Consider the following 72,089-nt stretch of genomic DNA (forward strand, 5'->3'; position numbering starts at 1 on the left):
AGGGACCTGATCAATTATTTTGTAGCGCAGGGTTGCCATATTATGTTTCGCTAATAGGAAATGTCTGGCAACAGGCTGATCACTGTGGCCAGATTTAAATGTCTCCCTAATGGCATACCTATGCTGCGCCATTCTGATCTTGAATTCACAATCTGTCTTCCCCACATAGGTCATACCACATGTACAGGTGATCAGATAGACTACAAATTTAGAGTCACAGGATAAAGGATAACGTATATAGAATTTTTTCCTGGTGTGTGGGTGTTGAAATGTGTCACCCGTGCTTAAATAGCTACAGGTTGTACACCCACTACATCGGTAACAGCCATTTTTACGTGTTAGGAAATGCTTTTTAGGTGTATTAAACCTAGATAAATCAGTCTTCACTACCATGTCCCGTATACTTCTATTCTTGGAGTAACTGAACAATAGTTTAGACTGATAAGCTCCACCCAAGTCTCTTTATCCGTGGATACAATGGGCCAGAGCTTCTTAACACTCCTGGCTATTTGTGGGCTGCTAGAGTTGTTAGTTTTTTTGTAAGCAAGAAACAATGCCAGTAGATATTGATGTTACTACTTTACCCCTCAAGGTGAGAAAATATTCTAGATCGAGTTTTGAGCCCAATTCTACTAATTCGTCAATTAAAACGTTTAGTAGATTATTGGAGGATGTACCAGCTAATTGTCATGCTAACCCTTATCCTAATTTATCTAGAGAGGAGAGAGGAGTATGGAGCACTCAAAAATCTGGGTAAACGGGAGGATATAATAATTAGGAGTTCCGATAAGGGGGGAGCCATGGTGATCTTGGATACTGACAAATACAGTTACTCCAAGAATAGAAGTATACGGGACATGGTAGTGAAGACTGATTTATCTAGGTTTAATACACCAAAAAAGCATTTTCTAACACGTACAAATGGCTGTTACCGATGTAGTGGGTGTACAACCTGTAGCTATTTAAGCTATTACTATGGGTATTGTGTGAGGGGCACTATTACTATGGGGATTGTGTAAGAGGCACAGCTACTGTGTGGGCATTGTTTAAGGTGCACTACAATTGTGGGCATTGTGTAAGGGGCACAACTACTCTGCGGGCATTGTGTAAGGGGAACTACTATGAGCATTGTGTAGGGGGCACAATTATGTGTGGGTATTGTGTAAGTTACACAACTACGTGTTGGCATTGCGTAAGGGGCACAACCACATGTGGGCATTGCATAAGGAACACAACTACATGTGGGCATTGTGTAAGGGGCACAACTACGTGTGGGCATTGTGTAAGGGGCAAAACTACATGTTGGCATTGCGTAAGGGGCAAAACTATGTGTGGGCATTGCGTAAGGGGCACAACTACATGTGGGCATTGCGTAAGGGACACAACTACATGTTGGCATTGTGTAAGGGGCACAACTACATGTGGGAATTAAATAAGGAGCACAACTACATGTGGGCATTGCGTAAGGGGCACGACTATGTGTGGGCATTGCGGAAGGGGCACAACTACGTGTTGGCATTGCGTAAGGGGCAAAGCTACGTGTTGGCATTGTGTAAGGGGCACAACCACATGTGGGCATTGCATAAGGAACACAACTACATGTGGGCATTGTGTAAGGGGCACAACTACGTGTGGGCATTGTGTAAGGGGCAAAACTACATGTTGGCATTGCGTAAGGGGCAAAACTATGTGTGGGCATTGCGTAAGGGGCACAACTACATGTGGGCATTGCGTAAGGGACACAACTACATGTTGGCATTGTGTAAGGGGCACAACCTCATGTGGGAATTAAATAAGGAGCACAACTACATGTGGGCATTGCGTAAGGGGCACGACTATGTGTGGGCATTGCGGAAGGGGCACAACTACGTGTTGGCATTGCGTAAGGGGCACAGCTACGTGTTGGCATTGTGTAAGCGGCACAACCACTTTACCCCTCAAGGTGAGAAAATATTCTAGATCGAGTTTTGAGCCCAATTCTACTAATTCGTCAATTAAAACGTTTAGTAGATTATTGGAGGATGTACCAGCTAATTGTCATGCTAACCCTTATCCTAATTTATCTAGAGAGGAGTATGGAGCACTCAAAAATCTGGGTAAACGGGAGGATATAATAATTAGGAGTTCCGATAAGGGGGGAGCCATAGTGATCTTGGATACTGACAAATACAGTTACTCCAAGAATAGAAGTATACGGGACATGGTAGTGAAGACTGATTTATCTAGGTTTAATACACCAAAAAAGCATTTTCTAACACGTACAAATGGCTGTTACCGATGTAGTGGGTGTACAACCTGTAGCTATTTAAGCATGGGTGACACATTTCAACACCCGATGCGTCTATATGTCCAGTTACCTGCACTATTGACTCCTTCTGTGATGTTGATTGTTTTGACCACGTTGTAACTCCTTGACAAAGGTCCTGGTGTGGACCGAAACGTTGGATGGATCTGGATATTACCCTTGAACTGTGAGATTGACCTTTACATTAAATATTATCTTTGCTGATTTATTGAATTGAAATCTGGAGAGTGCTATCTGTTCCAATTTGTGGATAATCCTGTATTATATATATATATATATATTTTTTTTTTTATATATATATATATTTAAATATTATATTATGCACATCTGTAGGACAGATCTCATTGTCAAAAACTGGGGGACACAGTGGGGAGGCAGGGTTGCATGTGATCAGTTAAGTAGTTAAGAACTTTCTTCAGTGTAAAGAATAAGGAGTCATGAAAGTGATTATATGGCTCCCACAGAGCCCTGATCTCAACATCATACAGTCTGTCTAGGATTAAAGGAATAGACAGAAGGATTTGAACAAGCCTACATCTACAGAAGTTGTTCTCCAAGATGTTTTGAACAACCTCCCTGCCGAGTTCCTTCAACAACTGTGTGCAAGTAAAAATTGATGCTCTTGTGAAAGTAAAGGGTGGTCACACCAAATATTGATTTGTTTTAGATTTCTCTTCTGTTCATTCACTTTGTATTTTGTTCATTAATAAAAATAAACTATTAACACATTTTTTGAAAGCATTATTACTCTGCAGCATTTTTTCCACACCTGCCTAAATCTTTTGTACATTATTGTATGTAGTTAAGTGGATAGTCGGTAATAGCATTATTTTAGGCCCATTTTTTTACATTCTGGTACAACCTCTATATCAGTTGCAACAGACAGGTGGTCCATTATTCTTAACAGCTGTAAATGCCTGTTACTTGCATGAAACCATTGTTAAATGTTAAATGACAGGCAGCAAAAACACAGCAGCTGAGAGACTTTGGGGGTCATTCAGACCGAAACGCAGCCACGCATCTGTATGCAGCGGTCGCATTCGGGTGGTCTGCGTATGTGCACTGACCGCAGTTCTTGTGTGCGACCCTACGCCTTGTGCCCGCAAAGTGATTGGGGGAGTGTGCCGAATGAAGGCATGCTGGGAGCATTTTCAGGGTGGCTGTGTGTCATCACACGCAGGTGATCTGATTAAAAAAAATGGTGGCAGATCACCTGACAGCGCTGCCAGGAGTAAACCTTAATTTGATGCATCTGTAATATAATTGCAGATGCATTGGGAGGTGACACCACACATGCAGTGTGGCCTTGCCCTGTGCTGGGCAGCCCCCAGCATGTGAGGAGATGGACACAAATCTTGCTGTGCATACAGCAGCGATCTGCGTTCATCTCTGAATTAGGTCCTTTGCATTGTACATCTAAAAAATGCTTTCTTATAGGCCCTACACATTGGCCGATCCGCCGCCGAGCTGCCCGACGGTGGATACGGCCGACGGGCGACCCGGCGGCGGGGGGGGCAGTGACGGGGGGAGTGAAGTTTCTTCACTCCCCCCGTCACGCGGCTCCATTGAAGTGCAGGCAAATATGGACGAGTTCGTCCATATTGGCCTGCATGCACAGCCGACGGGGGACCAGCGATGAACAAGCGCGGGGCCGCGCATCGTTCATCGCTGGAGCCTCCACACTGAAAGATATGAACGAGTTCTCGTTCATTTATGAACGAGATCGTTCATATCTTTAACACAAATCGGCATGTGTGTAGGGCCCTTTAGTTTCAAGTAGCAAGTTGCAACATATAAGCAGTTTATTATTCTGGACATATGCAACCTCTGTTAACATCTGTTTATAATTATAAGATAATGTGATTTTAACACACTGCAAATAAAACACAGGATTCTCATCAGTGACTCTCATCCAGTTACAATTATGATTAGACTATAGCTGCAAGCCTGCAGGTATTTGTTTTGCATAATTGATTGGTATATAATTTACTTTTACTGGAAATGTTGATATAAATAAAAACAATACAGGGACTTGCTACTTACATTAATACTAAATTAACTGGAGACTTGTATTAGTGTGTACTAAGATGCATGAAAGAGTTACACAAGCTTAACACTGCTCCTCACATTACTGACATTATTGTTAAGTTGTTCTGACATTTTGACTGACTGGTAACTAGTTGTTACATAACTTTGAGAGAGCTTATTGTGTCTATTTCTATTTATCTAATGACTGGAAACAGATGTAACTGATATAAAAAAGAAATCCTTTTTGGATAGGGGGTGAATCGATTTCCTACTATTTTTAATTCGCTGACAAAATGTGATGGACCGAATGACACAGTTTTTCTTTTTTATTCACTTTTAATTTCACCTTTATCCTATCATATTTTTTTGCTGTTTTTAATCAAATTAATAAATGTGAATTTGCATTTATTAATTGTATCCACATTATAAAAATGCAGATGTAGACCTTCTTTTTTCTTTCTCTGTTAGTTGTATACCTTGTATTTAGATAAGTGTTAGCAACATCAGAACATACAGTAGATATTATCTATACATGTAATAAAACTGTAGGGGTTGTGTACATAGTTACTGTATCTTTTTTGAGAAATATACTTCTAGAAAGCAGCGGCTACAGCTCCTGGGCTGCAGAGCTGACTACCTAGTGTGGGGGACTAAGCATATATAAACATACATGTGAAGATGGCGGAACTAGTGCCAATGTAGCCAGAGCGCAATGCCATGAAGGGGCCCATTGTTGGTGGCATTACAATAAGTCAGATTTACTCATCACATCCCGCGCGTCACTGCACCACTGACCGCAAGATAGGAGTATGCCGGAGGAGAGGAGTTGTAGTAGGTAGGGATGAGAGAACGGTGAGCCGCAGCACTGTAATCACTTCATATCAGCCCCACTTCATCTCTCTCTGCTGGTCACACACATGCACTGCATGCTGGGAGGAGGGACACATCATAGGTGTGAGCAGCTGCAGGGACAGCTCGGAGCCTCAGTCACTGCAGGGAGCAAGCCAGAAGCCAGGCCAGCTGTGATCCTTAAAGTAAGTTTTTGTACTGAAAATAAAAAAATGTGACTCCTGGGCATTCAGTCTCTCCCGCCCTCTTTCTTCTCTCTCTCTCTGGAGGAATGGTCAAGAGCATGGCAATTACAGTTTAATGCCAAAAAATGTAAAGTCATGCACTTGGGTCTCAAAAATCCAAAAGCAAAATATAGTATTAATGGCGCCATACTGGAAACTACAGAGGATGAAAGGGATCAAGAAGTCACTATTTCAGGTGACTTAAAGGCAGGTAAGCAATGTAACAAAGCAATGAGGAAGACTAGTCAGATGCTTGGTTGTATTGGGAGAGGAATCTGACCACTGAATATGTGTTAATACCACTGTCAATTTGGATAAACAGGACCAGCATGCTTGAATGAAAATGCACACTCCACCAGCTATTACACCCAAATGGAGGTAGCACTTTTTTCTCCTTCAGCCCTCTCTCATTTCTGAATTGCAGCGTGACACCCTGCAATGTCATTTGATATCAGGTTGTCAGCTACGCTCTAACAGAAACGGCAGAAGGGCCCTTTACTTTCCTTCATACCAGCAGAGGTCCGGCTATACTCTCATCCACCCTCCGCTGATTTAACCTGATTTGCCAGGCAATCAAGAGGGTGAGAAAGCAGATATCAGCAGGACAAGATCTGCTGGACTATTCTCTACTCAATCCCTCTTTGATATTGCCTATGTGATACCATTTGCATTGAGGTCATTAAGCTTATATTGCTGGTGATATTATTTGCTGGATGCTCACATGATTTTATTTGGACTATAAGCAATGCTATGAGAATTTTTTAAATTGATAAATATATGTGATACAATAGTGGTACAGTACATTGTCAGTTAAAAATTTTGAGTTTCATACAGTTTTGCTGTATCTTACAACCTGAAGGTTTATATGATACATTGCTGTTGAATTAGGAGCAGCGATTGCACAGGATAAGTGCCCAAAGAGGTACAGAGTCAGTTAAAGATTTTGTACTTTATACTGCTATACTGTTTTGATGTACCCATAGGCGTGCGCACGGGGGGTGCCTGGTGCACACAGGCTCCCCCTAATGTTTGGCACCCCTCCTCACACACGCTATGCCTGGGCAGCCTAGAGTGTTCATTCCCGTCCCCTGTCCCACGTTACCGCTGCCTGCCACCCGCTGCCCGATCAGGACCATCAATTTACTTAATCAGTGGCCGCACTGGGTGCACTGCACACTGGGTGCACTGGGTGGGATGGTTGTGGTGACCGAATGGGATGGTTGTGGGCACTGTGTGGGATGGGAGCACCACAAAACTGCTCAGACCTTCAGTTGCATAGACTGCATGTGTGTATTCCAATGAGCACACAAATCTGTGAATTAGCAGCTCCACCATTGTGTGAGTGACAGCAATCTCACTCTGTGAGAGTGCTGAATCTGCACTTACCCACAGGCTGTGATGGCATACCATATCTGTATTGCGCAAGGGACACGTCCATTAAGGCGTCAGCCTTAATGATCGGAATTTCATTGCTTTTTGGAGTTTGAGTGGAAGAGTTACAACAGGTTTCTGAAATTTCGATCATGTCTAAGAAGCCTTAATGGGACATGTGAAACCGTAAGGTTTTTTGTCTATGGAATTTCATCGCTTTTTTTAAATTTATTTTTTTTATTCAGAAATTTAAAATTTCACTGTAAGAATAAACATTTGATTTTTTAAATGTTTAATGAAAATGTTCGTATAAAATTACTATTCTGTGCAAAATTATTTTATTAACCAAACCGAATTGTTTAAGGTCCATACACACTTAACGATTTAATGAGCAACGTCGCTCATTTTCCCCCTCCTTGAGTGACGTCGCTCGTTTTATCGTTAAGTGTGTATGCCGCCAGCGACGAACGATGCGCGGCCCCGCGGGTCGGCAACAATCGTCGCTGTCGGTAGGTCATGCATGAAGGATGTGGACTATCGTCCACGACCTTCATGCAGGGCTGGCGGGGGCGTGACGTCACTGAGCGATATGAGCGGTCATATCGCTCAGTGTGTACAGTCGGCCGCCGGCCGGCCCGGGAGGGGGAAACATTAGACGATGTCGCTCACAGAGCGACATCGTTTAATGTGTATGGGCCTTTAGACTTTGGTCAAAATATTTTGCTGCCTTTGCAGATGATGCAGGGAGGGGGGTAGGTGGCAGCAGCCTGTGACTGAGGCTGGAGGTAGGCGTGAAATGCATTGCTTGTACGTGTGAGTGCGTAGTGTCAGGTGCTGCGTGTGTATGTGTGTGTGTCAGGTGCTGCCTGTGTATCAGCTCCTGTGTGTGTGTGTGTATGTGTGTGTCAGGTGCTGCGTGTATATACGAGTGTGTCTGATGGTGCGTGTGTATGCGTCAGCTGCCGCACGTATGTGTGTGTCAGGTGTTGCGGGTGTATATGTGTGTGAGTATCAGGTGCTCCGCGTGTGTACAAGTGTAGGTCTGGTGCTGTGCATGAATACGTATGTCTGTGTCAGGTGCTGCGCGTGTACATGTGTGCATCAGGTGCTGCGCGTGTACATGAGTGTGCATTAGGTGCTGCGCGTGTACATGAGTGTGCGTCGGGTGCTGCGTGTGTACATGAGTGTGCATTAGGTGCTGCGCGTGTACATGAGTGTGCGTCAGGTGCTGCGTGTGTACATGAGTGTGCGTCAGGTGCTGCGCGTGTACATGTGTGTGCGTCAGGTGCTACACGTGTCTATGTGTGTGTGAGTAAGGTGCTGCATGTGTATGTGTGTGTCTGATGGTGTGCGTGTATATGTATGTGTCAGGTGCTGCGTGTATATGCATGTGTCAGGTGCTGCATGTTTATTTTATTGTGTCTGATGCTACGTGTGTGTCAGGTGCCGCACGTGTATATGTGTGTGTGTGTCAGGTGTTGCGCGTGTATGTGTGGGTCAGGTGCTGCATGTTTATTTTATTGTGTCTGATGCTACGTGTGTGTGTGTCAGGTGTTGCGCGTGTATGTGTATGTCAAGTGCCGTTCCCCTTCTTCCCATCCCAGCTCTCTCTGTAGAATACAGCTCTGCACCCAGAGAGAGGGAAAGACTAGGGGGCTGATCACTGCACTGCTCACTTTTTGGTCATGAGTTCGGCCTCCTGTTTCTTCCAGTGCTGTGTTCCTGCAGCCCAGCCCTCCCTGTTGTGCCAGAGAATCAGCCCTTCCTTCCCCAGCCAGAGAGAGAGAGCCCGAGGCAGAGACACTCTTCCCGTAGCTGGCCTACCCCCAGTACTTCAGCACTGGCCATGCGGCAGTCAACAAAGGAGACCAGCAGGGGGTTCTGGCAGCAACAGCTGTGGCCGCAGCTGGATCGGGGAGGCCTGTAGTGTCTGAGGTGGGCAGCACTTCCTCTGCCGCTGTCACCTTCCCCTGCCAGAGAGAAAGCAAGAGACATACCCTTCCCGCAGCTGGGCTACCCCTAGCACCTCAGCGCTGGCCAGGCGGAAGTCTATGGAGGGGACCGGCAGGGGTTTCAGGCCACAGCAGCAGCGGCCGCAGCCAGATCAGGGAGGCCTGCAGGGTCAGAGCTGGGCAGCACTTCTACCAACACTGTCACCTCTGTGCTGGGCATGTACACCAGTCCGTACGGACGGAGGTGTCCACAACAGGCAGCAGTATAATGAGTCAGACAAACTCATTACACGCTGCCCACTGCTGCGTGTAATGCTGCACTCGATGGAGGAAGCCTAGATGCGGTCACCAGCTGCAGCGAGGGAGAAGGGTGATCACATCACCCTTCAACCCGGCACCTCACAATCAGCTGGGGATCTGCAGTAGCTTCATCTCTCTCTTCCTCTCTGACAGCACAGCAGCCCCTCTGGGTCCCATGTAGCTCTGCCCCCCTGCTCACAGTTCACTCGGCCTCTCCTGATTAAAAAGAAAATAAGAGACTGACCTGCTGCTCAGATGCGAGGAGGGGACGGGCGGTAGGTCCTCTGTGAGTGCACTACACAGTCAAAATTAACTCTGACTCCTCACAACAGTGTTGACTGCGGGCAACGTCAGACGCCAATTTGGGTGTGCTTGCCGCACTACCTGCCCATCAAGCCCAACGTGGTGCCATGGTGCCAGCCCCGCCCACTATACGGATTCCATTTTGTATTAGGAACCCTATAACAGCATTCCGACATCCCTCCCTATGACGCTGCCATCCATACACTGCCGCTCTCATACATCCGCACACTGCCGCTCTCACACAACTGTACACTGCTGCTCTCATACATCCATACACTGCCGCTCTCATACATCCGTACAACCCCGCTCTCATACATCCGTACAACCCCGCTCTCATACAGGCGCACACCATCGCTCTTACAGCCGCACACCATCGCACTCTTACAGCCGCACACCATCGCACTTCCAGCCGCACACCATCGCACTCTTACAGCCGCACACCATCGCACTCATACAGCCGTACATTGCCGCTCTCATACATCCGCACACTGCCGCTCTCATACATCCGCACACTGCCGCTCACATCTATACAAACATAGCCTCCATACATCTACGCATCCAATCCCCGCGCAAGGGAACACTGAAATCACTATCACTTTTGCCCGGGGTGTGACCACAGCCAGCCACTACTCCGGCCACCTTCTTTTGACACCAAAAATGCATCTTACCTATCATCAGGTTGGTGCTGCTGCTGGGGGTGGGTGGCTGCCTCAGTCTCCAGGTTGGTGCTGCGATTGGAGGGGGTACTGCTTCCCTGTGCTGCCACTGTCTCCCGGATCATCGTGCCGCTGGCTGAATTGCAGCTTGACTCTACTGCTGCCAGGAGTAACAGCTTCCTGGCTGTTGTTGCTGGTGGCTGCCTACTGCTCATTGCCACCGGAACACTGACCGGCTCGGCAGTGATGCTGACGGAGTAGTGGCGGTGGGGTGGGGGGGGGGGTGCCTGCTCCCTTCCCTCGAGCATGCTGCAGTGTACAAAAATAAATAATAAATAGAGAGCATACCAGGGTGAGAGTCTGTATCGATCACAGTGATTACATGGGGCACAGCATAAGGACACCTTGCTGTGAGGGGCTCTGCCCACATAGATTGCTGCACCCTCTCTGATGTCAGCCGCTGCCCTCTCGTTCTCTGGGCGGCCAGTTCCAGTGTGAGGTAGGAGAGGAAGAGAACACACAGGAGAGCAGCCCTGATATATAACGAGGTGGAAGTTCTATAGGCAGCAGAGACTGAGACCAGCCAGCCAGGAGCAGAGACTGAGACCAGCCAGCCAGTCTCCCAGTGCCCTGATCACTACACGCCGCCAGCACAGCATTACAGGAGGGTCCTATAGTGCTGCCCTGAGCTAACAGGTGTGTGTACCAAGTGTACCAAGTGTACCCCGTACAGTGTGCTGCGCCCTGGTGTCTCTGAGAGGGGTGAGGTCACTGTGCCGCTTTAGTATATGGCTTTTCCTTAGTACTGTACGTTACAGCCCTGCACTAGTGGTGGCAACTCTGCCATATGTTAACCTGTGAGGTTATTTTCCTATTTACAGAATAACCGGGGATAAGGGGGCCATATTGCGGCTCTCAAGTGAAGGCACTCTAATACACCCCCTGCTGGCGGCCACTGTGCAGGCGCAACAATTTGAAATGCCCGATCTCTATAATGGGGCATATTTCTCTTTTTTTTTAAAAACCTGTAACTTTCTGGAAAACCACAACCCCAAAAGGCACTTCACTGGGACATGCTCTATCTAATAAAACAAACCCCAAGTCATATACATATATATCTATATATACACACACACACTCATGTATATACATGTATACACAAATACACGAATGTCCATGTTTATGTATGTATAATACATTGATAGAGTACATTATATTTATGAATTAATTGCTTCCCGATTCTGCAGCAGCATCATCAGCACCACCAGTGTTACTCACAGTCACTTCACACTGACTGCTGCACAACACATCACTTAATTTCCGGGCCGCCCGCCATCTGGTGAAGAGACATGGGAGATGAAGGACCAGCAGTGCCAAGTTGAGCGGAAGTATTGTGAATTAGTTACCCACACACTCCTTGTGACACCTGCTCCCCGTCTGCCCTCCCACCCGCCGCCTGCCGTCCGGAACCCGCACTGACAAGTAAGTCTCAGCAGAATGTGTCTGCCGGCGGCTCCCAGTCCCCAGTGGTGTGGCGGCCGCGGCACACTAGGACTGAGAGACCGCAGCGGGAGAAAAGCACAGGTGGGCGGGAGGAGAGCATGGGCGGACATCACCACGTCACATTGCAAGGTGACGCCAGTCCCCCCAGTGAGGCCGCCGACGAATGCACTCAGCATAGTATTAGCAGCAGGCAGAGGGGGGGCGGGTGCATCGGTGGTGGGAGGTACGGAAATGAGCTGCAGGCTAGGCTCCACCGATCACACACTCAGCGATCACTGTGCTACAGCAATCGTTGCGTGCAGCGGTGCTGGACATTAGGGAGTGCCTGTGCGCACCAGGCACCCCCTGTACGCACGCCTATGCGCTACCACCCCCCATATGCCACACTACATCACTATGCTATAGCCCTCCCATATGCTGCACTTCATAATTACACTATACCCCCCATACAACATACTACATCACCACACTACACTACTCACAATAAAATTAAAACATCCCAGTTCCTCATTCTTAATGAGCTCACGTGAGTTCTCTCCCCAACGGAGCTCCAGACCAAGTAACAATGAAGACACCAGCAGCGTGTAGGGGGCAGGCCTGGTCCACTTGTCAGGAGAGAGCAGTCACTGGAGGATAAGAAGGGGGCGGGGCCTAGTCCTACAGACGGGAGAGAGCACAGACAGGAGAGAGCAAGGTACAGGGGTAGAAGGGGGCGGGGCCTATTCTTACAGGCTTTCAAAATTCGATTTTTTTATAAATTCGACATTTGACAAATTCGACTTTTCTGCAATGGTACAAATGCGGCAATTCGACAAAAGTATATTCAATTAAAGTTTGTAAATTCGACATCAGTGCTTTTAAACAGTAAATTCGTCATTTTCAATCCGCCACACTTTGCTGGCGGAATCTAATAAAAAAATTTAAAAACATGTTTTTTTTGCAGTTTTCTTTTTTGGTAGTAGCATATCTATTTATATTAGAAGGGATTAGGTACTTGGTTTGTCTTTTTTGAGGCACAAGTATTATTTATATATTTTTTAAAAGATTATTATTATTTTTTAAATGGAATGTGAAAAACCCGGAAAAAAAATTGCGTGGGGTCCCCCCTTAAAGCATAACCAGCCTCGGGCTCTTCGAGCCGGTCCTGGTTCTAAAAATCCGGGGGAAAAACGGACAGGGGATCCCCCGTATTTTTAAAACCAGCACCGGGCTCTGCGCCTGGTGCAAAAAATACGGGGGACAAAAAGAGTAGGGGTCCTCTGTATTTTTTACACCAGCATCGGGCTCCACTAGCTGGACAGATAATGCCACAGCCGGGGGTCACTTTTATACAGTGCCCTGCGGCCGTGGCATTAAATATCCAACTAGTCACACCTGGCCGGGGTACCCTGGGGGAGTGGGGACCCCTTCAATCAAGGGGTCCCCCCCCCAGCCACCCAAGGGCCAGGGGTGAAGCCCGAGGCTGTCCCCCCCATCCAAGGGCTGCGTATGGGAGGCTGATAGCCTTGAGAAAATGGAAAGAATATTGGTTTTTCCAGTAGTACTACAAGTCCCAGCAAGCCTCTCCCGCAAGCTGGTACTTTGAGAACCACAAGTACCAGCATGCTGGAGAAAAACGGGCCCGCTGGTACCTGTAGTTCTACTGGAAAAAAAATACCCAAATAAAAACAGGACACAGACACCGTGAAAGTATAACTTTATTTCACACCTGCCGACACACACATACTTACCTATGTTGACACGAAGCAGTCGGTCCTCTTCTCCAAGTAGAATCCAGATAATTATACTCACCTGATCCAGGTTCCAGATTAAATCCACGTACTTGGCAAAACAACAAACCGAACACCCGGACCAGACGGACTGAAAGGGGTCCCATGTCCACGAATGCAGACATCCGAATCTCGCGAGAATCCGACAGCGGGATGACAATGTTCGGGCGCGCTCGGGTTAGCAGAGCAAGGCGAGAAGGTTCGAACCAGCCTCGGACCCGTGTAAAATGGGTGAAGTTCGGGGGGTTCGGATTCCAACGAACCGAACCCACTCATCACTAGTATGTACGTGTGCGTCAGGTGCCGTGCATGCATGTACGTGTGTGTGTCAGGTGCCGTGCGTGTACGTACGTGTGTCAGGTGTCATGCGTGTGTGTGTCAGGTGGCGCGTACCTACATGTGTGTATGTCAGGTGCTGTGCATGTGTGTACGTACACGCGAGTATGTGTCAGGTGCCGCACGTGTACGTGTGTGTGTGCCAGGAGCCGCGCATGTACATGTGTGTGGGTGTCAGGAGCCGCGCGTGTACGTACATACGTGTAGGTGTCAGGTGCCGCGCGTATACGTACATATATGTGTGTGTCAGGAGCCGCGCGTGTACGTACATGTGTGTATGTGTGTCAGGAGCCACGCGTGTGCATACGTGTGTGTGTGTGTCAGGTGCCGCGCGTGTACGTGTGTGTATCAAGTGCCACGTGTGTACGTACGTACGTACGTACGTACGTACGTACGTACGTACGTACGTGTGTGCCTGGAGCCGCGCGTGTACATACATGTGTGTGTGTGTGTGTGTCTCAGGTGCTGCACGTGTATATGTGTGTATCTCAGGTGCTGCATTTGTATGCGTCAGCTGCCACGTGGGTGTCAGGTGTTGAGCGTGTATGTGTTTGTGTCAGGTGTCGCATCTGTATGTGTGCGACTGTCAGGTGCTGCGCGTGTATGTGTGTGTCAGGTGCTGCATGTATATATGTGTGTGTTAGGTGCTGTTCATGTATGTGGGAGTGGCAGGTGCTGCATGTGTATATATGTGTGAGTAGCAGGTGCTGCGTGTGTATATGATTGTGTGTCAGGTGCTGTGCTTGTGTGCGTTAAATGCCACATGTATATATGTCAGGTGCTGCCTGTGTGTGTGTGTCAGGTGCTGCATGTCTGTATGTGTGTGGGTGTGTCAGGTGCTGCATGTCTGTGTGTGTGTGTCAGGTGCTGCATGTCTGTGTGTGTGTGTCTGTCAGGTGCTGCATGTGTGTGTCAGGTGCTGCATGTCTGCATGTGTGTGTCAGGTGCTGTGTGTGTGTGTCAGGTGCTAGGTGTCTTTGTGTGTGCGTGTGTCTGTCAGGTGCTGCATGTGTGTGTCAGGCGCTGAATGTCTGCGTGTGTGTGTCAGGCGCTGCATGTCTGTGTGTCAGGTGCTGTGTGTGTGTGTGTGTGTGTGTGTGTCAGGTGCTGCGTGTGTGCGTGTGTGTCAGGTGCTGCGTGTGTGCGTGTGTGTGTGTCAGGTGCTGCGTGTGTGCGTGTGTCAGGTGCTGCGTGTCTGCGTGTGTGTCAGGTGCTGCGTGTCTGCGTGTGTGTCAGGTGCTGCGTGTGTGTCAGGTGCTGCGTGTCTGCGTGTGTGTCAGGTGCTGTGTGTCTGCGTGTGTGTCAGGTGCTGCGTGTCTGTGTGTGTGTCAGGTGCTGCGTGTCTGCGTGTGTGTCAGGTGCTGCGTGTGTGTCAGGTGCTGCGTGTGTGCGTGTGTGTCAGGTGTTGCGTCTGCGTGTGTGTCAGGTGCTGCGTGTCTGCGTGTGTGTCAGGTGCAGCGTGTGTGTGTCAGGTGCTGCGTGTGTGTGTCAGGTGCTGCGTGTGTGTCAGGTGCTGCGTGTCATGTGCTGCGTGTGATTATGTCAGGTGCTGCATGTGTCAGGTACTGCGTGTGAGTGTCAGGTGCGTGTGAGTGTCAGGTGCATGTGAGTGCATCAGGTGCTGCGTGTGCGTGTGTGTCAGGTCCGTGTGAGTGTCAGGTGCTGTGTCTGTGTGTGTGTGTGTCAGGTGCTGCGTGTGTGTCAGGCGCTGCATGTCTGGGGGGGTGGCCGGAAACACAGCAGGGAGGGGGGGTGGCCGGACACACAGCAGGGAGGGGGGGGGGTGGCCGGACACACAGCAGGGAGGGGGGGGGGGTGGCCGGACACACAACAGGGAGGAGGGGGGGTGGCCGGACACACAACAGGGAGGAGGGGGGGTGGCCGGACACACAACAGGGAGGAGGGGGTGGCCGGACACACAACAGGGAGGGGTGGCCGGACACACAACAGGGAGGGAAGGGGGGGGGGGCGGCTGGACACACAGCAGGGAGGGGAGGGTGACCGGACACACAGCAGGGAGGGGAGGGGGTAGGGAGTGTCCAGACACAGCGGGAAGAGGGGGGGTGGCCGAACACACAGCAGGGGAGGGGAGGGTGGCCGGACAAACAGCAGGGGAGGGTGGCCGGACAAACAGCAGGGAGGAGGGAGGGTGGCCTAACACACAGCAGGGGAGGGGAGGGTGGCCGGACACACAGCAGGGGAGGTGGCCGGACACACAGCAGGGGAGGTGGCCGGACACACAGCAGGGGAGGAGAGGGTGGCCGGACACACAGCAGGGAGGGGAGGGGCGGACATAGCGGGAGGAGTGGGGCTGGGCGAATACACAGCAGGGGAGGGTGACCGGACACACAGCAGGGAGGAGGGGGGTAGGCCGGACACACGGCAGGGAGGGGAGGGTGGCCGGACACACGGCAGGGAGGGGAGGGTGGCCGGACACACGGCAGGGAGGGGAGGGTGGCCGGACACACGGCAGGGAGGGGAGGGTGGCCGGACACACGGCAGGGAGGGGGGTGGCCGGCTGCAGGCTAGGCTCCACCGATCACACACTCAGCGATCACTGTGCTACAGCAAGCGTGGCGTGTAGCGGTGCTGGACATTAGGGAGTGCCTGTGCGCACCAGGCACCCCCTGTACGCACGCCTATGCGCTACCACCCCCCATATGCCACACTACATCACTATGCTATAGCCCTCCCATATGCTGCACTTCATAATTACACTATACCCCCCATACAACATACTACATCACCACACTACACTACTCACAATAAAATTAAAACATCCCAGTTCCTCATTCTTAATGAGCTCACGTGAGTTCTCTCCCCTACGGAGCTCCAGACCAAGTAACAATGAAGACACCAGCAGCGTGTAGGGGGCAGGCCTGGTCCACTTGTCAGGAGAGAGCAGTCACTGGAGGGTAAGAAGGGGGCGGGGCCTAGTCCTACAGACGGGAGAGAACACAGACAGGAGAGAGCAAGGTACAGGGGTAGAAGGGGACGGCTGATGTGAAGAAGGGGACGGGGCCTATTCTTACAGGCTTTCAAAATTCGACTTTTTAAAATTCAACATTTGACAAATTCGACTTTTCTGCAATGGTACAAATGCAGCAATTCGACAAAAGTATATTCAATTGAAGTTTGTAAATTCGACAACAGTGCTTTTAAACAGTAAATTCGTCATTTTCAATCCGCCACACTTTGCAGGCGGAATCTAATAAATAAAAGTTGTTGTTTTTTTTTGTAATAGCATATCTATATTAGAAGGGATTAGGTACTTGGTTTGTCTTTTTTGGAGGCACAAGTATTATTTATATATTTTTTAAAAGATTTTTTTTTTTACATGGAATGTAAAAAACCCGGAAAAAAAAATTGCGTGGGGTCCCCCCTCCAAAGCATAACCAGCCATCGGGCTCTTCGAGCCGGTCCTGGTTCTAAAAATCCGGGGGAAAAACGGACAGGGGATCCCCCGTATTTTTAAAACCAGCACCGGGCTCTGCGCCTGGTACTGGTGCAAAAAATACGGGGGACAAAAAGTGTAGGGGTCCCCCGTATTTTTTACACCAGCATCGGGCTCCACTAGCTGGACAGATAATGCCACAGCCGGGGGTCACTTTTATACAGTGCCCTGCAGCCGTGGCATTAAATATCCAACTAGTCACCCCTGGCCGGGGTACCCTGGGGGAGTGGGGACCCCTTCAATCAAGGGGTCCCCCCCCCAGCCACCCAAGGGCCAGGGGTGAAGCCCGAGGCTGTCCCCCCCATCCAAGGGCTGCGGATGGGAGGCTGATAGCCTTGAGAAAATTGAAATAATATAGTTTTTTCCAGTAGTACTACAAGTCCCAGCAAGCCTCCCCCGCAAGCTGGTACTTTGAGAACCAGAAGTACCAGCATGCTGGAGAAAAACGGGCCCGCTGGTACCTGTAGTTCTACTGGAAAAAAAATACCCAAATAAAAACAGGACACAGACACCGTGAAAGTATAACTTTATTTCACACCTGCCGACACACACATACTTACCTATGTTGACACGAAGCAGTCGGTCCTCTTCTCCAAGTAGAATCCACGGGTACCTGAAAATAAAAGATAATTATACTCACCTGATCCAGGTTCCAGATTAAATCCACGTACTTGGCAAAACAACAAACCGAACACCCGGACCAGACGGACTGAAAGGGGTCCCATGTTTACACATGGGACCCCTTTCCACGAATGCAGACATCCGAATCTCGCGAGAATCCAGACAGCGGGATGATGACGTTCGGGTGCGCTCGGGTTAGCCGAGCAAGGCGGGAAGGTTCGAGCCTGCCTCGTGTAAAATGGGTGAAGTTCGGGGGGTCCGGATTCCGACGAACCGAACCCACTCATCACTAGTATGTGCGTGTCAGGCGCTGCGTGTGAGTGTGTGTGCGTGTCAGGCGCTGCGTGTGAGTGTGTGTGCGTGTCAGGCGCTGCCTGTGAGTGCGCGTGTGTCAGGCGCTGCGTGTGAGTGCGCGTGTCTGTCAGGCGCTACGTGTGAGTGCGTGTGCCTGTCAGGTGCTGCGTGTGAGTGCGTGCGCGCGTGTCTGTCAGGCGCTGCGTGTGAGTGCGCGTGTCTGTCAGGTGCTGCGTGTGTCAGGCGCTGCGTGTCTGTGTCTGTGTGTCAGGCGCTGCACGTCTGTGTGTGTGTGTCAGGCGCTGCGCGTCTGTGTGTGTGTGTCAGGTGCTGCGCGTCTGTGTGTGTGTGTCAGGTGCTGCGCGTCTGTGTGTGTGTGTCAGGTGCTGCGTGCCTGTGTGTGTGTGTCATGCGCTGCGCGTCTGTGTGTGTCAGGAGCTGTGCGTCTGTGTGTGTGTGTCAGGTGCTGCGTGTGAGTGTGTGCGTGTGTCAGGTCCATGTGAGTGTCATGTGCTGCGTCTGTGTGTGTGTGTCAGGTGCTGCCTGTGTGTGTGTGTGTGTTTGTCAGGTGCTGCATGTCTGTATGTGTGTGGGTGTGTCAAGTGCTGCATGTATGTGTGTGTGTGTGTGTGTCAGGTGCTGCATGTCTGTGTGTGTGGGTGTGTGTGTGTCTGTCAGGTGCTGCATGTCAGGCGCTGCATGTCTGCGTGTGTGTGTGTGTCAGGCGCTGCATGTCTGAATGTCAGGTGCTGTGTGTGTGTGTGTCAAGTGCTGCGTGTGTGTGTGTGTCAGGTGCTGCATGTCAAGTGCTGCGTGTCTGCGTGTGTCAGGTGCTGCGTGTCTGCGTGTGTCAGGTGCTGCGTGTGTCAGGTGCTGCGTGTGTGTGTCAGGTGCTGCATGTGTGTGTGTGTGTGTCAGGTGCTGCGTGTCTGCGTCAGGTGCTGCGTGTCTGCGTGTGTGTCAGGTGCTGCGTGTGTGTGTCAGGTGCTGCGTGTGTGTCAGGTGCTGCGTCTGTGTGTGTGTCAGGTGCTGCGTCTGTGTGTGTCAGGCGCTGCGCGTCTGTGTGTGTCAGGCGCTGCGCGTCTGTGTGTGTCAGGCGCTGCGCGTCTGTGTGTGTCAGGCGCTGCGCGTCTGTGTGTGTCAGGCGCTGCGCGTCTGTGTGTGTCAGGCGCTGCGCGTCTGTGTGTGTCAGGCGCTGCGTGTGAATGTGTGCGTGTGTGTCAGGTCCGTGTGAGTGTCAGGTGCTGCGTCTGGGGACGGCAAGGAGGGATGGACGGACACAGCAGGGAGGGCGGGGGGGATGGACGGACACAGCAGGAAGGGCGGGGGGGATGGACGGACACAGCAGGGAGGGCGGGGGGGATGGACGGACACAGCAGGGAGGGCGGGGGGGGGATGGACGGACACAGCAGGGAGGGCGGGGGGGATGGACGGACACAGCAGGGAGGGCGGGGGGGATGGACGGACACAGCAGGGAGGGCGGGGGGGATGGACGGACACAGCAGGGAGGGCGGGGGGGATGGACGGACACAGCAGGGAGGGCGGGGGGGGATGGACGGACACAGCAGGGAGGGTGGGGGGGGGATGGACGGACACAGCAGGGAGGGTGGGGGGGGATGGACGGACACAGCAGGGAGGGCGGGGGGGGGGTGGACGGACACAGCAGGGAGGGCGGGGGGGATGGACGTACACAGCAGGGAGGGCGGGGTCGAATGGGCGTACACAGCAGGGAGGGCGGGGGGGGAATGGGCGTACACAGCAGGGAGGGCGGGGGGGATGGGCAGACACAGCAGGGAGGGCGGGGGGGGGAAGAGCGGACACAGCAGGGAGGGCGGGGGGGATGGGCGTACACAGCAGGGAGGGCGGGGGGGATGGGCGTACACAGCAGGGAGGGCGGGGGGGGGGCGTACACAGCAGGGAGGGCGGGGGGATGGGCGTACACAGCAGGGAGGGCGGGGGGTGGGCGTACACAGCAGGGAGGGCGGGGGGGTGGGCGTACACAGCAGGGAGGGCGGGGGGGTGGGCGTACACAACAGGGAGGGCGGGGGGTGGGTGTACACAGCAGGGAGGGCGGGGGGATGGGCGTACACAGCAGGGAGGGCGGGGGGGATGGGCGTACACAGCAGGGAGGGCGGGGGGGGTGGGCGTACACAGCAGGGAGGGCGGGGGGGTGGGCGTACACAGCAGGGAGGGCGGGGTGGGTGGGCGTACACAGCAGGGAGGGCGGGGGGGATGGGCGTGCACAGCAGGGAGAGCAGGGGGGGATGGGCGTACACAGCAAGGAGGGTGGGGGGGTGGGCGTACACAGCAAGGAGGGTGGGGGGGTGGGCGTACACAGCAGGGAGGGTGGGGGGGGATGGGCGTACACAGCAGGGAGGGCGGAGGACGGACACAGCAGGACGGGCGGGCGGAGGACGGACACAGCATCGGAGAACAGACACAGCAGGCCGGGCGGACACGGCCGGGCGGACACAGCAGGGAGGGTGGGGGGGGATGGACGGACACAGCAGGGAGGGCGGGGGGGGGATGGACGGACACAGCAGGGAGGGCGGGGGGGGGATGGACGGACACAGCAGGGAGGGCGGGGGGGGATGGACGGACAGAGCAGGGAGGGCGGGGGATGGACGGACACAGCAGGGAGGGTGGGGGGGGATGGACGGACACAGCAGGGAGGGCGGGGGGGATGGACGGACACAGCAGGGAGGGCGGGGGGGGATGGACGGACACAGCAGGGAGGGCGGGGGGGGGATGGACGGACACAGCAGGGAGGGCGGGGGGGGGATGGACGTACACAGCAGGGAGGGCGGGGGGGGAATGGGCGTACACAGCAGGGAGGGCGGGGGGATGGGCGTACACAGCAGGGTGGGGGGCGTACACAGCAGGGTGGGGGGGGGGGGCGTACACAGCAGGGTGGGGGCGTACACAGCAGGGCGGGGGGGGATGGGCGTACACAGCAGGGAGGGCGGGGGGGATGGGCGTACACAGCAGGGAGGGCGGGGGGGATGGGCATACACAGCAGGGAGGGCGGGGGGGATGGGCATACACAGCAGGGAGGGCGGGGGGGGATGGGCATACACAGCAGCGAGGGCGGGGGGGGATGGGCATACACAGCAGGGAGGGCGGGGGGGGATGGGCATACACAGCAGCGAGGGTGGGGGGGATGGGCATACACAGCAGGGAGGGTGGGGGGGATGGGCATACACAGCAGGGAGGGTGGGGGGGATGGGCATACACAGCAGGGAGGGTGGGGGGGATGGGCATACACAGCAGGGAGGGTGGGGGGGTGGGCATACACAGCAGGGAGGGTGGGGGGGGTGGGCATACACAGCAGCGAGGGTGGGGGGGGATGGGCATACACAGCAGGGAGGGTGGGGGGGTGGGCATACACAGCAGGGAGGGTGGGGGGGGTGGGCATACACAGCAGCGAGGGTGGGGGGGGATGGGCATACACAGCAGGGAGGGTGGGGGGGGATGGGCATACACAGCAGGGAGGGTGGGGGGGGATGGGCATACACAGCAGGGAGGGTGGGGGGGGATGGGCATACACAGCAGGGAGGGTGGGGGGGGATGGGCATACACAGCAGGGAGGGCGGACACAGCAGGGCGGGCGGGCACAGCATCGGAGGACGGACACAGCATCGGAGGACGGACACAGCATCGGAGGACGGACACAGCGGGCCGGGCGGACACGGCCGGGCGGACACAGCAGGGCGGGCGGGGGACGGACACAGCAGGCCGGGCGGACACGGCCGGGCGGACACAGCAGGGCGGCCGGGCGGACACAGCAGGGCGGGCGGGAGAAGTATAAGAAAAATAAGAAAGGATGGCATACATCCTGCCGACGCTGCCGCTGAGTTAAGTGGGCCCGGCTTCCTCCGAGCTGCGGCTATCTCCTCCCGCTGACACTCCTGAAGGGGACCCGGCTTCCTCCGGCTCTCTCCGTGTGACTGCTCCGTCGTTCTCCTCTTCCAGTAAGGCTCCCTCCATCGCTCACGTCCCGCGATCTCCTCCGGGTCTTGTAGAGGCTCCCTCCTTCTCGTCCTCCCGCCGCCTGCAGCTGTCCTCGTCATGCACGAGACACTGCTTCCCGCGCTCTCCTCATGCACAACTTGACAAGCTCATCTATGTTCACCCCCTGCTGGCGGCCACTGCGCAGGCGCAACAAATTGAAAAGCCCTATCTTTAAAATGGGGCATATTTTACTTAATAAAAAAAAAACTATAACTTTTTGAAAAACCACAACCCCAAAAGGCACTACACTGGGACATACTCTATCTAATAAAACAAACCCCAGGTCTTAATTTGTCCTCTATCCTGAGTTATGCCTTCCCAAAAAAATCTTCATTCACTCTATAGGAAAACGGTGTCAAAAAGCCACTGAGGGAGTGGCAGAAAAAAACTGACAGTTGGAACTTTAGCTTACTCTCAATTCCTCATTTTTTATTATTTTGCCCTGAAATTTGGCATGCAGCAGCGGGTGACGATTCTACACGTCCATGCCAAATTTCAGCTCGGTACGTCCAATCAGTTTTGAGGTGTAGCCCCTCAAACACCATGCCCCCATCTCAGAAGTTCCCTATGGGAGAATTCCGTTTGTTCGATTCAGCCTTAATATAAGGGCACGACCGTGCCCTTATAATATATATATATATATATTTTTTTTTATATATATATTTAAATATTATATTATGCACATCTGTAGGACAGATCTCATTGTCAAAAACTGGGGGACACAGTGGGGAGGCAGGGTTGCATGTGATCAGTTAAGTAGTTAAGAACTTTCTTCAGTGTAAAGAATAAGGAGTCATGAAAGTGATTATATGGCTCCCACAGAGCCCTGATCTCAACATCATACAGTCTGTCTAGGATTAAAGGAATAGACAGAAGGATTTGAACAAGCCTACATCTACAGAAGTTGTTCTCCAAGATGTTTTGAACAACCTCCCTGCCGAGTTCCTTCAACAACTGTGTGCAAGTAAAAATTGATGCTCTTGTGAAAGTAAAGGGTGGTCACACCAAATATTGATTTGTTTTAGATTTCTCTTCTGTTCATTCACTTTGTATTTTGTTCATTAATAAAAATAAACTATTAACACATTTTTTGAAAGCATTATTACTCTGCAGCATTTTTTCCACACCTGCCTAAATCTTTTGTACATTATTGTATGTAGTTAAGTGGATAGTCGGTAATAGCATTATTTTAGGCCCATTTTTTTACATTCTGGTACAACCTCTATATCAGTTGCAACAGACAGGTGGTCCATTATTCTTAACAGCTGTAAATGCCTGTTACTTGCATGAAACCATTGTTAAATGTTAAATGACAGGCAGCAAAAACACAGCAGCTGAGAGACTTTGGGGGTCATTCAGACCGAAACGCAGCCACGCATCTGTATGCAGCGGTCGCATTCGGGTGGTCTGCGTATGTGCACTGACCGCAGTTCTTGTGTGCGACCCTACGCCTTGTGCCCGCAAAGTGATTGGGGGAGTGTGCCGAATGAAGGCATGCTGGGAGCATTTTCAGGGTGGCTGTGTGTCATCACACGCAGGTGATCTGATTAAAAAAAATGGTGGCAGATCACCTGACAGCGCTGCCAGGAGTAAACCTTAATTTGATGCATCTGTAATATAATTGCAGATGCATTGGGAGGTGACACCACACATGCAGTGTGGCCTTGCCCTGTGCTGGGCAGCCCCCAGCATGTGAGGAGATGGACACAAATCTTGCTGTGCATACAGCAGCGATCTGCGTTCATCTCTGAATTAGGTCCTTTGTATTGTACATCTAAAAAATGCTTTCTTATAGGCCCTACACATTGGCCGATCCGCCGCCGAGCTGCCCGACGGTGGATACGGCCGACGGGCGACCCGGCGGCGGGGGGGGCAGTGACGGGGGGAGTGAAGTTTCTTCACTCCCCCCGTCACGCGGCTCCATTGAAGTGCAGGCAAATATGGACGAGTTCGTCCATATTGGCCTGCATGCACAGCCGACGGGGGACCAGCGATGAACGAGCGCGGGGACGCACATCGTTCATCGCTGGAGCCTCCACACTGAAAGATATGAACGAGTTCTCGTTCATTTATGAACGAGATCGTTCATATCTTTAACACAAATCGGCATGTGTGTAGGGCCCTTTAGTTTCAAGTAGCAAGTTGCAACATATAAGCAGTTTATTATTCTGGACATATGCAACCTCTGTTAACATCTGTTTATAATTATAAGATAATGTGATTTTAACACACTGCAAATAAAACACAGGATTCTCATCAGTGACTCTCATCCAGTTACAATTATGATTAGACTATAGCTGCAAGCCTGCAGGTATTTGTTTTGCATAATTGATTGGTATATAATTTACTTTTACTGGAAATGTTGATATAAATAAAAACAATACAGGGACTTGCTACTTACATTAATACTAAATTAACTGGAGACTTGTATTAGTGTGTACTAAGATGCATGAAAGAGTTACACAAGCTTAACACTGCTCCTCACATTACTGACATTATTGTTAAGTTGTTCTGACATTTTGACTGACTGGTAACTAGTTGTTACATAACTTTGAGAGAGCTTATTGTGTCTATTTCTATTTATCTAATGACTGGAAACAGATGTAACTGATATAAAAAAGAAATCCTTTTTGGATAGGGGGTGAATCGATTTCCTACTATTTTTAATTCGCTGACAAAATGTGATGGACCGAATGACACAGTTTTTCTTTTTTATTCACTTTTAATTTCACCTTTATCCTATCATATTTTTTTGCTGTTTTTAATCAAATTAATAAATGTGAATTTGCATTTATTAATTGTATCCACATTATAAAAATGCAGATGTAGACCTTCTTTTTTCTTTCTCTGTTAGTTGTATACCTTGTATTTAGATAAGTGTTAGCAACATCAGAACATACAGTAGATATTATCTATACATGTAATAAAACTGTAGGGGTTGTGTACATAGTTACTGTATCTTTTTTGAGAAATATACTTCTAGAAAGCAGCGGCTACAGCTCCTGGGCTGCAGAGCTGACTACCTAGTGTGGGGGACTAAGCATATATAAACATACATGTGAAGATGGCGGAACTAGTGCCAATGTAGCCAGAGCGCAATGCCATGAAGGGGCCCATTGTTGGTGGCATTACAATAAGTCAGATTTACTCATCACATCCCGCGCGTCACTGCACCACTGACCGCAAGATAGGAGTATGCCGGAGGAGAGGAGTTGTAGTAGGTAGGGATGAGAGAACGGTGAGCCGCAGCACTGTAATCACTTCATATCGGCCCCACTTCATCTCTCTCTGCTGGTCACACACATGCACTGCATGCTGGGAGGAGGGACACATCATAGGTGTGAGCAGCTGCAGGGACAGCTCGGAGCCTCAGTCACTGCAGGGAGCAAGCCAGAAGCCAGGCCAGCTGTGATCCTTAAAGTAAGTTTTTGTACTGAAAATAAAAAAATGTGACTCCTGGGCATTCAGTCTCTCCCGCCCTCTTTCTTCTCTCTCTCTCTGGAGGAATGGTCAAGAGCATGGCAATTACAGTTTAATGCCAAAAAATGTAAAGTCATGCACTTGGGTCTCAAAAATCCAAAAGCAAAATATAGTATTAATGGCGCCATACTGGAAACTACAGAGGATGAAAGGGATCAAGAAGTCACTATTTCAGGTGACTTAAAGGCAGGTAAGCAATGTAACAAAGCAATGAGGAAGACTAGTCAGATGCTTGGTTGTATTGGGAGAGGAATCTGACCACTGAATATGTGTTAATACCACTGTCAATTTGGATAAACAGGACCAGCATGCTTGAATGAAAATGCACACTCCACCAGCTATTACACCCAAATGGAGGTAGCACTTTTTTCTCCTTCAGCCCTCTCTCATTTCTGAATTGCAGCGTGACACCCTGCAATGTCATTTGATATCAGGTTGTCAGCTACGCTCTAACAGAAACGGCAGAAGGGCCCTTTACTTTCCTTCATACCAGCAGAGGTCCGGCTATACTCTCATCCACCCTCCGCTGATTTAACCTGATTTGCCAGGCAATCAAGAGGGTGAGAAAGCAGATATCAGCAGGACAAGATCTGCTGGACTATTCTCTACTCAATCCCTCTTTGATATTGCCTATGTGATACCATTTGCATTGAGGTCATTAAGCTTATATTGCTGGTGATATTATTTGCTGGATGCTCACATGATTTTATTTGGACTATAAGCAATGCTATGATAATTTTTTAAATTGATAAATATATGTGATACAATAGTGGTACAGTACATTGTCAGTTAAAAATTTTGAGTTTCATACTGTTTTGCTGTATCTTACAACCTGAAGGTTTATATGATACATTGCTGTTGAATTAGGAGCAGCGATTGCACAGGATAAGTGCCCAAAGAGGTACAGAGTCAGTTAAAGATTTTGTACTTTATACTGCTATACTGTTTTGATGTACCCATAGGCGTGCGCACGGGGGGTGCCTGGTGCACACAGGCCCCCCCTAATGTTTGGCACCCCTCCTCACACACGCTATGCCTGGGCAGCCTAGAGTGTTCATTCCCGTCCCCTGTCCCACGTTACCGCTGCCTGCCACCCGCTGCCCGATCAGGACCATCAATTTACTTAATCAGTGGCCGCACTGGGTGCACTGCACACTGGGTGCACTGGGTGCACTGGGTGCACTGAAGACGGAACCTTCTCCAGGGTCCGGCTCCGCCTCTTGATGATGTCACGCTGAGTGTCCGCCCGCCTGTGTTGCTCTCTCTTTCTCTTTCACTTGTGTGCCACACCACAGCATTCCTAGAAGGAGGAAGACTCGGAGGAAGAATTGTGTAAGGGGCCACAACTTTGGGGATTGTGTAGTGGGCACATCTATGGGTATTGTCTGAGGGTCACTATTACTATGGGGATTGTATAAGGGGTACTATTACTATGGGGATTGTGTGAGGGGCACTATTACTATGGAGATTGTGAAAGGGGCACTATTACTATGGGGATTGTGTGAGGGACACTATTACTATGGGTATTGTGTGAGGGGCACTATTACTATGGGGATTGTGTAAGAGGCACAGCTACTGTGTGGGCATTGTTTAAGGTGCACTACAATTGTGGGCATTGTGTAAGGGGCACAACTACTCTGTGGGCATTGTGTAAGGGGAACTACTATGAGCATTGTGTAGGGGGCACAATTATGTGTGGGTATTGTGTAAGTTACACAACTACGTGTTGGCATTGCGTAAGGGGCACAACCACATGTGGGCATTGCATAAGGAACACAACTACATGTGGGCATTGTGTAAGGGGCACAACTACGTGTGGGCATTGTGTAAGGGGCAAAACTACATGTTGGCATTGCGTAAGGGGCAAAACTATGTGTGGGCATTGCGTAAGGGGCACAACTACATGTGAGCATTGCGTAAGGGACACAACTACATGTTGGCATTGTGTAAGGGGCACAACTACATGTGGGAATTAAATAAGGAGCACAACTACATGTGGGCATTGCGTAAGGGGCACGACTATGTGTGGGCATTGCGGAAGGGGCACAACTACGTGTTGGCATTGCGTAAGGGGCAAAGCTACGTGTTGGCATTGTGTAAGGGGCACAACCACATGTGGGCATTGCATAAGGAACACAACTACATGTGGGCATTGTGTAAGGGGCACAACTACGTGTGGGCATTGTGTAAGGGGCAAAACTACATGTTGGCATTGCGTAAGGGGCAAAACTATGTGTGGGCATTGCATAAGGGGCACAACTACATGTGGGCATTGCGTAAGGGACACAACTACATGTTGGCATTGTGTAAGGGGCACAACTACATGTGGGAATTAAATAAGGAGCGCAACTACATGTGGGCATTGCGTAAGGGGCACGACTATGTGTGGGCATTGCGGAAGGGGCACAACTACGTGTTGGCATTGCGTAAGGGGCACAGCTACGTGTTGGCATTGTGTAAGCGGCACAACTACATGTGGGCATTGTGTAAGGGGCACAACTATGTGTGGGCATTGTGTAAGGAGCAAAGCTGCAGTGGGCATTGTGTAACGGGAATTGCTATTATGGGCATTGTGTAAGGGGCACTACTACTATGGTCATTGTGTAAGGGGCACAACTGCAGTGGGCATTGTATAAGGGAAACTACTATTATGCGCATTGTGTAAGGGGCACTACTACTATGGGCATTGGGTAAGGGGCACAACTACTGTGTGGACTTTGTTAAAGGGGCACTACTATTATGGGCATTGTGTAAGGGGCATTACTACTGTGGGCATTGTGTAAGGGGCACTGCTATTGTGGGAATTGTGTAAGGGGCACAGCTACTGTGTGAGCATTGTGTAATGGGCACTACTACTATGGGCATTGTGTAAGGGGTACTACTGCTATGGGCATTGTGTAAGGGGCACAACTATGGGCATTGTGTAAGGGGCACTACTACTGTGGGCATTGTGTGTAAGCTGCACTGTACACAGAATGAAGGGAAGTGGAGGCTGAAAGACACAAAGTGAAGAGGGCAGGCTGAGAGACAGAGTGAATGGTGGGAAACTGAAAGACACAGAAAGAAGGGTGAGAGGCATAGAGTGAAGGGGGAGACTGAGAGGCCCAGAGAGAAGGGGCAGACTGAGAGACACAAAGTGAGGTGGATTGTGAGAGATGCATAGCAGGGAGATGACGGTGAGGATGAGAGATGACGCAGGGAGGGGATGATGGTGGGGGTGAGAGACGACACAGGGAGTTGAGGTAATGGTGTGGCTGAGAGATGCAGCCAGGAGATGAGGGTGTGGTTGAGACACAGTGAGGAGATGATGGTGCGGCTGAGAGATGGAGGGGCCAGGAGATGACACAAGTCTGGTTGAACCTCTGTTTCATGATTATGATCTTGGTTATATTTCTACACAAACAGGCATCTTCCGGCCCATACAATTTCAGACTGAATACGCTGTAGGGAGGGCATTTCTTCAGAGGTTCCCTGTTGAGAGAAACCACCATGTTGGTAAGGTGCATATGAAATGGAAAGGAATGCTCCAAGAGTAATGAGAAACAGATGGCATGTCATGTTGACACGCCCCCATTTGCAGTGGTCACACCTCTTGTGGTATGGGATTTACATTGTATTACAGATGGAGCCATCTTCATCTTGGCTTTAGGATTAACTGAGCTAGGGCAGTCGGACTTAATCTTCTTCTGTAATGACTTAATCCCCTGATGTATTGTTCTCTCTGTATTGTATTGCAGCTGAGAACAATAGATGAAGGGCTTATGCTAATAAACCATGGTGTGCCTAGGCGCAGCAGAGAAGCCAAGATGAAAATAACTCCATCTGTAAGTGTCAATAGGCAGTGCTAGACAAGCCCAATAGGTAGTGCTAACCATGCCCCTCCAATGGTGCACCCCCTAATAAAATGTTCTGCGCACGCCTATGGCTGTACCTTACAACTTGAAAGTATACTTGATACATTGTTGTCTGATACAGGAGCAGTTATTCTGCTACTAAAGGGAATTATTCTCTGGCATTCAAGGAGTGAGACAATCTTATCTCTGTATTACTTATAGGGAATTGACAGTTTGTTTCTAAGCTGAATGTTGTTCTAGATCGAACCATAACAATACTTATTACATGTGTCTGATACTGGTAACATTTCCCTTTCTTATTTGCGTAATAGCATTTTTGGGGATTTCTTTATCTGTGGGGTTTATTGAGCAAGCCCAATAGGCATTCTAGTGATTATTACATAATATTGGAGTGTCCTCTCTAAACGCATGCAATTAATCACAATCAGGACTCATTACAGTCCGAATAATATTTTGGTCCCTAAAATCCACGCATTATTTATAATGTACCTGCACAGGTTTAATCAATAAATTATTGAAACCTATATGGCATTTATTCGCTGTCAAGGAACATAGGTGGTCATTCCGAGTTGTTCGCTCGCAAGCTGCTTTTAGCAGCTTTGCACATGCTAAGCCGCCGCCTACTGGGAGTGAATCTTAGCATAGTAGATTTACGAACGAAAGATTAGCAGATTTGCGAATAGACACTTCTTAGCAGTTTCTGAGTAGCTCGAGACTTACTCTGCCACTGCGATCAGTTCAGTCAGTTTCGTTCCTGGTTTGACGTCACAAACACACCCAGCGTTCACCCAGACACTCCCCCGTTTCTTCAGACACTCCCGCGTTTTCCCCAGAAACGGCAGCATTTTTTCGCACACACCCATAAAACGGCCAGTTTCCGCCCAGAAACACCCACTTCCTGTCAATCACACTACGATCACCAGAACGAAGAAAAAACCTCGTAATGCCGTGAGTAAAATACCTAACTTAATAGCAAATTTACTTGGCGCAGTCGCACTGCGGACATTGCGCATGCGCATTAGCGACTAATCGCTCCATTGCGGAAAAAAAATAACGAGCGATCAACTCGGAATGACCACCATAGTTTTCCCCTTTTTTTATGTGTATGTGTGTCTGTGTTGTTCCTCTTATTTTAATGCATATCTAATAAATAGTAGATTTTAGACTGATGAATATTTATACCGTTCTGGACTCTTTTTCCTGTTATAGTTAAGAGTGACCCCAGTATAGAGTCTTCTTTTTTCCTCACACCAAAATACGTTTTTTCTGACTCTGGGGAGCATCACCAATCACTGTATTATTGATTTTGCTGACGTAACATCAGCCATCAAATTAAAGGAATTTGGTTATTCATTTGTTTTTCTATCTCCTTATGCAATTCTAAGCATTCCTACTCACCCTAGAGGGTTAATAGGGCTAGGAGTAATCCTGTGCATTAAAACCCACCCTGTTTTTTCTGCTAGGGAGAGGAATCAGCAGCAGAAAGAAAAAAGTAATAATGCCACAGGTCATTGGTATGGCATCATCTAGAATACTGTGTTCAATTCTGGAGATCAGATCTTCAGAAGGATATTAAAACATTAGAGAATGCACAAAGAAGGGCAACTAAAATGGTGCATGGCCTACATCACAAAACATACCAAGAAAGACTAAAAAAAATCATTATGTATAGTCTGGAGCAGAAAAATTGCTGGTAAAGGTCTTCCTGGAGGAATGTATAATTCATTTTGATGAACATCATCTTTTCCATATTTTGTGGAAGTAACCTCCTATGCCGATCACTGACAAAGTTACAGACTGCACTAAGCACTCTTTCGGGGTTCAAACTGGATGGGGGGGGGGTAAAAGGAACTTCCTGCCAGTATACCGACTATCTGACATGCCTACTTGGATGCTGTCAGTCATATAATCCTCCACCATTCTTTTAATGGTGACAGCATCATATGCAGTGACAGTAGACATGTGAGTAATTGTTGGCAGCTCCTCCAGTATGGACCAGATGTCAACACATGCTCCTGACTGCCCTGCATTACCGCCAGTGGGTGGGCTTGGAAATTGTATCCTTTTATTCGCAGCCCCAGTTTCGGGAGAAAATGAAGGAGGAGTTGTTGACAGGTCACGTTCTGCTTGAGTTGACAATTGTCTCACCAGCAGGTCTTTGAACCTCTGCAGACTTGTGTCTGCATACAACGTAGGTTTAAACCTAGGATCGAGCTCAGATTTCAACAGACTGACCACCCTTGAATTCCTGGCAAAGCAAATGAAGGGCTCCATCCACAAGTCCCAAATACTCACCGCCAGTGGGTGAGCTAGGAAATTTTATTATTTTGCTCGCAGCCCCAGTAGCGGATGAAAATGAAGTAGGAGCCATTGATGGGTCACGTTCCGCTTGAGTTGACAATTTTCTCACCAGCAGGTCTTTGCACCTCTGAAGACTTGTGTCCGCCAGAAAGAGATACAACATAGGCTTTAAACCTAGGATCGAGCACGGTGGCCAAAATGTAGTGCTTTGATTTCAACAGATTGACCACCCTTGAATCCATGGAAAAAGGCCCAATCCTCAAGTCCCACATACTTAGCAGACTCGCTCCGTCTTAGCTCCTCCTTTAATTTCTCCAGCTGCTTCTGCAAAAGCCTGATGAGGGGAATGACCTGACTCAAGCTGGCAGCATCTGAACTTACTTCACGTGTGGCAAGTTCAAAGGGTTGGAGAACCTTGCACAACACGGAAGTCATTCTCCACTGCGCTTGAGTCAGGTGCATTCCCCCTCCTTTGCGTATATCATTGGTGGATGTATAGGCTTGAATAGCCGTTTGCTGCTCCTCCATCCTCTGAAGCATATATAGTTTTGAATTCCACCTCGTTACCAACTCTGGCTTCAGGTCATGGCAGGGCAAGTTCAGGAGTGTTTGCTGGTGCTCCAGTATTTGGCATGCAGTCACTGAATGTCGAAAGTGGCCCACAATTTTTCAGCCACTGACTGTATCTCCTGCACTCCCCTGTCATTTTAAAACATTTTCTGCACCACCAAATTAATTGTACTGTATGTGCAAAACATGGGACTTGCTGGAATTTTCCCAGATGTAATGCACGCACAATATTGGTGGCATTGTCAGATATCACAAATCCCCAGGAGAGTCTAAGTGGGGTAAGCCACTGTGCAATGATGTTCCTCAGTTTCTGTAAGAGGTTGTCAGCGGTGTGCCTCTAATGGAAACCAGTGATACACAGCATAGCCTGCCTAGGAATGAGTTGGCGTTGAGATGCTGTTACTGGTGCCACTGCTGTTGTTGCTGCGGGAGGCAATACATCTACCCAGTGGGCTGTTACATTCATGTAGTACTTACTTTGCCCTGCTCCATTTGTCCACATGTCCGTAGTTAAGTGGACAGTGGGTTCAACAGCATTTTTCAGGAAACTGAGGACACTTTTCTTAATGTCCCTGTACAGTCCTGGAATCACTTGCCTAGTGAAGTAGAATCTAGATGGGATTTGGTACCAGGGACACAGTACGTCCATCAACTGTCTTAATCCCACTGCACTAATGGTGGATATTTGATGCAAGTCTAACATCAGCATAGTTGTTATGGCCTCAGTAATCTGCTTTGCAACAGGATGAATGCTGTCATATTTCATCTTCCTCGCAAAGGACTGTTGGACAGTCAATTGATTAGTTGAAGTAGTGCAAGTGGTCTTCTGACTTCCTCTCTGGGATGACGATTGACTCCCAGCAGCAACAACAGCAGTGGCAGCAGCAGCAGGCATACCACTCAAGGATCCTCCGGAGAAATCCCGGTTAGAAGAGGACTCATCAGTCATGCCAGTGACATGGCCTGCAGGACTACTTAGGTTCCTGACTGAGGAGGAAATTGACATTGATGGAGTTGGTGGTGTGGCTTGCAGGAGCTTGGATACAACAGGAAAAGGGATTTAGGTGTCAGTGGACTGCTTATGCTCTTACCCAAAGTTTCTGAACTTGACAATGACTTCTGATGAATGCGCTGCAGGTGACGTATAAGGGAGGATGTTGCTAAGTGGCTAACATCCGTATCCCTACTTATTATGGATTGACAAAGGCAACACATAGCTTGACACCTGTTGTACGGATTTGTGGGGAAATAATTCCACACCAAAGAGGTGGATTTTTTTGGTATTTTGCCCAGGCATGATAATGGGCTTTTTCATCCCATGGACAACAACTGTCTCCACTGGTGCCTTATTCAAACAAACCACATCACCATCAGAATCCTCATCGTCAGCTTCCTCCTCAGCACCAGCTACACCAATTTTCTCCTCATCCTGGTGTACTTCTACAGTGACATCCTCAATCTCAATATCAGTAACTAGACTGGTGGCGCTCCTCCCAGCACTTGCAGGGGGCATGCAAATGTTGGTAGGAGCCTCCTCTTTCCATACAGTCTTGGGAAGTTCAGGCCTAGACATCGCAACCGCGGACACACTTGGACTCTCCTTTGGGATGTGTGATATCTCTGAACGCACAGTTGTTATTTCACGTGCTTTAACAAGCCTAATTTTTTTAATTTTTCAAGAGGGAGGAGGGCTTCCATCTTCATGAGAAGCTGAACCACCAGTCAAGAACATAGGTCAAGGTCTTAGTCTTTCCTTGCCTCTTTGTGTCATGAATGGCATATTGCCAAATTTACGTTTCTCATCAGATAACTTCTTTTTTTTCTGATTATTAATTTTTGCTTCTTGGATTTTACATGCCCACTATGACATTGGACATTGATGGAATTGCATCGTCAATGTCATGACTGGTGGCAGCAGCAGCTTCAGCACTAGTACTAGGAACTGAAAGTGGTTCCTGAACTTCCACTATTTTTTCCTCCAAATTTTTGTTCTCCATTTCACAGGACAGCACCCCTTTAGAATTACAGCACACAGAACAGTGCCCCTTTATTTTCAAAGCACCTCTGTATTTTTACAGCATACAGGACCAGTGTACTTTTATTTTAACAACAGCACACCTGTATTTTTACAGCATACAGGTCCAGTATACTTTTATTGTAACAGCAGCACCCATGTATTTTTACAGCATACAGGGCCAGTGTTCTTTAATGTTAACAGCAGCACCCCTGTATTTTTGCAGCATAAAGGACCAGTGTACTTTAATTTTAACAGCAGCACCCCTGTATTTTTGCAGTATACAGGACCAGTGCACTTTTATTGTAACAGCAGCAAACATGCATTTTTGCATCATATAGGATCAGTGTACTTTTATTTAAAAGCAGCACCCCTGTATTTTTAAAGCAAAGAGGACCAGTGTACTTTTATTTTAACAGCAGCACTCCTTTATTTTTGCAGCACACAGGACCATTGTACTTTTATTTTAACAGCAGCACCCCTGTATTTTGCAGCATACAGGACCAGTGTACTTTTATTTTAGCAGCAGCTCCCCTGTATTTTTACAGCATACAGGACCAATGTACTTTTATTTTAACAGCAGCGCCCCTTTTATTTTTGCAGCATACAGGACCAGTGTACTTCTATTTTAACAGCAGCAACCCTGTATTTTTACAATACACAAGACAGGGCCAGTATACATTATTTTAACTGCACCCATGAATTTTTACAGCCAGCACCATTTTTTTCACTGCATAAAGGAGGACAGTGTCCCTCCCCCCTGTAAAACACAGTGACAGCCAGGACAGCAACACCCATGTACAGCAACAGCAACCCTAACAGCACATGAAACACCAGTGACAGCCAGGACAGCACCAATAACAGCACCCAGACACCACAGTGACAGGTACAGCACCCCTACAGACCACACATTGACCCCACCCGACACCACCACTCACAGAGAGACCGAGGTCTGTCTTCCTCCCTCTCCAAGTCCAGAGTGAAAATGGCGGTGACGCACAGCTGTTTATATGGAATCCAAATCCTGCGAGAATCCGACAGTGGGATGATAACATTTTTCCTCACTCTGGTTTCTAAGTCTGGGTGGAAGTCCCGAGCTGGACTCGAATCCAGGCTCAGAGCATTAAGTTCAGGGGGGTTTGGTTCTCTGAGAACCAAACCCACTCATCTCTAATTTAAACATGCATGGGATAGACATAAGGATATCTTACAAAGAAATAAGGATCAATTAAGGTTTGAGGTAAAAATATGGTAAAAAAGGGGCAGACTAGATAGACCAAGTGGTTCTTATTTGCCGTCACATTATATATTTCTATGTGTCACATGTTTGCGGAGTGGGTGCTGCACAAAGCCCTGCTCTGGCTCTGTATTATTGTATACCTCTTTTTATGTAAGGGACTATATGAATCTTTACTGTACTTAGAATTTCAGTGTACTGTAGGTAGGTTAGGGTTAATTACTACTTCATTCCTTCCCTAATATATGTTGTATTTTTTATTTACAGTATGTGTAATCTGATAAGGATGCTTTTGTCATTTAATAACATTTGTTTTTAACAATATAATCATAAATTATTTTGACATTTAAAATATACTTAATATATTCACCATATACAGTAAAATGGTAAAGACAGATGAAGATAAAAGCAAACACCAAATGAAAATTAAGTATTTGAGAGTAGGCTGTTACTCAACATTTGCAATCTTCCTAAAAAATTAAAATTTTATGATAAAAGTAGATAATTTTTTTTTAATGCTGAGGTCCTAGTATTTATGAGTTTGGGTGGCAATCCACAGATTTTTATGAGAATTGATTGGAGTATCACAGTGCTATCATTTTCCTCATTTTAGATAGGGAGAGTGGCAGCAGGAACAGAGAGAAAGCAATATAAGGTTGCCAAACTTGTAGGTAAGGATTTGAGGTATTGCTCATTGCTCAAGTCTGAGACCTGCATCAGCCTGATATTGCTGCACTGTGAGGAGGAAGAGCCAACAGTGAGGAAGGAAAGGAACATGCACTGTGTGCTGGGGCCAAGGGCATAGCTACCATGCGTGCAGGAAGTGCAGCTGCTATGGGGTCCAGAGCTGAGAGGGCCCACTTTGGGTGATAAGAAGGAGTCCTTATAAGCCTTTGCTTTGGGGCCTTCAATATATCTAGTTATGCTCCTTGACTTGATTATTGTAATGTGATATAAAATGAATTGAAGGGCATTATAATATTTCATAATCTGTAATGTGGCACAATATGAAGTGGAGTTACTATAATGTGGCATAATATGAACTGGGCACACTGCAGGTCATAATGTGAATTGGGGTCATCGTGTCAGATAATGTGTACTGATGGCCCTACCATGAACTAGGGCACTACTATGGTTCATAAAATAAACTAAGGCATTACTATGGTTCAGAAAGTAAACTCTGGCACTATTATGTTCCTTAAAATTAACAATTGCTGTGGATAGGTGCCTCTAGAAGTATTAGGACAGGGGCCCTTCAAAATGTTGCTATGGGGCCCACAAAGTTCTGGTTACACCCCTGGCTGGGGCCATGCAGACTGTGCCCATGCTGCTGCATGGCACAATTAGCAAACATCTATGGCCCTGTGCCTTCGCAGCCACTTGCACATATGGATTTGTCACACCACCTGCCCTGTAAACTCCCCCCCTCCACCAGACCCCATGTGGGCAGCGCCTCAAAGTGTTATTAAGAGAAAAAATACACAGTACAGTGGGGTAGCTTACTGGGCTAGCGGAGTCCCATAAGCATCTGGACCCCATAGCAAGCACACCAGTGTCGGAATGGGGCATGTAGGGCCCACCAGGGGAATGCAGTGGTAGGGGCCCATGTTTAGGGGTGTGGCCAGTCTGCAGAGGGGATGTGGCCTGCCACCTCATTGGTTTGACTAACCATTAGAGAGTGCAACATCTGGGACCCTTCTTAAATGCTGCTGCATGCATGATAATGTACCAGATTAGTAACAGATTAATAACAGCAATACACTGTAGTAAATACACTATAGTCCAGTATAAGGTAACATGTATAATGTATAATTCAAGTGCACAGTCTGGAACCTGATCCTTAGCGCAGAAGGTGGGCCCCCAGGCAGTAGTGCCCACCGGTGGTCTCCCCTGTACCCCTGTGGGCCAATCCAAGCCTGAAGCACACACCTAGAATCCTCTATAGTTAAGTTACGCCACTGTATCTAGGCCAGAAGTTACAGGTGGGGTTAAATGGACTATTCATTAAGGTTATTGGAATAGTTACATATGCAGAAACAGAAGTTTCCATGTATCTTAAGTAATGGCCATACTGAGCACCTGCCTGTAGCCCAGAGTCTCCACAGCATATTCTTCATTTAAGTATGATTGTGTGAACTTGTGCCATCTTGGGGTGTGTACTTACATTGCCAGACAGTGTAATCCTTTGTTTCTGCTTAGTAGCAGCAAAACTAGGGGGGGGAGGAGAAAGGATCTGTTTATGGTGCACAAATAATTAAAATGTAACTTTTAATTAATTCATTTTAAAATCGATGACATATTATATTGTCACATATATTACTAATTAGTTGCATGCGAAATATTAAAAAACATAGGCCCTCATTCCGAGTTGTTCGCTTGGTATTTTTCATCGCATCGCAGTGAAAATCCGCTTAGTACGCATGCGCAATGTTCGCACTGCGACTGCGCCAAGTAACTTTACTATGAAGAAAGTATTTTTACTCACGGCTTTTTCTTCGCTCCGGCGATCGTAATGTGATTGACAGGAAATGGGTGTTACTGGGCGGAAACACGGCGTTTCAGGGGCGTGTGGATGAAAACGCTACCGTTTCCGGAAAAAACGCAGGAGTGGCCGGAGAAACGGTGGGAGTGCCTGGGCGAACGCTGGGTGTGTTTGTGACGTCAACCAGGAACGACAAGCACTGAACTGATCGCACAGGCAGAGTAAGTCTGGAGCTACTCTGAAACTGCTAAGTAGTTAGTAATCGCAATATTGCGAATACATCGGTCGCAATTTTAAGAAGCTAAGATTCACTCCCAGTAGGCGGCGGCTTAGCGTGTGTAACTCTGCTAAATTCGCCTTGCGACCGATCAACTCGGAATGAGGGCCATATATAACAGTTATGTGAAAGTATGACAATACTGTGAGCTACAAAAAAAGAATAACCAAAGATTGTTAAAAAAACAACTGAATGTCTATTTTGTGTCTGTCCTCTTAAATCGCTGTCTATTTATGGATAAATAATTTTCTGTGTTTCTTATTGGAGTCAGTGTTATAAATTAACACTAATATAACAGAGCTACTATTTCTGTGCTTCTATAAAAATCTTGGCATATTGGCCCTCATTCCGAGTTGTTCGCTCGCTGGCTGCTTTTAGCAGCATTGCAAACGCTAGGCCGCCACCCTCTGGGAGTGTATCTTAGCTTAGCAGAATAGCGAACGAAAGATTAGCAGAACTGCTACTAAATAATTTGCAGCAGTTTCTGAGTAGCTCCAGACTTACTCCTAGATAGCGATCAGCTCAGTCTGTTTAGTTCCTGGTTTGACGTCACAAACACGCCCTGCGTTCGCCATCCACTCCCTTGTTTCTCCAGACACTCCTGCGTTTTTACCTGGCACGCCTGAGTTTTTTAGCACACTCCCTGAAAACGGCCACTTTCCGCCCAGAAACAGCCACTTCCTGTCAATCACACTACGATCCCCCCAGCGATGAAAAAACGTCGGTCGGCCTTGTGTAAATCTACTAAGTTTTGTGTTAAATTACTAAGCGCATGCGCGATTCGTACCATGCCCATGCGCATTTTCCACCTAATCGCTGCGTTGCGAAAATCGGCAACGAGCGAACAACTCGGAATGACCACCATTGCCCAAAGTTACATTTTAATTATTTGTGCACCATAAACAGATCCTTTCTCCTTTTTTTTTGTTTCCCTCATTTTATCTTGCATTGTAACAAGATCTGTGGTAGCACCCCCAAATGTGTATGAACAATTAATGCTTTACACAAATTAGGGGTATTTACAAGTTTATATGATAAAGACACCAATTATATCTTTTCCTGTGCAACTGACTTCTCCTCTTCCCCTCTCCCTTATTATAGCAGCAAAACTACCAATGTTAGAGGAGTTGATGGGGCCTGTTGAAAACAGTAGGTCACCACACAATGGTGGTCATTCCGAGTTGTTCGCTCGCTGCCGATTTTCGCAGTGCAGCGATCAAGTAAAAAAACTGCAAAAATGCGCATGCACATGGTACACAGCGCGCATGCGCTAAGTACTTTCACACAAAACTTTGTCGATTTACACAAGCTCGAGCAACGTTTTTTCATCGCTCGAGTGATCGTAGTATGATTGACAGGAAGTGGGTGTTTCTGGGTGGAAACTGTCCGTTTTCAGGGAGTGTGCTAAAAAACCCAGGCGTGCCAGGTAAAAACGCAGGAGTGGCTGGAGAAACGGGGGAGTGGCTGGCCGAACGCAGGGCGTGTTTTTGACGTCAAACCAGGAACTGAACGGACTGAGGTGATCGCAGTCTAGGAGTAGGTCTGGAGCTACTCAGAAACTGCAGGGAATTATTTAGTAGCAGTTCTGCTAATCTTTCGTTCGCTATTCTGCTAAGCTAAGATACACTCCCAGAGGGCGGCGGCCTAGCGTTTGCAATGCTGCTAAAAGCAGCTAGCGAGCGAACAACTTGGAATGAGGGCCAGTATCTCTAAGTACAGGATCTCATACAGGAATAAACCTGCATTTTTTTTTACCCTCTATATTGTCCAACAAAACAATTTTATAGCTGCTTTTAAGCTATGAGTTATTCCTACCTGTCTACACTTTCCTTTACCAATACTATTTCATTTATGGATTTAATTTACCTTAATTAAACTTGTATTCATTAAAATAATACTGAATAATATCCATTTTGTTAGTTTCTTATTTTCATTTTTACCTTGATAATTGCTTTACTACTGTATATACAGAAATTGTAAAAATGTAATAAATACATAGTTCTCTTTAGTTATTTAATGTACATCATAAAAAAAAAAAAAAGTACAATGGGCCCGATTCAGTAAGGGTTGCAAATTCTGCTAAGTAGCAGAATTTGCAATCCCAGTGATCGCATGCTGGAGGCCGGCCATCGCAGGGCAAGGCCGCCCAGCATGCTGACAAAAACACCCCCCAGCGATAGCATTGCAATTTCTGCTTGATAGCAAAGACTAGGGTTGCCTCCTGCAGGCGCAGCTTAGTTGCGCCAGCGGGAGGCCCGCCGCCGTCTTTCTGATCATGCCCATGCCATGCACCCCCCATTTTGAAGACACCGCCCCCGTTTTCCCACCTCCGCCCCCACAGCGCTTCATCTCCGCCTACGAAATGGAGCCTTGCCACTCCCCTTTCCACCCCCTGATTGGCAGGCAGAGGCATTTGCATTTTCTGTGTGATTTTTGCAATTGGATCACTTATTGCGATCCAACCTGAATCAGCCCCAATATATCTAAAAAAATGTACGATTAGGATTTATAAGTCAGTTTAAATTAAAATATTTCAGGATATAGTAGCTATAGAAACGTATGACATGTTTAAATAGAAATAAATCCAGGCTTTGCTGTTTATTTATTATTACAGTTTGATGAAAGGGACTTTTTTGGTACTCTGTTAACGCTAGGAAAATGTAATTGTGGTAAAATGCAATTGTAGTAAAATGCATGTGGCTTTTCATTAGATTCCCTGTTGCCTCAGTTCTTCATCTTTTGGTGCTGCTCCTAGGCATGCTTCCGATCTTTTGTTCTTATACCTTCCCCAAATTAAACATCATATACTGTATTGACCTTTTTATTTCCATCTGTTTTAGATTGTTCTTGCTGCAACACTTTTTTGTAACCTCTGAAATGCTAAGTACTTACAGTTTATTATTTCTCTTACATCCTAGAGGATACTGGGAATCCATAAAGTACCATGGGCAGGGTCGGACTGGCCCACAGGGCAACAGGGGAAACCACCAGTGGGCCCCACTGCCTATGGGCCCTCCTCCTCCTCTAGGGATCAGGTTTCAGACTCTATCCTAGTGCACTTGAATTATGCATTATACTTTTGTTACATTATACGTCAAAAGAATATGGTTTATTATATACAGTATTTACCAAAGGGAACAGAACATGTACTCTGTAATGGTTAGCCAAACATCTGTGGTGGCTGGCCACGCTCCAGTGGAGCCTGGCCACACCCTTAAGCATGGGCCCCTACAGCAGCATCCCCTCGGTGGTCCCTTCATGCCCCAGTCTGACACTTACCAAGGGGGTATAGACAGGTCCACTAGGAGCCTTGGGCACTTTAAGAATTTGATAGTGTGCGCTGCCTTCTCCCTCTATGATCCTCCTACCAGACTCAGTTTAGAAAATGCCCCCGGAGGAGCCAGTCACGTCACTGGAAGCTCCTGAAGAGTTTTTTGCACTTTTATTTTATGTTTGTTATTTTCAGCCAGGACTGGATGGCACCAGCCTGCCTGCCTCATGGGACTTAGGAGGGGGGAGAAGGGTTAATGGTCCCATTCCCCACTGACACAGGACACTAGGTCCTGAGGGAACTATTCGCAAGCCCCACCATGGCGAGCATAGATTCCCGCAGCACACCGCCACTCCTAACAGAGCCAGAAGATAGAAGAGTGGTGAGTAATAAGCCGGCGTCCCAGTTAGTGGGATGCCGGCCATTATGGCGGCATGAGGGTACGGAGACGCACGGCTTCTATGGGGGTGACGGGGTCTCCAGACTCAGTAAACAGTGCAGACGCACTGTTTCTGAGGGAGCGAACTGAGTCTAAGTACATTATGGGTGTACACAGTACCCAGACTTGCATTACAGACTTAAAAGGCGACTAACTCCATTTTAAGCACTAAAACTACCTCAGCCAATAGTAAAAAAGCAGGAAGACCCCGCGCCATTGAAGGGGTGGGGCTTCACTATGATCAGATCCAGCAGCTCACCAGCGCCATTTTCCCTCTGCAGTGGACACTGACTGACAGGGACATGCAGCTCCAGAGACTCCAGATTACAGTACCTCAACGGTATCAGGGGGTCATAGCAGGGAGGGAGTGCTTACTAGTATACTAAGTCCCCAATCTGGGTACTTAGTATACTTAGTATACAGTCTGCGACCCGGCTAAGCTTGGCATTAGCAGTAAGGGCGCTGTGTGCTGGCTCCAGGCTATCTCTGTATCTCTCTTGAAGGGCTCTTTGCGGGTTAATTGTGCATTTAACCTCTCCCTGTGTGTGTGCTGTCACAGTCACAGTATGTCAGACAAAGAGTGTGTTTCATGTAAGGCACAGTGTTCTTCTTCTTCAGGGGGTTCACTACAGTGTACTCAGTGCAGTGTACCTTCCCAGGCTAGCGGGTCAGTGCCAGCTTGGCTGGATTCCATTAGGGAAATAATTTCCAATATTTCTATTAAATTGTCCCGCAATGAGAAACAGACGCAATACTTACGAAAATCGATGACTTGAGTTTATGAGACTCAGTATCCAAACCAGCATCTCAGTCCCCTATCATTTGTCAGCAAAAACATTCTTTGGCCCATAACCTGCAGTCTGACTCTGATGATGAGGGTTCAGACATGGAGGAGGGGGAGGTGGACTCAGAGGTGGTGGAGGCTACTCTGTCACAGGAAAGAGAGGGTCTCATAGAAGCTATCAGAGAAGTTCTACATATCCCTGATAAGGTAACAGAGGAGACTGAGGAATCTTATTTCAATATAAAAAATAAATCCTCAGCCACTTTTCCTGTGTCAAAGGAACGAAATACCCTGTCAAATGCTTCCTTTCCTTTTGGTGGTGTGATCCTATAGTCTTAGATAGTCCATACTCATCCACATAAAAAAGGAAAAGGAAGTATAATAGTGAAGTATGTTTTTAATTCATAGTGTTAAAATTCCACAAACACATCAATATAGTATCCACCAATAATGATATAACAGCATGTGTACCGAATTTCATGGGGTGTTCAAGCATGCCCACCCATAAACAGCATGTATTATACGATACCCTCCTGGGTTAAAGGTACTTTGTATAATTCTCTTTTGGGGTGTGTGACCACCTGAGTGATTGATGCAGCACTTTTGTTTTGAAGCGCTGGTTCTTTACCTTTTTTCATTTTTGTTCCAAGTGAACCGTCGGTTAATCCTGATTTTCAAATTTCAAATCCCTAAAAGGTTGATATCATCTTTTCCCTTTCCTCCTAAGGATAGAAAAAAATTGAAAAATCCACCGATAGTGGATGTATCAGTATCTAGGCTGTCACGGAAAACTGTATTGCCTGTCCCGGGTGCAGCCTCCCTAAAAGCCACGGCTGATCGTAGAATTGAGAATACATTCAAATCTTTGTCTACAGCTGCTGGGGTGGCCCAGAGACCCACTATAGCATGTGGTTTGATTACGAAGGCCATTGCCAAATGGTCGGGTAACCTAATTGAGGGGTTAGGTACCTTGCCTCAGGGGGAGAATATTTTACTCCTGCAACACATACAGCACTCTGCGAATTTTATGGTGGAAGCCATAAAAGAAATAGGATTTCTTAATGCACGCACCACTGCTATGGCAGTGTCAGCACGCAGAGGCTTATAGCTACGCCAGTGGACTGCTGACACTGACTCCAGGAAAGGTGTGGAAAGCCTACCCTTCACAGGAGAGGCCTTATTTGAAGATAAACTAGACAAATGGATCTCCAAAGCTACTGCAGGTAAGCAGCTCCCCCAGCCAGGAAGGCCTACTCAGGACCTAATCTACAGTCCTTTCGGACTGCCAAGTTTAAGGGCAAAACCAGAGGTTCTTCTAAAGCCACCAGAGGTGCTAGAGGTAAACCACGAAAACCAGCAACTGCTGGTTCACAGGAGCAGAGTTCAAGCTCTGCTTCATAAAAGCCTTCAGCATGACGGTGGGCCGCAGTGCCTGGAGGACTAGCAGGTGGGAGCCTGACTAAAATTTTTCAGTCACATCTGGACAAAATCATGCCAGGATCTCTGGGTCATAGATCTTATTTCCCAAGGCTACAAACTGGAGTTTCATGAGCTCCCACCTCACAGAATCTTTAAATCAGGCTTACCAGTTTCAGAGGAAGCAAATATAACCTTACAGGATTCCATTCAAAAACTGGTACAGACTCAGGTCATTGTTCCAGTTCCACCTCATCTGCAAAACAAGGGATATTATTCCATCCTGTTTGTAGTACCAAAACCAGACAGTTCGGTAAGACCGATTTTGAACCCCAAGTCATTGAACTCATACTTACGTGTGTTCAAATTCAAGATGGAGTCACTGAGAGCGGTGATCTCAGGTCTGGAGGAGGGGAAATTCCTAGTGTCTCTGGATATCAAGGATACATACCTTCACATTCCGATCTACCGCTCAAGAAGTATTGATCCAGGTCGAGAGACCCACAAGCAGTAGCGGTAGACGCTCTGACAACTCCGTGGGTCTACCAACTGGTGTATGTGTTTCCTCCACTTCCTCTGATTCCAAGAATGCTAAAAATAATAAAAAGGGAAAAGGTTCAAGCAATCCTCATTGTTCTGGACTGGCCTTGAAGGGCCTGGTACGCGGAACTTCTCGAGATGCTGATAGAAGATCCGTGGCCTCTTCCTCTTTGAGAGGATCTTCTGCAACAGGGCCTGTTCATCTATCAAGACTTACCGCAGCTACATTTAATGGCATGGAAGTTGAACGGCTGATTCTAGCCAGAAGAGGGATTCCTGACAAGGTCATCCCGACTCTGATCCAAGCCAGGAAGGGGGTAACGTTTAAACATTACCACGTATATGGCAGAAGTATGTCTCTTGGTGTGAGAGCAGACAATATTCCGCAGTGGAATTTCATCTGGGATGTTTCCTGATTTTTCTGCAGTCGAGAGTGGATGTGGGCCTGCATCTGGGCTCTATTAAAGTCCATATTTCGGCTTTGTCTATTTTCTTTCAGAAACAATTGGCTACTCTCCCTGAGGTCCAGACATTCTTGAAAGTCGTTCTGCACATCCAGCCTCTCTTTGTGCCTCCCACGGCACTTTGGGATCTCAATTTAGCGCTGCAATTACTCCAATCGGACTGGTTTGAACCGTTACAGGAGGTGGACTTAAAGTACCTTACGTGGAAGACCGTCACACTGTTGGCCTTGGTCTCAGCAAGATGTGTGTCGCAGCTAGGGGCGTTGTCTCACAAGAGTCCCTACTTAATTATCCATGAGGACAGAGCTGAACTCAGAACTCATCAGCAATTTCTTCCTAAGGTGGTGTCCACTTTTCACATCAACCAACCTATTGTGGTTCCGGCTGTGACGGACTCCTCTGCTACTTCAAAGTCTTTGGATGTTGTGAGGGCTTTGAAGGTGTATATAAAGAGAACAGCTCGTCACAGAAAATCCGACTCGCTGTTCTTTTTCTATGATACCAATAAAATTGGATGTCCTGCTTCAAAGCAGTCTATCGCACGCTGGATCAGGCTCACTATCCAGCATGCTTATTCCACGACAGGATTGCCGGTTCCAAAATCTGTACAGGCCCACTCTACTAGGTTGGTGGGTTCTTCTAAGTGGCTGCCTGGGGTGTCTTGGCTTTACAGCTCTGCTGAGCAGCTACTTGGTCAGGTTCGAACACGTTTGCAAAGTTTTACAAGTTTGATCCTTTGGCCTCTGAGGACCTCCAGTTTGGTCAATCAGTTCTGCAGGAACCTCAGCACTCTCCCACCTGGTTTGGAAGCTTTGGTAGTTCACCATGGTACTAAATGGATTCCCAGTATCCTCTAGGACGTAAGAGAAAATAGGATTTTAATTACCTACCGGTAAATCCTTTTCTCTGCATTTACACAGACATGCTAAGTCCCCACAGTGGCACACATTACAATGCAAATCAGGTTAAAATACGTACAGGCATTAATGATACAATTTTAGTGAACAATATTTTATTTTACTGGAAAGCTTCAGTGAAACTTCCTGCGCTGCAAAGAATTTTGAATGGTTATCACAATAACTTGCATAACAGGAACAATTATATTCAAAATATGTATACAATTACAAATACAATATTTATAAAAATGGGGCCCCGTATCACCTCTGTAATTTATATAGTTAACTATACTGTATATTAAGTCTTAGGTGCACTAAATCTGCAGATTTTACTCCTAACAACAGCTGGTAAGACTCCATTATATGGATCAAGTGAAAGTTTACAATGTGCAGTGCAGTTTGTCCTACTTAGATTGTGCAATCTCCTCCTTTTGGAAATTTTACAACATGACAATCCTTTCTTGGCTGTGGCTTTTAGTAACTTATAGTAGTATCTTCTCAGATTTATCGCAGTATAATTTCAAAGCTCAATGGAATAGCTAACAAGAGTAGCTAAAGGTTATACTGTTGGAAGTACCTCTGAATGAGCTATCTAATCGGAGGATGCAGCTGCTAGTCTAAACTGCTCAACGCATCTATGTTGCTCCTGCCACAGCATCCAATCTATAAACAATGCAGAAGTCTATCACTGTATGACAGTCAACATGTGCGTGCCTCTTTATATACATTACTTTATTCCTGCTCCTCTGCATGTGTGATTCAGTTTACTTGCAACAAGAGTATAGTGTATTTATCTGGATAGCAATTTGGTGTACAGGTGGGGGTTGCTGGGTAGCACTAGCCAATCTTCCATGGGGTCTGCCCCTGTCCCTATTCTCTGGTCCTGTAGCTCTGGTTACTGTGTCTGGTTATCTCCTCCTTTCCACCCAATGGCCATCCTCAGGAGTTAGGAGCCGCCTCCTGTTGCCGTCTCGTAGGGGTGGGGTAACTGCATCACCGCCCTCACACTACAAAGGGATCCCTGTTGCTGTCCCCGTTTTAGCAACCAGAAGCTGCTGCTTGCTGGGGGGAGACACAAAGCTGCTCTCCATCTGTCACTCTCCCCTCCAGTCACTGGGAACAGTACTCTGGACCAGGTAAACAGCACAGCACTTCTCCTCACTGCCAGCCTCTGGCTCTCCTCTAAGATGGCTGCCCAACTGCCCAACTGTCACACCAGCCAGCATGAGCCAGCCTCTCTCTGGAGTTGCATGTGACCTCCAACAGTCACAGTAGCAGCATGAACCAGTCTCTCCCTTGAGTTGCATGTGACATCTGTGTAGCCAGCGAGCAAGTGACAGTTCCCATTCAACATGCGCTTGCTCTGTAGTTCTAGTCCCACTGTCATTTATTTATTAACAGTTTCTTTTATAGCGCAGCAAATTCCATTGCGCTTTACAATTGGACACAATAATAAAGCAAAACTGGGTAATAAACAAACAGTCATAGAGGTAGGAAGGCCTGCTCGCAAGCTTACAATCTATAGGGAAATATTCACTGATACACAAGGAAAGGCACTATTGCATATCTGTCCACTGGATTGCAAAGATTCTAGGTGGGTTGCATGATATCACATCACAGCAATGATGAACCATGGTCAGAAAGAAGGGAAAGTGAAGAAAGAGAAAATATGTGGAGGATATGTGCAGACTGTACAGTGGGGATATAATTGGATAGGAAAGCTTATGAAGGTTGAGTGAGCGGTTCTGGAATGTGATAAGCTAGCCTGAAGAGGTAAGTTTTCAGGGAACATTTGAAGGTTTGGAGACTAGGGGAGAGTCTTATTGTGTGTGGTAGGGCATACCACAGAGTGGGTGTAACCCGAAGAAAGTCCTGCAATCGTGCATGTCAGCAAGTAATGAGTGTGGATGAGAGACGTAGATCTTGAGAGTGGAGAGATCAGGTTGGGAGATATTTTGAGATGAGTGAAAAGATGTACATTGGTGTAGTATGGTTGATGGCCTTATGTGTGAGTAAAAGTATTTTAAATTGAATACGTTAGAATACAGGTAACCAATTGAGGGACTGACAGAGCGGATATGAAGATAATGAATGTCTAGCAAGGAAGATTAGCTCGCAGCTGCATTCAGAATGGATTGTAGTGGTGAGAGTCTCTTTTTGCTCAGACCAGTAAGAAGACTATTGCAATAATCAATGCGTGAGATAATGAGAGCATGGATTAGAGTTTTTGCAATGTCTTGTGTAAGGTATGGTCGTATTTTGGATATGTTTTTTAGATGCATGTAACATGATTTTGAGACAGATTGAATGTGGGGCGCAAAGGACAGTTATAAATCAAGTATGACCCCTAGGCAGCGAGCTTGTGGGGGTAGGGTTGATTGTTGAGTTCTCAACAGTGATAGAGATATCAGGTTGGTAACTACTATTAAGTTTGAGGTGGATCTGGGGAGGATAGGTAGATTTGAGTATCATCTGCGTACAAATGATACTGAAATCCAAAAGAGCTGATTAGTGAGGTATAGATTGAGAAAAGCAGAGGACCTAAGACCGAGCCTTGTGGTTTTCCAACTGAAAGAGGTAGCGAAGAGGATGTGGATTCAGAGAAGCAAACACTGAAGGTGCGATTAGATAGGTTGGATAGGAAACAAGAGAGGACTGTGTCTTGAAGACCTAGGGATTGTAGTGTTTGTATGAGAAGAGAATGGTCAACAGTGTCAAAAACAGCAGAGAGATCTAGAAGAATAAGTGAGTAATGGCCTTTGGACTTCGCAGTGACTAGATCATTCACTACTTTAGTCAGTGCTGTCTCTGTGGAGTGTTGGGAACGAAAGCCTGACTGAAGTGGGTCAAATAAATTGTGTGGTTTAAGAAAGTGTGTGAGGCAAGTGTAGGCAAGTCTCTTAAGTGGCTTGGAGAGGCATGGGAGCTGAGAGTTGGGATGGTGGTTTTAAATTGAGTTATGGTCAGAATTTAGTTTTTTCAGAATGATAGTAATCAGTGCATGCTTAAACAGTGAATTAAAAATACCAGTAGAGAGATAGAGATTACAGATGTTAGTTAAGGTTGGGATGAGCACAGGAGATAGAGATTTACTTACTTGTGACGGTATAGGCTCAAGAGGGGACGTAGTAGAGTAGCAGGATGAGAAGAGTGTTGACACTTCATCTTCATTTGTGGGACCAAATGAGGGGAGAGTGCCAGAGGATTCAGGTAGAGAATTGAGCAGGTCACTGGCTGAGGAAGAGCATACCATTTCCTCTCAGATCTTATCAATCCTGTCCTTGAAGTAGGAAGCAAGATCTTGCGCCTTGATAGTGGTTGGTGGTTTGGGTGAGGGAGGGTTCAGAAGTTATTTAAATGTATTAAAAAGTAATTTGGGGTAAAAGCTTGAGCAGAGATGAGAGTTTGCAAATATGTTTGTTTGACAGAGTCCAGGGCATTTCGATAAGTGTGGTAGACAGTCTTATATGTGAGAAAGTTACTTGGAATACAATATTTATGCCACTGATGTTCAGCTTTCCATGAGAGTTTTTGTAGGTGTCTTGTTAATTTAGAGTGCCACAGTTGATATCTAGACCTACGTGGAGTGTAATGGGTAGCTGGAGCCACTTTGTCAAGGGCTATTTCTAGAGTCTGGTTCAGGTGTGATACAGCAGTCTCAGTAGAAATAAATGCAAATATAGGTGAGAGCAGTTGTTGCAGAGAGGTAGACAGTTCTTGAAAATTAATTGTGTTAATATTTCTGCGGGTTTGAGGAGGATTAGAGGACTTAAATGACTCTGAGTTTGAAGTAATGGTGGAGAGCATGCAGGTGATAAGGTTGTGATCTGAGAGAGGGAAAGGAGTGAATTCAGAAACTGAGCATAGTCTGATGAATACTAGATCAAGGCAGTGGCCCTCCTGATGAGTAGAGGAGTCCGTCTATTGGGAGAGGCTGAGAGAGGAGGTTAGAGAGAGTAGTTTGGAAGCATGAGCAGCAGATTTTGGACTATCAATAGCAATATTGAAATCACCCATTATGATGGTGGTGATGTCAGAGGGTAGGAAGTGAGGGAGCCAGGCAAAAAAATCTTCCAGAAAATGTTTGGGTTGCCCAGGTGGGTGATAGATACTGTAGATGCAACACACAGAAAGAAAGGAGTGTAAATCCTGATGGAATGTACTTCAAATGATGTTAATGTGAGTGATGGTGCTGGTGGTAGAACTGTGTATGCAAAAGATTGGGAAAGTAATAATCCAACCCCACCACCTTTACTGTTACCTTTACTGTTACAAGGCCTGGAGGTGTGTGTGAAGTGGAGACCACCATGTGACAGTGCTGCAGGTGAGGATGTGTCTGATTGTGTGAGCAATGTTTCTGTTATAGCAAGCAGATTGAAGTTGTTAGATATGAAGAGATCATGTATGGATGTTAATTTGTTACATATGGAGTGTGCATTCTATAAGGCACATTTTAGTGATTTGGAGGGTGCAGGGAGACATGTGATGTTTAGGAGGTTGGCTGGATTTCTATATTGCTGTGAATCAGATGGGTGTGAGTGGGGCAAGTGATTGTGTCCTGGATTTGTGGAAATGTCACCAGCTAAAAGCAGGATAAAAAAATATATAAAGTTGGAGGTTTGTGAATGTTTTTTATGGTGACCGGTTGTGGATGTTATTGTCAAAGTAGAGAGAATTAAAAATCTCATGAGTGTTAATAAGAGGGGAGTGAATCATTGAGGCAGCAATGTGTACAGAGGGTGAGTAGCAGGGAGAATGAAGGATGTTTTTGTTTTAGAGAAAAAACTATGGAGTACAATGAAGAAAATGAATTTGTTGGCTTGGCGTGTAAAAAGTTTCAATATTTAAATGTAAACGTTCAAATACCTGTTTACTGGTGTTCAGCTGTTCATTTACAAACACTTCGTATCATGAATAATTTACATATGTGAGGGCAAACTGATCAGCATAGATGACCCTAGATTGCATCTAAATGAATACTTGGCAAATTAATAAAGGCTACCAGTGTGGCAAAAGTTTAGTTGGTTATAGGTGAAAGTTACACTTTGGGGGAGATTCCAATGTTTGAAAAGTCAATAGGGAGTCTGATTTTTCCTATCTAATAGACTCAGAAAATGTGTGTAACGAACCAGTGATTGCACAGTAAAAGGACCAGCTTCCTAGGTACACCTCTAAGGGGAGAAAAAACACTATTTCTCTAAAAGTGAATACTGAAGGTTTGTAGGGGGTACCCCTGGCGCTTGGTCTCTTATGGATGATTCTGAGTGTCCTACTCAGAAGCAATAAAACGCATGCCAAATATTTCTAAATGGCCTGATCAAAAGCAATACATATCTGACACATGTGACTCAATCAATGAAGAGGGAACAATGTTTAATATTTACTGAAAACAACACATGTAAACATGACATAAACAATGAAAAGATAAAGTGACTTGTGCATCCAATGATGAATAAAATATTTCACCATTGGAGAGTAGCTGATATATTCAACCCTACTAGAGGGCTACTACTCAATGGGCTTTACCTGGTGAATACCACAACTAGTCACCACAGACCTGGTTCAAATGCAGTGATTGTATAAGGTCTCTGTGCAAAGGCATGCAACAATAAAGTGACTGGTGCATGAAGTGGAAATATGAATCTCTCACCATTGGGTTCCCGTGCGGTGGGCTAGTTTGAAAATAGCAAGTATGGTCCAAGGCTGATAGGCCTGGCACCACCGCCACGGGTATTATCAGCAATAAGTACTGGAAGTGTGTAGCTCTTTCTCCAAACAACGCGTTTCGGTCCAAAATGGCGACCTTTCTCAAGAATTGTTGCTTGCCTTTGCACAGAGACCTTATACAATCACTGCATTTGAACCAGGTCTATTTAATAGACTGTAAAAAACAGACACCCAACCGACTTTTCAAACATTTGAATTCCACCCTTTATTTGAGTATGCAACCAGGCCAGCATGCTTTAATTGAATATGCATAACTAAGTAAAAATTGCAAACCCAGGTATTAAAAATTGCAAGCAAATTATGATATAACAACTGTTCTTAGACTACATGAGGATGTGCGAGAGAAACATATGTACATACGTTTAAATGGACAGATGAGTTTGCATGAGGATGAAAGGCCGGTTTTATGTCTGTTCCTTTGTTGTAATGTTGTATGTCTGTTTCCTTTCCATTCAAGTCCTGGATAAGTCATTTTATAGTATTTCATAACCCTTCTAATACAACCCTGATCAGCTCGGCTAATCAGCTTAGCATCCCTCCTTAAGAATGGACTCTATCCATCTGTGTCTAATAATTTAAATCAAGGCCTAACACCACACCCCCAGTTACAGAGGATGAAATAAAGTGTCATCCTAGTATACAATAATAACTGCTGATGTAAAAATTATTGGTGTAATTACCCAATATGATATATTTGCACTGCAGCTTGAATTTTCTAAATAGACCAAAACTTCAAGGGACTGGTGTAATTACCCAATATGATATATTTGCACTGCAGCATGAATTTTATAAATAGACCAATACTGCAAGGGACCGGTGTAATTACTCAATATGATATATTTGCACTGCAGCATGAATTTTATAAATAGACCAAAACTGCAAGGGACCGGTGTAATTACCCAATATGATATATTTGCACTGCGGCATGAATTTTCTAAATAGACCAAAACTGCAAGGGTCCGGTGTAATTACCCAATATGATATATTTGCACTGCGGCATGAATTTTCTAAATAGACCAAAACTGCAAGGGACCAGTGTAACTACCCAATGTGATATATTTGCACTGCAGCATGCATTTTCTAAATAGACCAAAACCGGAAGGGGCCGGTGTAATTACCTGCGATGAAAGGAAAGAGAAGAGCAAATCGTTACATCCCACTACAGCACAGTCCTTCAATATCTGGCACAGATACAGCCACTTTGCAAGTCCTGGATAAGTCCTTTTATAATATTTCATTACCCTTTTAAACAACCCTTCTAATACAACCTTGATCATCCCGGCTGATCAGCCTAGCACGTCTCCTTAAGAATAGACTAATTCTCTGGCTCTGGCTCCATTAAATGTATATAAAGGAGTATTTACAAATTTACAACAAATGTTCTCAATAGGAGTGCAGTATCTCGGCAGGTGTGTGCCCCCAATATGTCTGATATTGATGTCGTTCACAGACATATCGCGCTGGCTGTGCAGTACAGCAGTTGACTGATATATGTGTACGGGCAGTCATATATACCATACTATCCAATACTGTAGTATCACATATAGGATATTCCTTCCAAAGGTCTCAGTTTTGAAGTCCTTTTTTGGACCAAAATCTTCTTTTTCCGCTTGTCTTTCTCAAACTGTTCCATTTTAGATATGATGTATTGCTCTGTATGTAAACATTTCTATTAGCTAACCTAAATAATTTTAGGTAGCTATTTTGCTTTTAAACAGGCCCCAACACCTCTGAATCAGAAAACTGTGTCTATACTTGAATGTTCAAAATAGCCCTTTGGAATGCACAGATTTCAGGAGACCAAGGGTGGAGATTTAGAAGAACTCTAAATATTTGCACAAGCTGATTGGAGAAGTTTGTTAGAGTGAGGGTTCATTTAAAAGTACAGTGCATACTATTATTGATTTCAATTAATTTAACTGTGAACCTGTCAAAATGCTAAAAACATCTGGAGAGAGATTAATCACACAGGGCCTTATTCAGAGATGGACACAGATCACTGCATATGCAGCCAGATCTGCATCCATCTCCTCACATGCCGGGGGCTGCCCAGCACAGGACAAGTCCGCCCAGTATGTGTGAGGCCACCTCCCAATGCATTGGAACTAAGGTTGACCCCTGACAGCGCAACCTGGCTGCGCTATAAGGTGGTCTGCTGCTATATTTTTCAGAGCGGCTGCATGTGATGTCCCAAAAATGGTACCTGCCCACCCCTGTTCACGATGCCGCACCCCCCGAACACCACTTTGTCCCCCCCACCACCACTACTGTCAATCACACTGCTGCAGCATACTTGCGGGATGTGGCCACAATGTTTAAGGTCATGCACGTGCACTGCAGCCAGTGTGCATTCGCAGACCAGATGGACGCAGCTGCTGCATGCGGACGCATGGCTATGTCCATCTCAGGATCAGCCCATAGTCAGCTACTGATGGAGAAGGGACACAATTGGTGTTCTTACATCATGATTTTTTTTTTATGTACAGATCAATATACAGTATACGTATAAGCTTTGAATAAATGTAAGATGGAAGTAAATCTGAAATCGCCCTAGAGATTTATATACATTTTTATTAGTGATGTGCACCGAATATTTTTCGGGTTTTGTGTTTTGGTTTTGGATTCGGTTCCGCGGCCGTGTTTTGGATATGAACGCGTTTTGGCAAAACCTCACCGAAAATTTTTTGTCGGATTCGGGTGTGTTTTGGATTCAGGTGTTTTTTTCAAAAAACCCTAAAAAACAGCTTAAATCATAGAATTTGGGGGTCATTTTGATCCCATAGTATTATTAACCTCAATAACCATAATTTCCTCTCATTTCCAGTCTATTCTGAACACCTCACACCTCACAATATTATTTTTAGTCCTAAAATTTGCACCGAGGTCGCTGGATGGCTAAGCTAAGCGTCACAAGTGTCACGATCCGGGTATCTGGACGCCATTTCTTACCTATCAGATGCCTCCTAAGGCTGGCTCAGCGCTCCAGGACCGGATCCCATCTGTTATCCTGATGTGCACATTCCCGCATCCTCTCCTGTCTCTCTGGACGCAGTCACAGTAACGCCTTATACATCTGGCATGGCGTCTCCCGCGGCCTCCGCCGCCGTCCCTGAGCTTCTGCATTCAGAGTGGCGATTACGTCAGCCGCGGCCTCCGCTGTGTCCGCGTGGTCGGATGTGCATCTGTCAGCCTGACGTCTCCTGTCTCCGGTGGCCGGCGCCGCCATTACTGTTTTCCAGACCACATGGATTACAATCCAAACTTCCCTCCAAGTGTCTGCATGGGCGCAGCCATCTTGGATTCTGTCAGCTGATCTTTCCTACCAATCCGTTGTCAGTATTATTAATTTGCATAATTGCCTAGCCAATGCCTTCCTTGCTGCAGGTATAAATAGGTTGTGCCTGAGCAAGGAAGGCGTCAGTGCTTTGGTTGTCAAACCTAGTTCCAGTTTGTCTCTCTTCTGTGAATGTCTTCCAGGTTCCAGCTCCTGTCTCCAGACTTCTGCTATAGAGACCCGCACCAGCATTCCATCTGCGGTGTAGCCTGACTCTCCGATCCGTTCTGGACTCACCTGTTTCTAGCTACAACATCACCTGCTTCCAGCTCAGCTTCCAGCAGTGTACAGCTTCTCTTAAAGGGCCGGTGTCCTTTCTGCAGTTTACCACTCTCCACCGGTATTATTATTTCTCTGCTCTCAAATTCTACATTTCATCTACATTGCATCGCTCTCAAGCTTTATTTATTATTTAACTGGTTCCAGCCAGTATCCACTCCGTGCCAACACCTGTCTGGTTCTAACCAGTACCCACAGCAGCATTTTATCTATAGCAGTCCAGCTTTCCCTGGAACACCAGCTGGTACGACCCTGGGCTTTCCTCATTGCTACAGTTGAGCCTGGTAAGGACTTTCCAACTTGCAGATAATAAGAACTGTCTCATACCACCAGAGCTCTGTGGCCCCTGCCACCCTGTAGTACCCAGGAACTGTATTATTATTTCTCTGCTGATTTTTATGTTACTTTTTACTGCTACTGTGATGCATGGAGTTTGTCATAAATAAATATCATTGACTTTTACTCAAGTTGTCGTGGTCACGCCTTCGGGCGGTTTCTCTTCATGTTACTTACATGTCCAGGGGTCTGATACAACCTCCCAGGTTCCGGTACATCTCAGCCCCTACAACTGAGGCTGCCTTCCGTCAGCTCAGGCCCTCAGTTGTGACAGTAAGCACTGACCTAATGAATCCAGCCGGAGACCAGGATCAAGCGGCCAGGCCGATGCAAGAACTGGCAGCCCGACTTGAACATCAGGAGGCTGCACAGGGCCACATCATCCGCTGTCTCCAGGATCTCTCTACTCGGCTGGATGGGATTCAGACAACTCTCTGTGGATCAGACGCATCTGGGGCGTCAACCACAGTGACTCCAACTATAACCCCACCCACCTTACCCGTTTCTGCTCCACGTCTTCATCTTCCAACGCCAGCAAAATTTGACGGATCTCCAAGATTCTGCAGGGGATTTCTCAACCAGTGTGAGATTCAGTTTGAGCTACAACCTGGCAATTTTCCCAGTGACCGTACAAAAATTGCCTACATCATCTCTCTTCTCAGTGGCTCCGCCCTTGACTGGGCATCACCGTTATGGGAGAGGTCCGACACCCTGCTATCTTCTTACACTGCATTCGTGTCAACATTCAGGCGCATCTTCGACGAGCCAGGCCGGGTAACTTCAGCTTCGTCTGAGATTCTCCGTTTACGCCAGGGATCACGTACTGTAGGACAATATCTTATACAGTTCCAGATCCTGGCATCTGAACTGGCATGGAACGACGAGGCCCTGTATGCTGCATTCTGGCATGGTTTATCCGAGCGTATTAAAGATGAGTTAGCTACCAGAGACTTACCCTCCAAGTTAGATGAGCTAATCTCACTTTGTACGAAAGTTGACTTACGTTTCAGAGAGAGAGCAATTGAGCGTGGAAGATCATCTGCTCCAAAATCTTCTGCTCCTCCTCCTCGCCAACTGTCACCAACTAAAGATGAACCCATGCAAATTGGCCGTTCCCGTTTAACTCCTGCTGAGCGCCGAAGACGTCTCTCTGAGTCTCTTTGTCTTTACTGTGCAGCTCCGTCTCACACCATCAATGCCTGTCCCGAACGTCCGGGAAAACTCCAAACCCTAGCTCGCCCAGGAGAGGGCCGGCTAGGAGTAATGATCTCCTCTCCATCTCCTCATGATTGTAATCTCCCAGTCTCGCTTCAAGTTGCTCAACGTTATCGGAACGTCATTGCCCTCCTTGATTCCGGAGCAGCTGGGAACTTTATTACTGAAGCCTATGTTAAACGGTGGTCCCTACCCACCGAGAGACTTCCTTCCTCCTTTTCCTTAACTGCCGTGGATGGCAGTAACATTTTTGATACTGTTATTGCTCTAAGGACTCTACCAGTTCGTCTGAGAGTGGGAGTTCTTCATTCCGAACTTATTTCACTTTTAGTGATTCCAAGAGCCACACATCCTGTGGTCCTGGGCCTTCCATGGCTCCGTCTTCACAATCCTACAATTGATTGGACGACTACGCAAATTCTGGCATGGGGTCCCTCCTGTGCTGAGACATGTTTGTTTAAAGTGTTGCCTGTCTGTTCTTCCTCCCCCAGGTCGTCTGATGTTCCACCTCCTCCATATCAAGATTTCACGGATGTGTTCAGTAAAGCTTCTGCTGATATCCTTCCTCCTCATAGAGAATGGGACTGCCCGATTGATCTCGTTCCAGGGAAGGTTCCACCTCGAGGCCGAACTTATCCGTTGTCTCTGCCTGAGACGCATTCTATGGAGGAATACATTAAAGAGAACCTAGCAAAGGGGTTCATTCGACCTTCTTCTTCTCCAGCCGGCGCAGGCTTCTTTTTTGTAAAAAAGAAAGATGGTGGTCTGCGGCCGTGCATCGACTACAGAGGTTTGAACGACATTACCATCAAGAACCGTTATCCTTTACCCCTGATTACTGAGCTCTTTGACAGAGTTAGCGGAGCTACCATCTTTACAAAGCTGGACTTGAGAGGTGCATACAATCTCATCCGGATCCGTGAGGGTGACGAGTGGAAGACCGCATTTAACACCCGTGACGGACATTATGAGTACCTCGTCATGCCCTTCGGATTGAGCAATGCTCCAGCTGTCTTCCAGCATTTCGTCAATGAGATCTTCAGAGACATTCTATACCGTCATGTCGTGGTCTATCTAGATGATATCCTCATTTTTGCCAACAATTTAGAGGAACATCGTTTTTGGGTAAAGGAGGTTCTGTCCCGTCTCCGTGTCAATCATCTCTATTGCAAATTAGAGAAATGCGTCTTTGAAGTCAACTCCATTCCGTTTCTAGGGTACATTGTGTCCGGTTCCGGACTAGAGATGGATCCTGAGAAACTACAAGCAATCCAGAATTGGCCGGTACCCTTAACCCTCAAAGGGGTCCAGAGGTTCTTAGGGTTCGCCAATTATTACCGAAAGTTTATACGAGACTTTTCCACCATTGTGGCGCCTATTACTGCTTTAACCAAGAAGGGTGCTAACCCGTCCAAGTGGTCTGAAGAAGCCATGCAAGCTTTTCATCTTTTAAAACAGAGGTTCATCTCTGCGCCTGTCCTGAAACAGCCTGACATCGACTCTCCTTTCATCTTAGAGGTGGATGCCTCCTCCGTTGGAGTAGGAGCGGTGTTATCTCAGAGGGCTAAAGATGGCCATTTACATCCTTGCAGTTTCTTCTCACGGAAGTTCTCCCCAGCGGAGCGCAACTATGCCATTGGCGACCAGGAGTTGCTAGCCATCAAGCTCGCTCTAGAGGAGTGGAGATATCTGTTGGAGGGAGCTTCTCATTCTATCACCATCCTTACAGACCACAAGAACCTTCTATATCTGAAAGGCGCACAATGTCTCAACCCTCGTCAGGCCAGATGGGCACTTTTCTTTTCCAGGTTCGACTTTAAACTCCAGTTCTGTCCGGGCTCTCTGAATCGCAAGGCCGATGCCCTTTCCCGCTCATGGGAGCAAGAAAATGAGTCAGAGTCTTCAGACAAGCATCCTATTATAAATCCGTTGGCATTCTCCACGGTAGGGATGGACTCTACGCCCCCATCAGGGAAAAGTTTTGTGAAGCCGACACTAAGGAAGAAGCTCTTGCATTGGGCCCATGCTTCCCGCTTTGCCGGACATACAGGTATCCAAAAAACCCTGGAGTTTATCTCTAGGTCCTATTGATGGCCAACTCTGAAAAAGGACGTTTTGGAGTTTATTGCATCTTGCCCAAAGTGTGCTCAACATAAAGTATCCCGCCAGTCGCCTGCGGGGCAACTGGTTCCACTATCTGTTCCCCGTCGACCATGGACCCATTTGTCGATGGATTTTATTACAGATTTGCCCATGTGCAACAAGTTTAATACCATCTGGGTGGTAGTTGACCGGTTCACCAAGATGGCACATTTCATTCCTCTCACCGGTCTTCCGTCAGCTTCCAAGTTGGCTCAAGTATTCATACAAGAGATCTTTCGACTCCACGGTCTTCCAGAAGAAATTATCTCAGATCGAGGAGTTCAATTCACAGCCAAATTCTGGCGAAGTTTATGTCAAGTCCTCCAAGTCAAGCTAAAGTTTTCCACGGCTTACCATCCTCAGACCAATGGTCAAACTGAGAGGGTGAATCAGGACTTGGAGTCCTTCCTCCGCATCTATGTGTCCTCCTCTCAAGATGACTGGGTTCAATTACTTCCCTGGGCCGAGTTCTGTCATAACAACCAGTATCATTCTTCATCTTCTTCAACACCATTCTTCACCAACTTTGGATTCCACCCTAAAGTCCCTGAGTTCCAACCGCTTCCAGCAACTTCTGTTCCCGCAGTGGATATCACCTTGAATCAGTTTGCCAATATCTGGAAGAGCGTACGATCTGCTCTGCTCAAGGCATCGTTCAGGTACAAGAAGTTTGCGGATAAGAAATGTCGGGCAGTTCCTGCTCTCAAGGTGGGTGATCGGGTATGGTTATCCACGAAGAATTTGAGGTTAAGAGTTCCCAGTATGAAGTTTGCACCTCGCTACATCGGTCCTTTTAAAATTGATCAAGTCATCAATCCTGTTGCTTACAGACTCCAGTTGCCTCCATTCTTAAAAATACCCAGGACATTCCATGTTTCCCTGTTGAAACCGCTAATCTTGAATCGGTTTCATTCCTCACTTCCTCCAACTCCGAAAGTCCAAACTCAACGAGGCGTTGAGTATGAAGTAGCCAAGATCCTGGACTCACGTCACCGTTACGGTCAACTTCAGTATCTTATTGACTGGAAGGGTTATGGCCCTGAGGAACGTTCTTGGACCAATGCTTCTGATGTCCATGCTCCTGCCTTGGTCCGGAGATTCCATTCCAAGTTTCCTCAAAAGCCAAAGAAGTGTCCTGGGGCCACTCCTAAAGGGGGGGGTGCTGTCACGATCCGGGTATCTGGACGCCATTTCTTACCTATCAGATGCCTCCTAAGGCTGGCTCAGCGCTCCAGGACCGGATCCCATCTGTTATCCTGATGTGCACATTCCCGCATCCTCTCCTGTCTCTCTGGACGCAGTCACAGTAACGCCTTATACATCTGGCATGGCGTCTCCCGCGGCCTCCGCCGCCGTCCCTGAGCTTCTGCATTCAGAGTGGCGATTACGTCAGCCGCGGCCTCCGCTGTGTCCGCGTGGTCGGATGTGCATCTGTCAGCCTGACGTCTCCTGTCTCCGGTGGCCGGCGCCGCCATTACTGTTTTCCAGACCACATGGATTACAATCCAAACTTCCCTCCAAGTGTCTGCATGGGCGCAGCCATCTTGGATTCTGTCAGCTGATCTTTCCTACCAATCCGTTGTCAGTATTATTAATTTGCATAATTGCCTAGCCAATGCCTTCCTTGCTGCAGGTATAAATAGGTTGTGCCTGAGCAAGGAAGGCGTCAGTGCTTTGGTTGTCAAACCTAGTTCCAGTTTGTCTCTCTTCTGTGAATGTCTTCCAGGTTCCAGCTCCTGTCTCCAGACTTCTGCTATAGAGACCCGCACCAGCATTCCATCTGCGGTGTAGCCTGACTCTCCGATCCGTTCTGGACTCACCTGTTTCTAGCTACAACATCACCTGCTTCCAGCTCAGCTTCCAGCAGTGTACAGCTTCTCTTAAAGGGCCGGTGTCCTTTCTGCAGTTTACCACTCTCCACCGGTATTATTATTTCTCCGCTCTCAAATTCTACATTTCATCTACATTGCATCGCTCTCAAGCTTTATTTATTATTTAACTGGTTCCAGCCAGTATCCACTCCGTGCCAACACCTGTCTGGTTCTAACCAGTACCCACAGCAGCATTTTATCTACAGCAGTCCAGCTTTCCCTGGAACACCAGCTGGTACGACCCTGGGCTTTCCTCATTGCTACAGTTGAGCCTGGTAAGGACTTTCCAACTTGCAGATAATAAGAACTGTCTCATACCACCAGAGCTCTGTGGCCCCTGCCACCCTGTAGTACCCCGGAACTGTATTATTATTTCTCTGCTGATTTTTATGTTACTTTTTACTGCTACTGTGATGCATGGAGTTTGTCATAAATAAATATCATTGACTTTTACTCAAGTTGTCGTGGTCACGCCTTCGGGCGGTTTCTCTTCATGTTACTTACATGTCCAGGGGTCTGATACAACCTCCCAGGTTCTGGTACATCTCAGCCCCTACAACTGAGGCTGCCTTCCGTCAGCTCAGGCCCTCAGTTGTGACAACAAGTGGCCGACACAAACACCTGGCCCATCTAGGAGTGGCACTGCAGTGTCAGGCAGGATGGCACTTCAAAAAAATAGTCCCCAAACAGCACATGATGCAAAGAAAAAAAGAGGCGCACCAAGGTCGCTGTTTGACTAAGATAAGCAACACAAGTGGCCGACACAAACACCTGGCCCATCTAGGAGTGGCACTGCAGTGTCAGACAGGATGGCACTTCAAAAAAATTGTCCCCAAACAGCACATGATGCAAATAAAAAAAGAGGCGCACCAAGGTCGCTGTGTGACAAAGCTAAGCGACACAAGTGGCCGACACAAACACCTGGCCCATCTAGGAGTGGCACTGCAGTGTCAGACAGGATGGCACTTCAAAAAAATTGTCCCCAAACAGCACATGATGCAAAGAAAAAAAGAGGCGCACCAAGGTCGCTGTGTGACTAAGCTAAGCGACACAAGTGGCCGACACAAACACCTGGCCAATCTAGGAGTGGCACTGCAGTGTCAGACAGGATGGCACTTCCAAAAAATAGTCCCCAAACAGCACATGATGCAAAGAAAAAAAGAGGCGCACCAAGGTCGCTGTGTGACAAAGCTAAGCGACACAAATGGCCGACACAAACACCTGGCCCATCTAGGAGTGGCACTGCAGTGTCAGACAGGATGGCACTTCAAAAAAATTGTCCCCAAACAGCACATGATGCAAAGAAAAAAAGAGGCGCACCACAGGTATAGAATGTAGATGGATAGTATACTTAATGACGACACAGAGGTAGGTACAGCAGTGGCCTTCCGTACCGTACTGCTATATATAGTATACTGGTGGTCACTGTGTCAGCAAACTGCAAAACTAAAATGCACCACAGGTATAGAATGTAGATGGATAGTATACTTAATGACGACACAGAGGTAGGTACAGCAGTGGCCTTCCGTACTGCTATATATAGTATACTGGTGGTCACTGTGTCAGCAAACTGCACAACTGAAATGCACCACAGGTATAGAATCTAGATGGATAGTATACTTAATGACGACACAGAGGTAGGTACAGCAGTGGCCTACTGTACCGTAATGCTATATATTATATACTGGTGGTCACTGGTCAGCAAAACTCTGCACTGTACTCCTCCTATATAATATTATACTGGTGGTCCCCAGTCCCCACAATAAAGCAGCACACTGAGCACAGATATGGAGTGTTTTTCAGGCAGACAACGTATACTGGTGGTCACTGTCAGCAAAACTCTGCACTGTACTCCTGCTATATAATACAGCTGCTCCCCAGTCCCCACAATTAAGCAGTGTGAGCACAGATATATGCAGCACACTGAGCACAGATATGGAGCGTTTTTTTTCAGGCAGAGAACGGATAACTGGTGGTCACTGATCAGCAAAACTCTGCACTGTACTCCTCCTATATTATACAGCTGCTCCCCAGCCCTCCCCACAATTAAGCAATAGTGCACAATCAAGTTCAACAACGGAGAGGACGCCAGCCACGTCCTCTCCCTAACATTTCCAATGCACGAGTGAAAATGGCGGCGACGCGCGGCTGCTTATATAGAATCCGAATCTCGTGAGAATCCGACAGCGGGATGATGACGTTCGGGCGTGCTCGGGTTAACCGAGCCATACGGGAGAATCTGAGTATGCCTCGGACCCGTGTAAAATGGGTGAAGTTCAGGGGGGGTTCGGTTTCCGAGAAACCGAACCCGCTCATCACTAATTTTTATATGTCTTACTTTATATACTGTATATATTTCTATACATCTCCGTGGAACTCTCTGTGTTCTCTAACGTGAAACAAATATATTAACCTGCCACATCAATATCTTAATTAAAATGATGGTGTAATCTTAAATCCCAATTCTTCAGAAATAAGTGTTTTTTGGAAACTGGTAAAGAGATGCAAACAGCTTAGCTCAGAGCAAAGTATGCTTAGCCAAGAGTCTCTTGGAAATTAAATAAAACATCAGCTTTAACATGGTTGCTTTCTACTACATGTTTATTACATCTTTTGAGTACTTCCTACATGTGATAATGCATTTGTTTTCCTAGAGCTACTGTAGGTTTCAAAATAAAAATATCTTTCAGTATGTTTGCAGCTCATTTCTATGAAAGAAGAAAAATAGGATTTATACATTCTGACAAGAACATGTGTCAGAGAAACAAAGAAGAGATCTCTTGACAGCTGAAACATATTTTTTTATACATATAAATATTAAAATTGATAGCAGGACGGTATATATAATTGTATCTTGTTTTATAATATAACACTGATTATGTATATGGTTGGAATGAATCTCACATATATGACACATCATTTATGCAACCCTTTAAAGAACAAAAGAGCATGGCGTAAAAAAGGATTGTGATGCACATTAAAAAAGAATTCTGAGAATCTAGCTTATCCTCCCTTTAAATTGATTGATTTGAGATTTACTGCTGGTTTCTTCAAACTGTACTAACTCTTGAGGCATATTAACATCCAGGGGCACCGATGAGCAATACCCCCCCGACCCCCGCAGCCCTTTCTCTGAAGCTACTGTATATCACCCCCTTCCCTTCTGCTGCCATCTTCTCAGTATGTATCAACATATGATACCCCATAGAGGTGAGGATACAGATGCAATTATGCTGATCTAAAAGCTGATGTTACCTCTGTAAATCAAACCTCTGACTTCTTTGAGGTGCAAATGTCATCTCAGACCATGTCTAAATAGAGCAGGGAGGCAAGGGTTCACCAACTAGACGCAGAAAATGGGAGACAAAACTTATGTAAAAGCAATCTACATTTATTTTTAGTAAGCCAAAGTTACTGAAATGCGTCATTGGTATAGAGTTATATGTTTGGCTCAGATACTTCAATAAACAAACATACAATAAATTGCATAAATCACTAGATCACTCACTATTACCCTTTTTCTAAATTTAATATAACTACACACAATATTTCAGATATTTTAACACTATACAAATATCAGCTATAAATAACTAGATTTGGATTTGTTTAAATTGTATTTGTCTATTTTCTAAACTCAATGTCCTTTTCACATTAATAGCATGTACCAATAACCTAATCAGAATCAGCATCAGCTTTATTGGCCAGGTGTTTTCACGTACACCAGGAATTCTTTGTGGTACAATGCATCGCCAAGCAGCAACATGAAGGGGAAATACAGAGCATAAGAAGGTGGAAAAATGTAGCATACATTACAAACATTACACGTATGAGTTCATACTGCACATTGCAACTGTACGATAAACTCGACATATTAGACATATTATACATGTAAGACTAAAATTGAAGGCTGCTTGGCAGAGCAGCACCGAGGCAGCCATCCGCGGTGCCAAGTAGAACTCAAACAGTGCACATAACACAGAAGATTTAAGTATTACATCAAAAGATAAACCACACAGACAAAAAAAAAAACTTGAGCACACAGAAAGAATAATGCATTATTGGTGTAGGCATTTTGGGTAATAACCTCCAAGGGTTGTTTATTCCACCCTCACAAGGTACCAGGTGCAGAAGCCATCTTAGGCGCACTGCGTAAGATTACCCAGGGTGGAATAGTCCACCCCTAGAAGAGAACACATAATGGGGAGATTGCAGAGTCCTTAAGTTCAGAGTAGGGTTCCATCAAACCCATCAGGTCCATGTATTTTTCATCCCATCCACATGTGCACCAGGTAAGGCAGCCATGTTCGGCGCACTACGACGGTTACACAGTGGGAGATGAGCCATACAAGGGCCAAATCTGCACCCATCAATGGAAACATGGGCTACTGTTAACTTTATGTGACACATTGGGGCCCTTGACGTGTACTCACAAATGAGGGTTAAATATTAACATCACAGTGCTAATATGTATAGTAGAAGTAATGTCTCTATAAAGTGATGAATGGGTTTGGTTATAGAAAACGAAATCTACCCGAATTTATCAAAAACATTGTAGTTCCAAGCCAGGACTCAGATCTCTGTGCCATTTTCAGATTCCAAAGTAAGGCAAAATGTCATCCTTCTGGTGTCGGATTCTCACGGGTTTGGGATTTTATATAAGGGTGCCATGGCGGGAACTCAGCGCCATTTCACTCTCAAGCACGCTGCTATATGCTGCACTGTTCTCTTCTGTAGAGATTGGCTGTGATGAGATTGAGACTCCAAACTCCAGTACTCTGTATAGTAGTCACTAATATATAGGGGCATGCTTCTGCATGCTGTGCTGTACTCTGCTGTAGATTAGCTGTGCATAGAGAGTGAGAATTCAGACTCTGGTGCTCTGTATTAGTCAGTGATGTATAGAGGCATGCTGCTGTATGCTGCACTGTACTCTGCTGGTTAAATTAGGGTGTCCCATTTTGCATTTAGTTTTTGTACTATGTATGCAAACCTTGGCGAGGGTGATAAGAGGTAACCCTAATATTGCTGGTCTGTAGGCTAGTAAAGTACATCATCAATTAGCTCTATATGCGGATGACCTACTAGCAGTCATAGCTAATCTGATAATCTCTTCCGAACCTCATGGAAGAATTTACTTGCTTCGGTAAACTATCCAAATTTAAAATTAATTATTTGAAATCCATGACTTTAAGTGTTAACTTGCCAGGGAACTTGATTTCAGCTCTAGACACGGCATTTCAAGTTACATGGCACCCAACTCATATAAAATATTTGGGCAACCCAATCCCTACTTCTCTTACTATGACTGTCAACATAAATCATGTACCTCTTTTAAAAAATTGAAACAGGAGATGGAACAGTGGCTCACGCAGAAATTTTCATAGTTTGGGCGTATCAACATTGTGAAAATAAATATACTACCCAGATTGTTATATTTATTCCAGACGATTCCCTTCAAATTGCCAGTTCAATTTCTTTTGGAAGCACATAAAGCAATTAGTCACTTTGTTTGGGGTGGCCAAAGCCTAGATTTAAGCATTGTCATTTATTTTGTCGTAGAAAACAAGGTGGTCAACAATTGCCTATGATAAACGCATATTATCAGGCTACGGTCCTACACAGAGATCTGGATTGATCCAGAATGGGTTTGACTAAGCCAGAATGAGTAGATTTGGAAAACTTTTCTACAAATTTAAATCTGCAAGCCATTCCATGGCTTTCAAAAATACCTTATTCCACTCATTCGACAGTAGGCCATACTTTAATACTTTGGAAGAGGCTTAAATTTCAATCAGGTTTTTTCTCTACTACAGTATGTCACCACTTTTTCTCATTGTAGATAATCCTGATTTCCCTATGAGTATCTCAGGTAAACCAGCCTCAAACTGGAATAAGAAAAGAAAGTAGGAGGCTGCGCTAAATTAATATAATATAACAACAATAGTAATTCGTCTATTAATTGCACAATTTAATAATAAAAAGTAATATCGCTAAAATATTGTGGTAAATATACCATAAAATAAATGCAACATCAAGTGTATCTGGCTTGGGACCCAAGCCAGATACACTTTGCTGGAAGACCGAACCACCCCCACTAAGATCCGGACCATCACACGTATTTTGAGGATTCCAATAGCAGACTGAACCGATGATTTCTATACACCGCACTGCATGAGGAGCTCATCATCCAAAATTCAGGAGCATCACATCCTCTAAAGGTAATTTGCTATTATATGGGACACTGCTTACCTCTTAAATACCTATATATACTGGACTCTGACCAATCTGGGGGATTACTTTGGAACGGACTTTCCACCTATAAACTTCTTCCATTGCTGGCAAATTGGGTAACCCTTTAAATATTCATACCTCAACTGTATGTTTTTACAAAGCTACATTGATGTTGCATGTATTTTATGGTATATTTACTACAATATTTTAGCGATATTACTTTTTATGATTAAATTGTGCAATTAATAGACGAATTACTATTGTTGTTATATTATATTAATTTAGCGCAGCCTCCTACTTTCTTTTCTGTTTACCTTGTGGGGGTGACTCCCCTATAATTTGAGGCAGCAGCTTGGTGAAACACCTTATACCTAAAGCGCCTGAGTACCCTTTGGGTAATCAAACTGGAATAAGGCAGGGTTCAGCAGACTGTCTGACTTTATAGCAAATGGTGTACTTAAACCCTTCTCTGCGATTGGTGGAACCAACATTTCTCTAGCGAAAGATTATTGGTTTTATCTTCAGATACGTTACTTTATATCTTCTCAAGGAGGACTTTCGAAGTTCCTTAGGGATCTTACACCCTTTGAAATTATGTGCTCTCAGTCTGCGGAATCCACACACAAAATTTCCGGGATAATTTCCGGGATTTATAAAATGTTATTGCAAAGTCATTTTCCAACCAACCCTGCATTTCTTGACGCATGGAATGGTGATCTCAATTCTCATGGAATTACAATAGACTGGTAGAAGCAGTGTCAAGTCTTTGCACAATGTTCAATGAGCTTTGAGGTCACTGAAACCCAGTATAAGCTACTAACAATATGGTACAGTTGCCCCACTCTTCTACATAAATTTTATCATCTGTCTCCCCCCTATGTTGGTATTGCAGCATGAACAGTGGCACTCTAATTCATATCTGGTGGGATTGCCTACTAATAATTCCCTTCTGTACTAAAATTATAGAATTGTCAACCAAAATTGTAGGCTACCAAGTTCCAGAGGGCCTGGATTTGTGGCTACTGTCACATTCTAGTAAATCTCTGTCTAGTTATAAGAAATAACTTCTCAAGCACTTATGCAATGCAGCTAGGGCCACTGTACCAGTGCACTGGAGATCTGTGATGCCACCTACGATCTGGGAATGGTGCCAACATATAGATTTTTATATGTATATGGATTATATACTTTACCCAGCTTTAGATAAACATTCTGATTATGTTGCCACATGGTTTAGATGGATGGAATTTAAATCATCACTGAAGTATATTGCACTTGTCCACCCAAACCAAATGTACGTGGTGTACACTGAAGACTGTTGATCGTTTCCCTAGCCAGATTCATTGATCCTTCAATTATTCTACTATTTGATGGATAATTATTACCTTAACCTCCTTCACCTAGACCTCCCTCCCTCTTGTGTCTTCCCTTATCTTGTCTTCTAACCTTCTTGTTCCGACTGGACACATTTTTTTACTGTTTTCTATGTTTAATCTTTGGTGCTTATTTGTTCATACTTAATATATAATTGTGATATTTGAAAGGAAACATGACAGACACCATGCTAAATTTGTTACGTCCTTAATTTATTAATCTCTTTTATTCAATGTGAAAATTGCATCTTGATTACTTCATTGCCACCACATTGTATACTTCTGCAGTGTAATTGTTCCTTTTCAAAATAGAATTTATAAATTAGCTATGCTGTGTCCATCTAAAGTGGCTGTCTGCTCACAAGCAGAACTACAGTATGCATTCTGTCATTGTAAAAAAATAAAAAAGTTAAAAAAAGTTTTAAAAAAAATAGATATATTGTTTATACTGTTTGGTGCGCTTTACCCTAGTGCTCTTTGTTCAAAGCCCTGTTACTCCACGCAGTTTGAACTTAGTTGCAATTAAATAAAATTTACAGTATATAGATCTACAGATTGTACTGTTTGGTGTGCTTTACCCTAGTACACTTGCTCAAAGTACGGTTACTCCACACAGTTTTAACCAAGCTACAAGTTCAAGATTTTTTTCTGAAAAAAATTATATAGATCTATTATTTGTACTGTTTGGTGCACTTTACCCTTGTGTGCTTTGTTCAAAGTCTGTTACTCGACTCAGTTTGAACTGAGCTGCAAGTTGAAAAAATAAACAGAAATATATAGCTCTATTATTTGGAATGTTTGGTGCACTTTACCATTCTGTGCTTGTTCAAAGCTCTATTACTCCATGCAGTTTGAACTTAGCTGCAAGTTAAAAAAAGAAACAAAAAAATCTATTTAGATCTATTGTTTGTACTGTTTGGTGTGCTTCAGCCTAGTGCACTTTGTCCAAAACCTTGTTGATGCACGCAGTGTGAAATGAGCTACAAGTTAAAAAAAATAGATCTATTGTTTGTACTGTTTAGTATGCTTTACTTTAGTGCGTTTTGTTCATGTGGATATATAAGCATTGTGACTCCATGCAGTGATTTGAGAATTGAAAAATGGATAACAATCAGTTTATTGAAGAGCAACCAAATACTGTTTCTGCAGCTGTTGTCACCAGTCATGATGATGATGCTAATCCTTCAATGTCATCTACTAAAGCTGATGCTCAAGGGCATAGAGGGTCTAAATTAGGGCATTTAAAATAAAAAAAAACAATATACAGTAGTAAAGAAAAAAACACCTCTAATAAAGGGAAAGTTTGGTTCAGAAAAACATAAAATTGCAAACATGCCGTTCACCTCATAGAGTGGCCTTTATTCATGAGTGGTGGATCATTTAATCCATCGTCTGCTCCTCAATAATAGTGTTGTTTGGCTCTTCCTCAATCCATGACAAAAATAGGTTACAGTGGGTTGTAAGGTCTGCTGAAAATATCATAGGAACAAATCTTCTGACAGTCGAGGATATCTATCGGGCAAGGGCTATGAAGAAGGTGGGGATGATTATTGATGACCATTCTCATCCTGCTCATGATATGTTCCGACTGCTACTGTCTGGCAGACGGTACTGCTCACAACTAGCGCAAACTGCTAGACACAGGAACAGCTTCTTTCCCCAAGCAATCAAACTGTTCAACTCGACACTCGCTTGGCATTAATCTCATATTCAGATCCCTACTTGTATATTCTAGTCATAATTCACATGTTCTTCTTCCTCTATGTTTTTTACTTTATATCATATGCTGTATGGCAGCTGTAGCTACCGGAAACCAATTCCTTGTGTATTGTGTATTTTTGTACTGATATACTTGGCAATAAACTGATTCTGATTCAGTGAGGCATCTTGTTCTGCCTCTCATGATGATGCATGACCTTTTCACTCAGAGTCTTGAAGAGGCATAAAAAAACTGAAAACCACTAAAGGCAGTAGAACACACTGTACATTCAGACACATAAATGTCACAAATCCCTGAGAAGAGTCTAAGTGTGTCCACAAGTGCTATGTGTGACCTTTCTGACCTTTCTGATACTGTACCCAAGAGAAGCCTCCTTCCACGATTTCTGTACTCTCTACAAATGTTGGGATGAGCAGCACAAGTTAACAGGCTGACGTAAAAATTGAGGATTGTGGAAGTGCACCAGGACAAGGGAGATATTTGTGTAGCTGGTGTTAATAAGGATGTTGATGATGAGTATACTGTTGATAAGGATGTTGTTGATGAGGATGTTTCTTGTGTAAATCAGGCACCAGTGGAAACCGTTGTTGCCCATTATAAGAAAAAGACTATTGTCATGCTTAAGCATAAAACAAACAATTCCACATCTTCTGTGTGCAATTATTTCTACCCAAAAATATACATCAATCATCAAGCCATCTGTAGTGTTTGTAAAGCCAGAGTAAGAATATGTAGGGACCTTAACCATCTAGGAACCTTCTCTCTGTTATCAGTGCATTCATCAAATGTTTTTGCCAATTGCAGAAATGTTGGGGGGAAAAGTAACAACAACCAGTCAAGCATCAGCTATTCTCTCTGCTCGATCCAAGCAACTGCAATCTCCACCACCAACACCTTGATCATCAATATCTTCAATCATGACTGGAAGTAGTCCTGCATCCTATTTGAAAAAGCTAACTGAGTCTTCTCCTATCCTATATTTCTCAGAAGTATCGTTGAGCACTAGGCCTGCTGCTGCAGATTGTGGATCTTCATCCCAGAAGGGGACCAAGAAAATTACTAGTACTAGTTTAAAAAAATTGACTGTTAAACAATCTTTTACAAGGAGGAGCAAATATGACAGCAGTTACCCAGTTGCACAGCAGATCACCAAAGCCATAACAGATATGCTGGTATTTGATGTGTATCCAGTATCTGCATATAATGCAGTGTGTTTTAAACAATTAATTGAGGTCCTGGGTCCCTGCTACTAAATCCCATCTAGATTCCACTTCACTAGAAAAGCCATTTCTAACCTGTACAGGGACATTAAAAAAACATAATTAGTGTCCTCCCAATTGCCATTGTACCCAATATCCACTTAACCACAAATATGTGGACAAGTCGAAGTGGGCAAACTAAAAATTACATGACAGTGACAGCCCACTGGGTTGGTGTATTGCTTTCAGCAGCAGCAGCAGTAGATATAGAGCAGCTTTCCGTCAAAGTGACAGGTACCACACACCCTTTCTCCTGTGGCACGCCCCCTTTAATATTAAATTATAGTGCTTGATATCGCTTTATATAAAATTTGATATAAAATTTATAGAGTTTGATATTAAACTGTATTAAAAGATAATGGCTTTGAAAAGAATGTCACGTAACACCAGCTGCAGAATGTCACGCAACGCGGCGCGTCAAATCAAGCGGATGAAAGATGCATATTACACAGTGTTAAAACCAGGTAGTTTTAGCGGCATTGATAAATATTATGGGTCGGTTAAAAATAAATTTAAAAGATCCGACGTAAGAAAGTGGTTACAAGAACAAGACGCATACACGTTGCACAAGCCGGCAAGAAAAAACTATAAAATGAACATG

The sequence above is a fragment of the Pseudophryne corroboree genome, chromosome 5 (assembly GCF_028390025.1).
Source record: "Pseudophryne corroboree isolate aPseCor3 chromosome 5, aPseCor3.hap2, whole genome shotgun sequence".
In the NCBI taxonomy this organism is placed as follows: Eukaryota; Metazoa; Chordata; class Amphibia; order Anura; family Myobatrachidae; genus Pseudophryne; species Pseudophryne corroboree.